Source organism: Dipodomys merriami, unplaced genomic scaffold, assembly GCF_024711535.1.
Source record: "Dipodomys merriami isolate MVZ:Mamm:240054 unplaced genomic scaffold, mDipMer1.0.p SCAF_4, whole genome shotgun sequence".
Lineage (NCBI taxonomy): Eukaryota > Metazoa > Chordata > Mammalia > Rodentia > Heteromyidae > Dipodomys > Dipodomys merriami.
In genome coordinates, this window is record NW_027205603.1 from 53,612,965 (window position 1) to 53,685,053 (window position 72,089).

The window sequence follows — 72,089 nt, forward strand, 5'->3', positions numbered from 1 at the left end:
ACCATCTTTTAATGTCTCCCAATGTCTTTAAAGTACTGCTGTGGTTTGGGCATGATTTGTATCCTAAATATTCCTGTGTTGAAAGTTAATGCTCAGTATGGTTTTACGTCATAGTGGAACTTTTAAGAGCTGTGGCCTCCCAGAAGGCACTGGGGTTTCTTCCTTCCTGGTTAGATAAATGCTGTCTGGTGGGAATGGGCTAGGTCTTGTGGAGCTGGGTTTCTTAGAACTGAAGTTGTCTTCTTTTCTCTGTCCTTCTTCTGCATACCCTGGTCACCAGTCTCCAGTGTCTCCCATCACTGTGATGTCCTCCTCCAAGAAGTCATCACTAGATCCAAGCTTAGGCCAGTAGCCTGCTCTAAAACCGCAAGATCTATGACTTTCTTTGCCCTACAATTTTTTTTAAGGTTTTATGCTATAGCAACACAGAATGGGCCAAGATAGATGCCATAATTTTAGGCTTACCAGGTTGTAACCTGCAGCATGGTATTTACAATTTAAAAAAATAATCCTTTGACTGGACAGGATAAATGGTATAAATCTCTAGGTATTCACACAAAGTGAGAACATATAAGCCCAATGCTTATGTGCCTCTGATCACATAAAGTTTATTTTATTTATCAAAATGAACTCCAGGAAATGGAAACAATTTTTTTTCTTTGTTGTTGTTTTTGTTTTCTAGTGTTTTTTTGGTCTCATTTATCTGTCTTTGGGAAGGTAAGGGGAGAAATGGGGATGGAGGGACAAAGGGTGAACAAATGCAGCAGTGGTTCTATGAGCTATACAACTTGTGGATGGGGATGGGAGGGAAAAAGTGGAAGAGAGTGAGAAAGAGGTGACATTGTCCAAAAAGAAATGTACTCATTACCTGACTTACGTTGCTATAACCCCTCTGTCATCAGATTTACAATAACAAAAATAAATAATAAACCATTCATTGTATTTCTTTCTTTAATATTTATCCAATTAAACTCATGAAATGAGAGTAGTGACAAATGCAAAATGTTAGTTTTCAAAAGGTTATACATGTGAAAAATCATGTGACATGTCCAAGGCAGTTACAATTACTCCAAGAAGTTAGCTAATTGGCTACAATGCTTTCTAGCAGAGCCAGAAGTAGATTTCCTTAGCTCCTAAAAGAAGTGAGGTTAGTGTACATTTTTTCCCAGTGAGCAAAATAATTTACATCCCAGTGGAAACATTCCCTTTCTCCGAGTAGGAGACAAAACATCTCCCACAGTGGCATGACCTTTAATTAGGATGGCAACAGGGAAAAGAAAGTATAGTTAATAGAGAACTGATCTTAAAGATGATAACTTCTCAGTGTGAGATATTATATCACCAGTCACCACATTTATACATCATTGCTGACATAACTGATTTAAGTTTATTAAATTTGCCAGCTAACAGAAGAAAGAAAGACACCTGAAACAATGGGAAAACTGACAAATCACAGAGGGGAGAAGAATAAAATGACGAGCACATGGCAAGGATGCTCTTAGCTAAAACAAAGGGTGAATGAACCCAGGATAAGGTTGAAAAGTAAGGCTGGATTCTGCAATCCCTGAAGGCCATTCAACAGACTTTTCAACTTCACCTGGAAAAACTTGTTGATCAAATAACATGCCTAGGAAGTTTTAAGTCTTTGTAGGAATTATATGAATTTTAGGTCTTATCCAAGTGCCATGTCAGTTACCATGTGAGATTTGTTTAGTTTGTGCATAACTGGTCACATACAATTTAAAAGGTTTCCTTTACCTCCACAGTGAGAAAGGCGAGTAGGTGATTAAGTGAAGCAGCTAAGAACAGTTGAAAGAAAAGTGAATGCTGCGGATATTCATGTTTACTTCATACAAGCAGGGTGTGTTCTGTATCTAAGTGGTGTCTGCAGGTTAGCGCCCATACTTTGCAACAAGCATGGAAGGCACTGTTTATAGCCAACAAGAACAAGGATTACTTAGGGTAAGTGACTGCCCAAAGAAAAAATAAATGCAATAAGCAAGGCCAGAGAATGCACTGACTTTGCTGAGTGCTAGTCCACTGGCCTAAGCTGTGTTAATTGTCTTGTGCATTATCTCATTAACCCTCACAAGAACCCTGTAAGGCAGGCACTAGTCACTCCATTTCTCGCAGGAGATGCTTTGGCCAAGGAAAATTTAGGCAAATAGCCTCATAAATACTTCTGAAATTTCAAACAAAACCCCAATTGTTAATTCTATAAACAATACCATCATTATACTATTGAAAACTAGGCTTGGTCATTCATGTAGCTATCATAAAGTTTAGTGGAGTGGATTTTTCCTGCAATGACTCTACTTTTAAAGAGTAATTTGTATTCAGAATAAAATACTTTGAGATTTTTTTCCTTTGCTTGTAAGGAGGAATCTTTTAAATTTGAAGCAATTCCATTGTACAATTCTTGTCTTTATTGTCTGAATAATTGGGGTTCCGTTCAGAATGCATTACCTATGCCTCTATCTCATGGTATTATTTTTTCCTCTAGCAGTTTCAAAGTTTCTGATTTTAAATGCATGTATATGAGCCATTGGGGATTTGCTTTTGGACCAGGTGAGAAATAGGGGTCTAGTTTCACTCTTTTAATCATGTGAGTTTATTTCTGGAGCTTCTATTCTAATCCCATCGACTTACATCCCTGGCTTCATGCCAGTACTATAACCATGCTGCTTTTGTTGCTCTGATGTTTTTGCGATGTCTCCTACATCACTATATTTCCTCATGATTGCTTTGGATACTAAAAGTCTTTTGTGCTGCCAAATGAACTTTAGGACCCATTTTTCTGCTTCTGTGAGAAATATCAGAATTTCCATGGGGATTGTTTTGAATCTGGAGATTGCTTTGGGTATGATAGTAATTTTCACAATACTAATTCTGCTAATCCAAGAGCACAAATGATCTTTTCATCATCTAATACCTTCTTCTATTTCTTTCTTTTAATATCTTTCCCCCAGGCATTCAATTTTTTTTGCAGCTATTGTGATTAGGCTTATTTTCCTCATTTCTTTATTAACCTGCTCATAATTGGTGCACAGGAAATTTACTGAATTTTAATGTTGATTTTTGTATCCTACTTTGTCAAAAGTGTTTCGCAGATCTAAGAATTTTACGTTGAGTTTTTTGGGTCCTTTTGGGGGGGGAGTCCAGTGGTGGGGCCTGAACTCTGGGCCTGGGCACTGTCCCTCAGCTCTTCACCTCAAAGCTAGTGCTCTACACTTGAGCCACAAAGCCACTTCTGTCTTTTTCCCCCTTACTTATGTAGTGCTCTACCACTGAGCCACCTTCCCAGCCCCTTTTGGGTCCTTTTAATTATAAGATCATATCCTCTACAAATAAGAGAAATTTTGACTTCTTTTTTTCTATTCATATCCCATTTATTTCTTTCCCTTGTCTTATTGCTCTTGCTAAGAATTCTAGTACCATATTGTTTAGAAATGGGGAGAGCATGCATCCTTGTCTTGCAAAGGGAAAGAATTACAGAATAAAATGGAAACTAAGAGAACAGGAGAAAACCTTGCCCAAATAAAGGATTAATATCCAGATAAAGGATTAATATCAAATAAAAGATTAACATCCAGAATATATAAAAATCTCCAGAAGAATAATTTATCCAACTAAAAACTGGGGAAATAAATTAAGCACACAATTACCAGGAGAAGAAGTACAAATGGCTAACAAGTATATGAAAAAAACATTCAACATCCCTAGTTATAAGAGAAATGAAAATAAAAAAGAGAAATGAAAATAAAAACATCCTTCAGATTCCATCTTACTCTTAGCAGAATGACTGTTATCAAGAGGAAACATTTTTTAAAATGCTGGAAAGAATGTAGAAGGTAGGGATGCAGTAGTTCAGCCATGATAGAAATCAGTATGGGAGTCCATAAAACACCAGATAGGATATGTTGGAAATGATCTGTACAACTTGGGGAGGGGATTATGGGAAGGGAAAGAGGGAGAAAAATGAGGGAGGGGTAACAAGTTAGACAAGAAATGTACTCACTACCTTACTTATGTAACTGCAACCCCACTGTACATTGCCTTGACAATAAAATTAAAAAAAAAACTAGAGACATTGTCCAAAAAGAAATGTATTCATTGCCTGCTCATGAAATGATATTCCATCTGTACAATGCTGTAATAATAACAATAAAATTATATTTTAAAAAACTAGATAGAAACAAGTCTAGCATATTGTTTAACACAATGCATCATCTATTCAGCCTTTTTATGTTTTAATAATTAACAAACCTAAGACAAGGCTGTACTTTTATTGTACTCTTTCTATTTTTTCCATATATTTTCAAGTCCCTTTGAAACCATCCTAAAAACCGCTTTCAGGTTGAGTCAGGCATTCTCCATTTCCTATTATTTTAATCCCAATATTTGTTCACATAAATTTCTAATGGTTATTTTAAACTATCTTGTTGTTATTTTGATAATTAACACCATAATTATTTTGATAATAACACCATAGATCTACCTAATCTTTGCATAAAATGCTAGACTTGTTTCACACCACTTAGCTCAAACAGTTGGTGGGATAGTCATCAATTTTCATGTAACCCATTAATGCTTTGCTTTTTTAAAAAACTGATTATGTGCTTAAATAAACAAAGAATCTATGTCACAATCACACACTGTATAAAAAATGTTAATTCGGGGCTGGGAAGGTGGCTCAGTGGTAGAGTGCTTGCCTTGCATGCCTGAGGCCCTGGGTTTGATTCCTCAGCACCACATAAGCAAAAAGAAAAAAGCTGGAAGTGGCACTGTGGCTCAAGGGGTAGAGTGCTAGCCTTGAGCTGAAGAACTGAGGGACAGCACCCAGGCCCAGAGTTTAGGCCCCACAACCCGACCCCCCAAAAAAAGTTAATTCTCCTCAATAAAGAGATACTCAGATGCAAAAAAACCAACCCCCCCCCAAAAAAAACTAGATAGAACCATCATTTGATCCTTCTTTACCGCTCCTGGGCATATTTCTGAAGAAATGTAAGTTGGCATACAGCCAAGATGCCTGTACAACCATGTTTGTAGAAGCACTGCTCACAACAGCCAAAGTATAGAATCAGCCCATGTGGGCGCGTGTGCGTGCGCGCACGCGCGCGCACACACACACACACACACACAAGTGAAGTATTGTCTGGCCAGAAATAAAAAAATAAAAATATAGTTTGCTAAAAAACTGGTAGAACTAGAGATAAATTAATCAAAATAAATCAGACTGAAAACATTGCACCTTACATATTCTTCACATGTGTGGAATATTATCCTTAAATGAATGACAGAAATATAAAACAGGTTCCATTTGAGGGTGAAGGACAAAGGGCAGGGTGAAGGAAGATGAATATAGTTGAAGTGCCTTATAGATATATATGAAAATAGAACAATTGAACATGTTGAAATTATTTTAAGAAGGGGGGAAATGAAGGTAAATGGTAGGGAAGGTAAATTTGATTGAGGGTACATTGTAGACATTAGTTGTGCTCATTTGTGCAGCTGATATATGCTAATAAAAGGCAAGAAAGAAAATAGTATTTTGTATTTATGGGCCCTGAAGATCAAGTCTTACTGCGTAGATAAGGAGGACTTCATGAATCATGATTAGCTCAGTCCCACACATTCAGGTTGAAACAAAAACTCTGGCTGTCTTCCTGAAACTTTATTATGAGCAGGGCCAAAATTTAAGATCTGATTCAAATGACCCAGCTGTCACTGGTGACTAATTCAGGGCCTATCATTTTCCTTTAAAGTATGGTTAGTTGAGCTTTAAGGAAGGGCAACACTATTGACATGTACAACAGTTAAATAGATATATTAAAAGTTTTAATTTTTAATTAAAATCAATTAAAATAGAAATAAAAATAGAAAGTTATGCAACCATAGTACATAATTATGCAGTTACTTTACATCTGAAGTTATGTGTTGGTCTCAGTAGTGAAAGAGAAGAAAGTTTCTATTGATGCAACAGAAACACTAAATGTGATAAATTTAGAGAAGATTTGAGTTAGTAATACTACAAGGTATCTTTGTAGAATAAAATGCTAAATCACTGATAAAATGTATCTAAATGGTATTATTGAATATTTTTAAAATTTAACGTTTTAACATTAGCGTACTTGAAACTTGCATATGCACACATTCACTTCCTGCAACCAACTTCTGTATTGGAATTGGATGTAGCTTACTCATACCACTTAGTTGCACAGGTAATAGAAGTAGAAAACATTTCGCTCTAGACAGTGTAGCACACTGCATCCCAGTACATTCTATGGGCAGAAACACCTAAACACTGCAGACTTTCTGATCACACAGTTGACAAGTTTGAACTAAGGACCTTAAGGGCACTAGCTTTATTGTGTTCGCTTGCATTTTCCCCGACTGCCTTGGTTCCTGATTCCACGTTGCTATTGTGTGGGTCAAATAATCCCTGGTCACAAAAATACCCCAGGGAATGACGGGAGTGGTTCTCCTGGCGTCCAGGTTATGAGTGTGGTCAGTCATTGCACATGCCTGAGGGATGAGCTATCTTTGCCGTGGTAGGTTTTATAATAGCCATACGCAAAATAAAATTTAAAGGTTACCCACAAAAGTAGACATAAGTAAGAAAGTGTCATCTATAGAAGGCATATTCAAGACAACACTGAGATCCGTTTTATCTTTCTTGTCTCTAAAAATCCTAATCTGGACTAACCACAAATTTTCGAATTGCTCTCGGAGTTGTGAATATCTCCTCCCTTGTTGTCTTAGCAGTTAGTTTAAACTGTACTTTTGTCGTGCACATGCTGGATTTGCACATGTTGGATTTGTGTTATGAAACCATTGGGGAGGGGAGAAAACTTTCTAAAATGAGTTTGTAAACGTATTCCTCTTTCATCTTTTCCAGTCTCTCGTTCCAGTTCACTCGTTTGGAGAGTGAAGCCTTACGTTTGGGGCATTGTCACTTATCTTGTGGTCTTCCACTGCCCCCGGGTACCTGGAGCAAGACTAAGCTAGCCCAGCGCGCTGCTCCGTGTGCAACTGGGTGCAGAAATCGTCCAGATTTCGAGCTTGCCCCAAGCATCTCGCAGGACGAGGTCCCCGCCTGGCTGGCGACGCCCGCACGGGCGGGTGCCCAGCGAGGCCGCTCAGTGGAGGATCGCGGAGCTGGACAGCCTGCCTTCCCAGACGTTTTCTTCCCATCCTTTGCCCCTAGGATTTTCTAAGGGCTTTTTTTCCCCAAAGAGGACTGAGCAGGGGTCATCCCTATGTGTTCTCTCCAGCCGGAGGAACCGGATCGCTGCGGAGAAATAAACTCATCAGAGCGTCCACAGACCAGCGGCGGTAAAATCAATTTCTAAATGAAGCTGTCTGGATAGCGAGCTGCACATTTCAGTGGGTGGCTACACCCAGCTACAGCATTGCATCCCCGCTCAGTCTCCCCGGGGACCCCCCAGAATGTGGATGCAGGGAAAGGACAGAGAGAGGGAGGAAGGCAGGGAGAGAAGTAGCCAGCAGCTCGCGCTGCTGGAAAGCCCTCTGGCGTTAGTAGGGAGGGAGGGAGAGATGCAGGGTTGGAGCCAGGGTTCCGGGGGAGAAGTGGGGGGGGGTGGCCCTCTGCCACGCCACCCCCTCACCTCGACAGCTGTCCAGCTCTTGTAATTCATTGGCTTTCCCCACTCTGCCTCTCCCCCCCCCCCATCCCGTGCAGTTTAGGCCCCCTGCCCCACCCTCTCTAACCTAATAAGGCCATGCCGTGCGCTGGAGACTCGTATAAAAAGCGAAGTCTTCGCAGGGACTCTGCAGGACGCCGGAGAGAGGAGACCGGAGCCGTCCAGCGCCTGCAGAGAAAGAGAGCATGGCCAAAGAGTGGGGGTACGCCAGCCACAATGGTGAGTGCGGCAGGCACAGAGGCCTGGGTCCCGGACACTGCTGGAGGGGCCCTGAGATTGCTCAGAAAGGGGGATACTCTAGGGCGTACCCGGCGTCGGAGTGGGTCAGAATTAATATCCACTGAGCTCTTCAGGTGCTGACACTTGGTCCCCCTTCCTAGATTCTTAGTATTTTTCTTGCAGGAAATGGAAGCTCAGGGAAGCTCAGGAACTGGCTTTAGAAACCTCGCCTCCCCTGAGATGGAAGACAGTTAGGTGGCTGATTGCACCTCAGTTTGTGAGGTAGACAACTGCTCACCTCTCTGAGGCAGATCACTGGTATGAGATCTCTACCTGGCCTGTGGCTTCTACCAAACTCATGGTAAAGGGAATACAGGTTGCCCTGAAAATTATAGCCATAAAGTAATGCAAAAACATCTGTGGCCAATAAAGTCCATTTCCCAAATGAGCCGTTTAGGCCACATTTCTGAGCCAGCAGGAAGAATACATGGGGTTAAATATAATCTCTGGGTGTACTGTGAAAAAAAAAAGATGCATTGGTCTTAAATGCTGCCTTGTATTGCCCAATCTGAACCCTAAACCCTTTCATAATCACTGTCTGACCTCTGTGTATTTTGCTGGTTTAATCAATTAGAAAAAGGTCGTGAGTTGTACTGCTAAGTCTATCCCCTTAACTTTCCTTCTAGGTCCTGACCACTGGCATGAACTTTACCCCATTGCCAAGGGAGACAACCAGTCACCCATCGAGCTGCATACTAAAGACATCAAGCATGACCCTTCTCTGCAGCCGTGGTCAGCATCTTATGATCCTGGCTCTGCCAAGACCATCCTGAACAATGGGAAGACATGCAGAGTGGTGTTTGATGATACTTACGATAGGTCAAGTAAGTACAGTACTTAGGTAGAGGTACACAGACACTTCCAAGGTTTGTACTGGCAAAACAGTTTATCACAAAGGCATAAAATCAGTGGGCAGAGGGAGTGCTTCATCCTTGAAAATGGAGATGACACTCAAATTGGCTTTTAGTTAAGGAACTATATGCATTGAAGAGGAATGTTTTGCATGCTAACTTTCATCACTTGGTTGCTGCAAATGGCCCCAGGCCCAAGCTACACATTGGTAACGCACTCCTGAAATGGACAGTGGTGGCAATGATCATCCACATTAGCATTCTTTGGACACTCCTGGCTTGTAGCTGAGAGTTCTGGTGCTTCTTGACCATGGTCTGGAGAGAAAGGCTCTACTGGAAAGTCCCTCAGATTCCATTCTACAAAGCAAGAAATCAAATAGGCTCTCCCCCCTCCCCTTCTGCCTCCCCCAGTACCTGGGAGGAAGCCAATCCAAGGGAGAGAATAGGCCATTGTTTGGGTCATGATGACTTGGTTCAGTGTTTTCATGGGCTTTATCTGAATATTCTCTTCTGATGAGAGTTTCTAAAGCCTCTACTTCTTCTTGCTAGTACTTGTGGATAGGAAACTGGAAAAGTCACATGATTTAAAAAGTTCAACATATGCTAAGAAATCAGTGAAATCAATAAAGGTGATTAACAATGCTTTATTTCACTGTGAGTTTATCATCTTCCTTTAATAATTTGATGTAACTGGACAATAACTGTTTCTGAAAACCATATTTTTAACAAAGTTGAAATTACTCCTGTTGACATAGTATACAAAGGAAAGTTTTAGTGGTACTCGAACCAAGAATGATAAAGTCATATTTCCTTCCTATTAGAGGGCTCCAAGCAAAGAATAAGTTTGCATCTTCTGAGTAATTTCATGTTACTGTCTTTCCCCTAACCCCTTTACCACTGAAATCAAGCTCCATTTTGAAGAGAAAACAACATTAGGAAACAGTTATTAGGTTGCATCACATGAAAACACCATTTTTGTAAGCAAAAAATAGTCGAATATTAGTGTTTCATGGTTTATTCCAATAAATTGGACTCCAATATTCAGATGAGAACTGTTCAAATGATTAGATTAGAAAAGTACAAATCAAACCCCTTTCTCCCTTGTGACCAAGCTCCTGCAGGTCTAGCATTATTCCCTTAGAACTGATCATGGTCCCCCTGCTACCCTTTGATTGTCATTTTGGCCTAGATTTTATTGCTAAATCTTGATATTAGGGCTCCTACACAGTCTTCAATATTTCTTTTTTTTTTCTTGGTTGGTTGTGGGGCTTGAACTCTGGGCTTGGGCGCTGTTCCTGCACTCTTCAGTTCAAGGCAAATGCTCTACTGCTTGAGCCACAGTGCCACTTCCAGTTTTCTAGTGGTTTATTGGAGATAAGAGTCTCATGGACTTTCCTGCCCAGGCTGGCTTTGAACCACGATCCTCAGATCTCAGCCTTCTAAGTAGCTAGGGTTATAGGCGTGAGCCACCTGTTCCCAGCTAGTCAATATTTCTAGAAGTTATCTGAGGCTTCAAATGACTCCCTAGATGAATTGAGACCAAATTAAGTGACAGTTTGACATGTCTATGCAGGGAGCCAGGTTAATGTACCAAGAATTATCAAGTTTACCAGCAGTCTACATTGGTTAATTTCCAGGAAATTTTCTGAGTTTTTCCATTTCTAATTAGTTGGGAGACACCATGTAAGTTAGATGTGGATGAAAGTTCTTTTCTGTCATCTTAAGAAAAGTGTAATCACAGCAAGACAGGCAAAGGAATTTCCTTTTGCACAGTGTTTACTATGCCGGCTTGGTAAGCTTGCTAAGGTATGTAATCTTAGTTAATCTTCACAGCAGCTCTGAAAGTGTGGAATTATTATCACCTTCTTAGAGATGCAAAAATGGGTTCAGAAAAGTTTAGCAACTTGCTTGAGATCACACAACTATCAAAGATGGAGCCATGAATGGAGTCTCAATCAATCTAGTCTGGCTCTTCTCAACTGCCCAGATCTGCCCACCACATACCATTACTGACTGGTCTTTGGCCATATGCATCCTGCTGATCTCTCAATTTATTTATTTATTTATTTATTTATTTATTTATTTATGTATTCAGTCATGGGGCCTGAACTCTGGGCCTGGGCGCTGTCCCTCAGCTCTTCAGTTCAAGGCTAGCGCTCTACCACTTGAGCCACAGCGCCACTTCCAGAATTTTTGCTTATGTGATGCTAAGGAATTAAACCCAGGGCCTCATGCATGCAAGGCAAGCGCTCTACCACTAAGCCACCTTCCCAGCCCCCAACCCCACAATTTTAATTTTACAAGTGTTAGACAAGACTTTCTATTGTGAAAAGGAGTGCTTGGGAATGACTCTATGTGCCGGACAAACTACTTGTCCCACTCAAGTTTATTCTTTAAAAGCACTTGGGTAGCATAGGGCTCTGTAAAAGCTATGTGAACTCACTGTTGACCCTCTTATCTGACTTGTAGTGCTGCGAGGTGGTCCTCTCTCGGGACCATACAGACTTCGCCAGTTTCATCTTCACTGGGGCTCCTCAGATGATCATGGCTCTGAGCACACAGTGGACGGAGTAAAGTATGCAGCAGAGGTAGGAGAAACTGCCCTAATCGATTCTAGGTCTTGCCCAGTGAAAACTGACAAATTAGAAACAATATCCATAGCAAGAAAACATGTGCTGCTTTTGCTTCAAGACTGATACTAGAAAATTATAGCATAAACGAGAATCTGCCAAACATGACAGACTAGATGACAAAGTATGGAATGATGCTGGGTAACATCGTGCATACCCATTTCCAACCTTATGTTAAGAAATTAGATAGTTGTGACATAACAAAAAGGCCAGGGTCCTGGAAGAGAACCCAGACTTATAAGAATAGCTAACACTTATTAAATGCCTACATGTTTTAATTCACTTGATCCCCTCAACAACTTCATACAAGGGGTGGCAGATGAGGCAACTGAGGCATAGGGGCACATAGCTGATGAGTGCTAGACCAGGTATATTTTATTTTTTTAATGCAGCTTTGTTTCAGAGCTCATCATCTTATCTAATATCCCATACAGCCCCTTTACAAGAATAAAGCAATAGCATCTGCTAACTGAATAATGCTCATGTTCTAATATCTCAGTGAAGGGGTGTGTGCATATGCATGTGTGCATGTGTAGCTTGTATCAAGGCAGGAAGTTACCAATGGAAGAAGGCCCATTCTCTACGTATCTCTTTATGAAGCCATGCCTGTAAGCAGGAATCCCTGCCCTAGAAGCGAGGATTGATTTCTTTCCCTAACTCACTCTTTTCAAGGTCAGATTCTGGCAGCATAGAGATAGGAACAGGAACCTGGAGGTACTTTGTGGACATTCTTTTCAGTGGAATCATTTGAATGCTTAATTGTTGGTTAGATGTAAAGCAACCCAGAGTACTTGACTGTAATCATTCCCTACAGCCCAGCTAGTGAGCCGGTGGCAAGATAATCATTGAGAAGAGCTTCCTCCACAAATGGGGAAAGATGAGAAGATTTTTTCCAGATGTGGCAAAGGCTTTGAATTTGACCTTCGTACATGGAATTATTTCACTCTGTTGATCCAGAATGAGATATTTTGTAACTACTTAAAAACTATTCTTTGGCCATTCTAAGTAACTCAATATGGGAAACTTTAACTGGTGTTCATGTTCTAAATTAAGATAAGGTTGCCACCAGGATCCAGACCTGTGAGTAAAGGGAAATACATTAACATTTTCCCCCAAGTATTGCATGCTAATATTTAAAAATGTATCCACTTCTGTGACAGGGTAAACTGATAACCTTCAGATGACATTTTTTTGAGCTCTATTGTGGATCATTTCAAACCCAATTCCTTATTCCTGGGATTTACCTTATAAACTGCCTTTTATGCTTTCAGCTCCATTTGGTTCACTGGAATCCGAAGTATAACACTTTTGGGGAAGCCTTGAAGCAACCTGATGGAGTTGCTGTGGTTGGCATTTTTCTGAAGGTGAGGTGAAAAGTAACCATTTATATACTTTTTTCCTTTGAAAATTTAGTTCCTTATCAATGCTTAAAAGGCCATGAGTTTTTTTCCTCTGTTCTGGCTTAAAGGACAGTGTGTGTGTGTGTGTGTGTGTGTGTGTGTGTGTGTGTGTGTGTGTGTGTGTGTGTGTGTGTGTGTGTGTGTGTGTGTGTGCATGTGTGTGTGTTAAGGACAGGCTTCCTGGGAGTGTGGTAATGGGGGCAGTGGAGGAGTGTGCTCATTATCTTTTCCCACTACTCCATTTTGACTGCACTGGAAACCAGCAAAGCTCATGCTGAGAACTTCTGTGAGGCCAAGCGCCTGGCTGAACATCCCCTCAGATTAAGGTGGCCACCATCCACATGATTCCAGGCTAAGATAGCACCAGGAATGTGTGTGTTGTTCAGCCAACCTTGGTTTAAAGAGGACTTAGTGTCATTAACACATGAATTTACTGGTAACATAATCTAGATTTTAAGCCACAAGTGACAATCTGGCTTCTTTCTTTTTGAGTGACCTAATTTGTTTTATGTTCTGAATACATTGGGTCAATTTTAGTACTTGCATAGGAGATGGATAAGGCCTAAGACAAGAAGAGAATGAATTTGGTTTTGGATAAGTGAGTCTATTTTAGCTTTAACTCTATGAAAAAAAAAGTGGAAAGATGTTAAAGAGAAGGTCAAGGACACAGAATTAGATCAACATGTAATTTTGTGGTTTTGTACTTCAAAGGACTGGAGTCCCAGTTTAGACCAGAAAACATGTACTCTAAAATCTTGGAGGAGAAATAAACTTATGTTTTGCCCTGAGCAAGATATTCTGGCAGATTTATAAACACTAGTTGCATGTAGATAGATCAAAATCAGTTTGTAAGACTATCTTAAATTATGGAGAAGGGAAAAAAAATGATGTTGGATTTCTGTTTTCTTTATAGATAGGGCGTGAGAAAGGTGAGTTCCAGCTTCTTCTTGATGCACTGGATAAAGTTAAAACAAAGGTAAAAGAAAAACATCTTCCCTTTTCAAATAGAAAGCAGGCTTCAACTTTCTTTTGCATTTTCAAGTAGTCATTAAGTTTGGTGACTGTATTAATCAAACATATCTAACTAAATGTCATTATGTTTGTATATGTAAAGAACTTTCAGGATAATGTCACACATATCATTTTATTTGATTGTCTCAGCCTATCAGATAATGGCTTTGTTAAAATAGTAGGTGAAGGAGAAAGGAAGTGGTTGGCTTTTTCCTCTTTCCAACCATACTGGTGCACAGTATCACAGACAAGGCTGGTCTTTTGTTTTGTTTTCTTTTTCTTGACAGTTTCCCTTATATAGTCTAGGTTTGCCTCCAACTGTTGGTCCTCCTGCCTCAGTTTCCTCAGTGCGGGAACTGCAGGCGTGTAACACCATATCTAGCTTAAAGCTGGTCTTGTTAATCCTTGTCAGGAGGACCCATACAACTCTACAGTGGATCGAGTCTTCTAGCTAATAGACAGATTTTTGTTGTCTTTGGAACTATTCTAATTAGCCACTATTAAATTTAGCCACTACAAGAAGTAGTCTAAGTTTAACATTTAATAAAAATATAAGCTTCTTTTTCTAATGATTATCAAGAATCGAAACTTCAACTTAGATGAAATAATATTGGAACCTTTCAGATCTAACATGAGTTTGCCCTTGTATGAAGTGACAGAATTATAGTGCTACTGAGGGTAAAAACAATAAAGCATGCGATATTACCATGATTGTACTGGATTAAATCACAGCATTAAAAACCAGGCTCCTGTCCCTTGGCCTTTTGTTTCTGAAAGGCCTGAAACTTATTATAACATTCTGTTTTATATTTACAACTTTCTAAGAACAGCTCAAGTCTGTAATCCTAGCTACTTGGGAGGTAAAGGTCTTGGAATAATGATTCAACACCAGCCTGGGTGAAAAAACAAAAGTTTACATGATTCCATCTCAACCAATGGCTGGCTGCGTGGTCGATGTCTATTATCTGAAGAAGAGAGTAGAATTCCAGGCCTGTCTGGGTATAAAGCCAGACTGTATCTCAGAAAATAACCAACACAATCAAAGGCTGGAGGAGTGGCTCAGGTGGTAGATTGCCTGGAGCAAGTGTGAGAACTTGAGTTCAAATTCCAGGACCACCAAAAATAGATAAATAAACAAATAAAGGGTTTCTTTTTTTTATTTTTAACTTAATGGTGAGACGTTGGGAGAGGACCACGTTTATGCGCCCACGCATGCTCTCTGTGCCCTACTCTCTAGGGCAAGGAGGCACCCTTCACCCACTTTGATCCATCCTGCCTGTTCCCGGCCTGCCGGGACTACTGGACCTACCACGGCTCGTTCACCACTCCACCCTGCGAGGAATGCATTGTGTGGCTGCTGCTGAAGGAGCCCATGACTGTGAGCTCTGACCAGGTAAGCAGCAGCCAGATCCCCAAGAACACCTGGACTTGCACTGCTGACTGGGTGTGGAATTTACAGATGCTGAATTGAAAATAGGTAGCTGATAAACAAGCGCTTACCAACATGCTCAGCTAGAGATGTCAGCTAGCCCTGGTTAATTGCACTCAACCTGTTCGGCCTTCTCAAATTGGGCTTCCCCAGGGTACCCAGATTAATGCAATTGTTTAAAAGTGATTGTAATCATAAACAATGACTGACTGTATTTATGAGTTTAGACTCATGTGAGTCTTTGTTCACATGAAATGGTTAGGAGATAGGACAGAAAATTCAAGCCTGGGAAGGTACATGGAATTAGAACAGATTTAATATGTTAGTTAAGAGTATTGTATTTCTCCAGTTTAGCACATAAATACACTGAGACTCAGAAAGACCAAGTAGTTTACCGTGAATGCAACCAAGTATAGGATCCTCATTCCAGTTCTGTTTTGTCTTCTAATAGTTCTCTGCCCTTCTTCTCAGGCCTATTTCTTTTTACCCAAAGAATGTTCTAGCAATGGTGACTAAGAAGCTTTCAAGGAAAAACTATTTGTGAGAAACAAAGAGGATGTAGACATGGAGAACACAGTGAAACATTCTAGAATGTGCAGCAGGTTTATTCTAATAGGAAAAAGAGTTCACCATTCTATTTCTTGCCTCAGACAAAAGATTTCTTCCAGTGTGGACCAAACTATACACATTGATATTCTTTTAATCAAAAGATCAGATCTACTCAGGAGATTGAGGTCTGAGGATTGTGGTTCAAAGCTAGAACGGGCACGAAAGTCCATGACACTCTTATCTCCAATAAACCACCAGAAAAACGAAGTGGCTCAAGTGGTAGAGCACTAGCCTTGAGCTGAAGAGCTGAGGGACAGCACCCAGGCCCAGAGTTCAAGCCCCAAGACTGACAAAAAAAAAAAACTTTCTTTCTGCTCTTTAAAAATAATTGACTCAATGTAGTTACACAAGGAAAGACTATTAAACTTACTCATAAATGCACCAATATGCTAAATTGCCATCACCTTCTTAAGAAAGTGTCTACTCCATACTGGACTCCATAGTCACCCCTCTGTGCATCACCTTGACAATAAAATAAATAAATAAAGTGTATTACCCATACCAAAAATAAATGAATAAAATTCAGAAGAAACTCAGGAGAGGAAGGATTTGATCAAAGCCTTGATGATCTTGGAGTAAATAAAAGAAGGGAGGTTTTACAACTGAAAAAAAAAATTATGAACTAGAGCCAGCTGCTCTGGACTGGACACTGGCGCAGGGTTCATAGCTTGCTTGTACTTCTTAGAAAGCCACTGGCTTCTCACTTGGTTGCATTGTGTGCCTGCTGGGTAAAAAGCTTTGCTAATGATCTGCCCCTTTCCCTTGTAGATGGCCAAGCTGCGCAGTATCTTTTCCAGTGCTGAAAATGAGCCCCCGGTACCCCTGGTGGGGAACTGGCGCCCACCACAGCCCATCAAGGGCAGAGTGGTGAGAGCCTCTTTCAAATGAGGCCATGGAATCGTGCCCTCTTCATGAAAGGAAACCTGGTCTCTGGAGAGCTTGGGTCACCGCCTCCTGGTGCTCCTCCGAGTATATTTCACTTCTCCACAGCATGAGAGGCATGTGGGTGATGTCCTACCAAGACATCACAGTTACGTTGACAAGATCTAATCTGAAAGCACAAGTTTCACACATTGCCTTTGTAATAATCATCATTTCTATAAAACAGTATTTCTAGTAAGGTTTTGATAGAGAAGAAACAGATGGAAGGACAAAGGAGAGAATAACTAATGATTGCCATTTCTTTTCCTGGATCTTAAATTTCCCAGAACCTTGTGTTTCCTGTCCTATTGTGATTGGTCCAGTTTTCAGAAGTAGTAAGTCTATATGTGAGAATAGAGGTATAAGAAGGTCATATAGCATCAGCTACAGATTAAAATGATTGTGGACACCAGGAATTGAAATGATCACCTATTTATCTCTTCCATAACATCATCAAGAAGTTCATCATTTACTCACACTTCAGTTACCACCACTCTGTCTTGGATTATCAGTGAAAGGAAAACACAGTATGACCAATTGTTTTAAAAATAGTTGATCCAGTGTTTGAGTTTCTTCTTCATAGAGATGGTTTTCTTTACCTGAAGCAGGGCCATTTTTTAAAAAATTTCACTACTTTAATCCTTGCATGCTTATTAAAATAAAAGCTGTCTGTGATAACTTTGGAATTCAAGGTTGGAGTGAATATTATCTAGAATAGAAGGAAGGGACAATATTTGGAGCAGAGCAGTTGTACTGATCACCAATACCAATAAAGACACAGATGCAAAACAAAATAAAAAACCCTCAGAGGTTGTATGTTTAAAATAGAAAAAAAATGTTATACATAACAAAAATGGAGTGAAACTGAGAATGATAAACTCTGTGTGTGTGTGTGTGTGTGTGTGTGTGAGATAAAGGACTCAAGTTTGAGTTGGGACCTACATTCCCTAGTGAGGGAACGAGGTAGTGACAAAACTGTAGACTAAAGGAATGCACAGTAAGGATTTGAGAACATGAAATAGTTCCCAGATGGGGCTGGAAGGTGGCTCAGTGGTAGAGCGCTTGTCTTGCATGCCTGAGGCCCTGGGTTCGATTCCTCAGCACCACATAAACAAAAAGAAAAAAGCCAGAAATGGCGCTGTGGCTCATAGTGGTAGAGCGCTAGCCTTGAACTGAAGAGCTGAGGGACAGCGCCCAGGCCCAGAGTTCAGGCCCTATGACCGGATCTTCCCCCCGCCCCCCCCCCAAAAAAGAAATAGTTCCCAGACACTGCAAAGTTGGTTAGGTTGGTTAGGATTACTTATATTTATGGGCTTGGATGCTTGGAATCCAGTGTGACTGTAGCTTTTATGTCATTTTTTTTTTATAAAGAGAAAAGTCCATATGTTTAAACCTTTTGAACATTTATAATCGCCACACTTAAAGACTAATTTTGCAATTAGTGGCTTTTATCATCTTTATTTCTTCACTGGCTAATACATTACCTACTTCAGTAAAATGGCGGCAAAAAGTTCATTACCATAAGGAAAGGAACACAGCATTGGGTCAGGAGAGTCCTGAGATTCTAAAAGCCAAGTCACGTGGCAGAGTCCTGCGAGGCTGCAGTTATTTAATAGATTACCACTTGGGTGAAGCAAAACCAGGTTGGTCAGTGTGAAGTGGCTGTGTTAATTAAATCCCTTGAAATTTAGAAGGTATGGAGCTTTGATCATTAGTGTTAATACACATGCTGATTCTCTCAAGGTACTTACTTGGTCATGTTAGTGCACTATAGTATATATATATGCATATATAGACATATATCTATATATCTATATCTATATCTATATGTCCAGGATTCACTCTGTGTGGGGCAGGAATATGGCCTGATGCCATTTAGGAGTGGCTATTATCCTAGTATACAAGCTGGAAAAACACTGGATCCAAGGAGCTGTCCCTAGACCATAAGTTTAACAAAGGCACTGGTATGAGTCTCACACATTGACATTTTCCATGTCCCCTAATACTATGTTTCCCACGTGATAAACACTCAGTGAATATTGAATGAATATATGATATCGTGAATATAGAGGTGGCTAGGAAAATTACTCATCTTCTTGAGCCATGCATTACTCAGCATAGTTATTTTGAAAGCTGGTTTATATGCATCTTGATTAGTTTAGAACTTCTTAGAAAATAATCTCCTTAAGTTTTAGGTGGTGAACCTTCCAGCAGAACATATTCTGAGTAATTGCTGGTGCTTATAATTATCAACCTACTGAAACCTTCCTCCCAACCTTCCCCTGACTTCACAGAACTGCAGCATCACAAATGTGCCCTGGAATGCTGAAGTCATACTTGCATCCTGGTCTTCCCTGGGAGAAACAGTCATACTTGAGACAATCATAGGCTACAGAGGCATGGCCAAGAGCTGCTGAGGTAGAAAGTTCTGGTATCTTTCCACTTTTGTTTCTCAGAATGTTGCCTTTGCCCATGTCTTCACACTTCAAAATAAGACAGAAAGTAGTTGGAAATAAGTGTTTCCTAGTAGTCAGATGATCATATAGTTAAAAAGCTTACACATGGGACAGCAGCATCCTGAACTTATAGAATATAGAGTACTAATAGGAGTGTAAGTATATAACCATTACCCTTTTAAATTGGAGATGGTTTGTATTTATGAAAATGCAAATAATAATTGAGGTCTCGAGCTGAAAAAATTTAAAATGTATAATTATTAGAGAATATTTTTGTGACATATTCAAAGTATTCTACAGACTATGTAAAACAGACAACATCCATGTCTAACTGCAGTCACTTACACACACACACACACACACACACACACACACATTGCTCAACTACAAACAGGTATATTTGTTGATGTTAATGCATCATTTACCTAAATAAGAATTGACACAAATAAAATTAGTATAAAAATAATGTGGTCCAAAAATGCATTAAATACCATATTGATAGAAAGTTAATTAGTTAAAAATTAATTACTTTTCTAGTTTCTCTCCTTGTTTCATACTAAATGCCAAGCTCTTGACATGAGCATATTATTTGCCAGAGGAAGAAAGAAGAAAAAAAAAAGAAAAAGTGAAAAAACTGTGAATATAAGCCTTTAAAATTTTCAAGTTTGAAAATGCTGATACAAGGCCACAGAATGACCCACTGCAACAATGATAATCACAAGACACTATGTTGGAAATGGATCTTACAACTTTGGAGGTGAGGAGCGTGGAAGGTAGTGGAGGAAAGGGATAGTGGGAGAAAAACAAAGGAGGGGGAACAACGCTGGACAAGCAATGTACTCATTACCTTACTGATGTAACTGTAACCTCTCTGTACAGCATCTTTACAAGAAAATAACATTTAAGAAAATTCAAGTTTGCCGGCGCCGGTGGCTCAGGTGCTACTCAGGAGTCTGAGATCTGAGGATTGCGGTTCAAAGCCAGCCCAGGGAGGAAACTCTGTGAGATTCCAATTAACCAACAGAAAACGGGAAGTGGTGCAGTGGCTCAAGTGGTAGAGTGCTAGCCTGGAGCTGAAGAGCTGAGGGACAGCGCCCAGGCCCAGAGTTCAAGCCCCACGACCGATACACACACACACACAAAAATCGTTTAATGTATACAAGCTTAGTGGTTAGTTACTTAAAGACTTAAAATGCCAATGAGAAGGCATAATCACGTTCTCATGTTATTTTCCTCTAGGACACTAGATGGCAGCAAAATAATTACAAAAATGATGGAACTGGAAAGCCTTATGTTTTTTTTTTTTTTTTTTTTTTTTTTTTTTTTAAGCCTTATGTTTTTATGTTATTTTTCAGAGTAGTTACAAACAACAAAAATGGAACTAACACATTATTTCCTTTTTTAAATGTCTTTCTTAGTCATTAATATTTACAAAAGAAAAGATAGTGAGCACTGTCTTTTGAAAATCATAGGTGCTAAACACAAGGCCTGAGGGATAAGAGTGTAGTAGTTATTGAACTAAAACTTAAATTAATGAGAAATGAGCATTTGAACGTTCTATTTGGTATTGAGATAGTCACTCAACCCTGACTGGATATGAATGTTGGTCACCTTAATCTCTATATGCCCATTTCTTCTGCAAATAGGAATAGCTACTTGCTCAAAGGGTTGTTGTAAGAACCAAATAAGGTCTACATGTACACTTAGAATAGTTATTCTGACACTATTCTCAATAAGAGTTAACTCTTTTTTGGGTGGGTGGGGGGAAGGAGAGAAGGACAAGACCTTGCTATGTGCCTAATCTTGCCAAGAATATTCTCAGACACCTGGGTACTGAGATTACAGGTGCATGCCATCACAATAAAGTAGAGTGAACATCAATGAAGTTTTCTACCTCATCGAAGAAGAGGTAGAATAATACTGAGGAGTACAACAACCTCTGTACAACTACTCAATATTATTTTTAAAGAAAAATTTTAATGGTTTATTTCAGTAATAAAGAGTTAAAAATTTTTTTTTTTGCAACATCATGAATCCACATATTTTCTAGTCAGATTATTTTAAAGGAGGTACTGGGAAAGACTCAAATCTGCTTATTATTGGGGAGAAATGATATGTAAAAATAACAATAACAATAAGTAATAAACAATAATGCTAACAACAATAAATTGGATATAGCAGGAAAAAATCAGATGTGGCTATACCAGCACATTCAGAGAAGGACCAGAGAAATTATTCAGAGGAAATTTCTGTCTCAGGAGCTCCAAACCTTATCTGAACAAGTGCACAATTAGCAGAAAAACACTCAGAAAAAAAAAAAAAGGGCTGAAGTAGGAGAATATAGCAATCACTTTAAAACTGACTTTCAAATGTTGATGAAACACAGTCCCACTGAGTGCTGTGAGAAGTGGAAAAAAAATCTATCATAATAGTAAATACGGAAAGTCTCCTGCCATGAAATTAATTTTGAGGTCATCTGGGCCTGTCATAAAACCAGAATGGTTCAGGAAGAGGTACAAATCCCATCTGGGAAAGAGGGTTCAACTTTCAGCATGATTCAACTCTAATTGAACACAAGAACAGCCCAGGCATGAAATTCATGATTAAAGAAATCTCTAGAGAGTGTATGAAGGCCCGGTGGATGTGAAGGTGTTTAGTAGGTGCAGCCACCTGACAGCTTGACCAGGTAGATAATCACAGGTAATCAGCAGAAGCAAGAGCGAGTCTAAGTGTGCAGCCACAGGGGATCAGACGCACTGCTGCGGCATAAAACTCAGTGATTTAAAAGCTAATTTTAGCCAGGTGAGAAGCTGCACTGCAGTAAACAGGGAATCCAGTCCTCTCGTGTGTTGAAATCATTCCCAGGTAGAGAAGGCTGGAACTACCTGGAAAATGTTTTGTCCATGAAGTGTACATGTTCCCTGTTGCTCACAAATTTCCATCATATTCATAGATTCATTTGAAATTCGGATGGTTCAGAACACATTTGTTTAAGAGAAGTTATTCCCTTGAGGTACTAAATCCCATGAAAGTATCATACCAATGGAAGCCTTTGAAATTAGGAAACACATATTATTCATAATTCTTCCTCTGAGTTTGGTGAGCAGTTTAAAGCAGGACTTAAGGACATGAGGACCTAACCTAATGGAGCAGACCCAAACAGGGTCTGGCACATGGGAAGAAGATTGTGTAGCCACACAGAAATTTAAGAGCAGGACTCAGTGCTTCTGCAGGCCATAGTTCAGTGATTACATAGGAGCTGAAGTTCTTCATTTAGGTTCTAATTTAGGAGTAAAAAGAATATATTTAAATGCTACGTGTGATGTAAGTGTGTGTGTGTGTGTGTGTGTGTGTGTGTGTGTAGGAAATAGGGGTTATGAGGATAAACTTACAGCCAATAAAATTTACTTTTCAATCTCACTTCTGTCACCCATCACTTACTGACAAGATTAATTTTAAAGTCCCTCAGGTCTAATTTTTTGATTTGCATAATGCAACTGAAATATGTAGAGCATGATGCTTGAACCATCATAAGCCTTATTAAAAACTAGTTTTAAATAGAATTTTTTTGTGCAACCACTTAAAGATAATAATTTTAAAAATTAGAAAAAACACTACAAACAAAACAAAAAGCCTAAAAACTAGTTCTAGAGTTTTATATGCTTCTGTTGGCTTTGGGATGTGTGCATGCAAGGAATCATGGGAAAGTGAGGTTTTGTGAAGGTAAGAACTTTATCTCGTACTACAGAGACATTGGGATCAACTTAGAATCTGGAACCTGTGAGAACACAAAGGTATTTGTTGAATGGAAGGATGGATGGATGAATGGATGGGTGATACTTCTAACATACTGAATGGCCAGTCTAGCTTATGAATGGGTGGGAGTACTACTATTTGTGCAATTCAAGCTTCTGTGTAAAGTTTATAAGAGTGTCCATGAGAAAAGCAATTTTACATATTTTCAATCTTTTTACAGTCAAATTTAATTAAAAAACTTGATAAGTAGGCATATTTTAGAAGATAGAAAAAAAGGGTTCTCTACCCAGATGTTTATTTTTGTGAGCACTGCATGCTGAGGAGGGACATTGACAATGATACAATATGACATTAGACGCTGCTGACACTAAGTGGCACTCTTTATTCTCACGCTTTGACTTTTGCACTCTTTCTTTTCCAGAAGTGAACCTTCAGTTTCTCATGAATGACTTTAGTTTTCCATTTAATTCAGTTCTGTGTGAAGATGCTTATAGCAGTTTTATATTTGTAACAAAGAATCCTATTTACTTATTATAAAGGTGAAGTACAGAGGAGTTTCAGTTATGTAAGTCAGATAAAGAGTACATTTCTTTTCTTTTCTTTTTTATTGTGAGAATACCATACAGAGGGGTTACAATTACATGGGCAAGATAATGAGTTCATTTCTTATCAAGCATTGTTGCCTCCTGTTTGTTTCCCCTTCCAATCCCTTCCCATACCCCCTTCCCCCCCCAGACCCCCCTCCCGTCCCACCAAAGTTGAAAAGTTTGTTTTTTGACATAACGACTTGTACATCTCATTGCTGCATTTCTTTCTGCACAATGTCAAGCCTTCCTTCACTCTCTCCCAGTGTTTCCCTCCTATCTCCTCCCACAAGTTGTATAGTTCATTTTTAACATCGGTCTGGTGAATACCACTGCTTCATTGTTTATCTTTTATCCCTCCATTTCTAGAACCCTCGTTCTAATTGAAATCTTGTCTCATGGTCAGAGATCAGCAAAGTTCATACTTCTGAAACTTCAATAAACATTTCTAAGAGAGGCATTTCAATCCATCACAGCCCAGTACTTTGAAAGTTCTTACCCTTCTCCGACAACAGCTTCTCATAATTACCACTTGCCTACAGCTTAGCTTTTAATGTTGAAAATCAGGGGTGCGGGGTGGGGGGGAACTTTCAACAGTTAATTTATGCTAATAAATTTTTTTGAAAAAAGAACTAAGAGAAATTCTGTAAGAGCCTTATAAGATTTAAATATCTTTTGGGTTTACTATTCATATATTTATCTGCAACTGGAATAAAATAAAGATTTGATAGATGTAGTGTTTCTATAAAACAAAACAAAAACCCCCACAACTTTACCTCAAATAATGAATTGCCAGGGAATTTTTAAAACACACACACACACACACACACACACACACACACACACACACACACACACACACACACACACACACACACACACACACAAGATGGCATTTTGTGGCCCAACTCATAACCTGGTATATAAATGTATAGTTGCCCAAGGGAAATGTTTTCATTTAATGACCTTTCATAAGAGAAGGTCTAATTTCTTTCTTTCCTTTCTCTCTCTCTTTCTTTCCTTTTTTCCTTCCTTTCTTTTTTTCCTTCTTTCCTTCTTTCTTTCTTTTTTGTTTTTGCTGTTCCTGGGCCTTGAACTCAGGGCCTGGGCTCTGTCCCTGAGCCTCTCCGTGCTCAAGGCTAGTGCTCTACCACTGAGCCACAGAGCCACTTCCAACTTTTTCTGCTTATGTGGTGCTGAGGAATTGAACCCAGGGCTTCATGCATGCTAGGCAAGCACTCTACCATTAAGCCACATTCCCAGCCTGAGATGGTCTAATTTCTACCTTTTAATTTGTTTTCTTTAACAAAGAGCCTGTTGTCAAGATTGTGAGGTTCACTAAGCCTCTGGTCCTTAGGAGCTTAATTGATATAAAACATTGATTAGACCTCAAGGGAGGTGGAGAGTTTCAGAGGAGTTATGAAATAACCACAGGCTTACACAAGAAAGTTAACAACTAGAGGACAGTGCTTTTAGCTAGGCAAGAAAACAAAACACAAAACTAAAAAACACAACACAAACAACAAAAAACAAGCCCCCCATAAGCCTATAACAATTCAATATTTGATATATACTTTAAATATATGTGCAAATGTCTTGTAAAAAAAACTTTTTTTTCTTACCCAGACATTTGCTTTTCTTGTTCAAAAATTTTTAAGGCTTTAAAAAATTTATTGTCAAGGTGATGTACAGGGAAGTTACAGTTACATAAGTAAGGTAATAAGTACATTTCTTGTCACACTTGATACCCCTTCCCTCATTTTTCTCCCACTTTTTCCAGCCTACCTTCCCACCCAGTTGTACAGATCATTTCTAACTTACTGTCTGGTGATTATCGCTGTTGCATTGGTTCCCCCTTGTCCTTTGTCTCACCGTTCTGTTGTCCCCATTCCCTTCCCTAATTCAGAAAAATATATACACAATACCAGGATAGCAAAATCAAATACAGTGACAACAGGGGATAATCACAGGAGAAAAAAAGTACAAAAGAAACAAGAAATCACATAGTACATTAACAACAACAACAACAACAAAACCTCTTTTTGAAAGGGTTTCTTGCTTTTCAAAGGCGACAAGTATGGGAGACCTAAAAGTAGGTCAAGAAACCACCTGACCCATTAATTAAAAAGTAGGAAGAGAGAGCCAACCTCCAAACCTTGCTCAAGAGAAATTATACAGAACACAGATGTGGCCACCGAAGGGAAAGGCTTATCAGTTTCATGCCTGAGCACAGGACTCAGCACACAGTGCGGGTGTGGTACATGTTACACAGAGATATGAGTATCATTGGAAAGGAAAAGCAGATACCAGGACCAAGGGGACTGAAGAGCAGCAAAACACAGCTCTGGGTCAACTGAGGACTGCGGCCAACAATGGTTTTCATTCTTGTTTTGAATGATGCAGCCCCTTGGACATAGTTCTTGAATATGATCTTCCAATATAGATGTTAAATACACACACACACACACACACACACACACACACACACACACACACCAGCTTGGTTGTTTTCTCATCTTCTTAATTCTAAAGCAGAAAACGAGCATGTTGTAGGTATGAAAAGATGTCTTCAAATTTTGAACTGTTCAGAATTAGAATCTGGGGAAATAAAAGCATTACATAAACAAGGAATATTGCTTTTCATTTTGAGCCCCCATGTCATTTTCGTTATGTATCTTTGCTGTATTTATGTGTTTTTAACCACATTGCCCAAAATTATTCTACATAATTATCTTTTTCTTCTACCTGATTAATATACAGTTAATATATTAATATACAGTTGAATAAATAAGCCAACATTATCTTACATTTTTTAGTGGACAGAAGGAACACAATAATGAGTGTCCCCTGATCTATGATACAATGAAATATTTACTTTCCATTCTTTCCATCCTTCCTTCCTGCCCTTCTTCCTTCTTTCCATCCTTCTTCCTTTCTTCCCTCCTTCCTTCACTCCCTCCTTTGCTTCTTTTCTTCCTCCTCTTCTGCTCCCTCCTCCTCCTCCATCTTTAAATGAACCAAATTCTAACCAATCCAAAACCTACCAAACTCAAGGTCAAATCCAGACAGTCAAAATTATGTGTTATAGTGTACTAATTCATGATAGTCTTATTTGCTCTGTTTTGGTTAAGATTTGTATGGAACTATTGTATTCTACTCAGAGGTAGTACTTATTTGGTGAGGCTGTGAATGAAATAACAACAGCAAGGTAGGAAACCACAGGACAGACCAAAGTAGACCAGGTAGAAGGAGACTACTCCACAGCCTGGCATTGTCAGCAGAGCACTCTGGCCCGGCCCTCTTCCAGGCCCGCCACACATTTCAGGGAGATCTGTCATGAGCAACTCCATGGCAGAAAGCAAATAAGAGTACCTGCATTCATAGTTAATTTTTTCACATGCTAAAATTGTTTGTTTATGTCTTATAATAGCAAAGCATTTTGTGTATGTGTGTATATATATATTTAAATTCCATATTGGAAGATCATATTCAAGAACTATGTCCAAGGGGCTGCATCATTCAAAACAAGAATGAAAACCATTGTTGGCCGCAGTCCTCAGTTGACCCAGAGCTGTGTTTTGCCGCTCTTCAGTCCCCTTGGTCCTGGTATCTGCTTTTCCTTTCCAATGGCACTTATATCTCTGTGCAACATGTACCACACCCGCACTGTGTGCTGAGTCCTGTGCTCAGGCATGAAACTGATAAGCCTTTCCCTTCGGTGGCCACATCTGTGTTCTGTATAATTTCTCTTGAGCAAGGTTTGGAGGTTGGCTCTCTCTTCCTACTTTTTAATTAATGGGTCGGGTGGTTTCTTGACCTACTTTTAGGTCTCCCATACTTGTCGCCTTTAAAAAGCATGAAACCCTTTCAAAAAGAGGTTTTGTTGTTGTTGTTGTTGTTAATGTACTATGTGATTTCTTGTTTCTTTTGTATTTTTTCACATCCATATTTTGACAGGCTTCTAGATTCCAGTTCATAACACTGAATTCATTGTGATGCCTTCCGTTCTTCCTGCATGGAAAAATGTTAGTTTGTTCTTGCTACTAACAAGAAGTCAGAAATTCCCCATATGGAGTGATCATAATCAAAAGAGAGTCCAATCAAGTGGTGAGGCTAGTGTTAATCTATTTGAGCAATTATCATTGGGGCATCAAAGCCATCATTGAATGTGTATCTAAGCAAAAAAAAAAAAAAGTCAAAACAAAATCAAACAACTACATCAACAAAACCAGACAGTAATCCCAAATTACAAACAAAAGTTTTTATTTTTCTACCCAATCCATTAAACAAACCCCCTTATTCAAAGGCTCACATTTTGCTGGATGCACACATGCATATATAATTTTTTTTTATCTAGACCTTGGGCAAAATAGATTATTTTTCTTTTTCAGTGCTGGGAATTGAACCTCTCACTTGAAAGACAAGCACTCTGTATGGAGCTGCATCTTTAGACCTTTTCCTTATAGATAGTCTCACAACAGGGTTTTACAACCTGAATACGGTTCTACCCTTCACCCCAGTTTCACTGGTTATCTGAGGGTGTACAATCTAAGGTACCTGGTGAATTCCCTAGATTCTGGAGTATCAAGCACTACACATACTATTTTTGACACCATGTTTGAATTCACTGATGTCTCTTAAAAATCATATAGAGGGGACTCTTTAGAGAAAAGTTAAATATTTCTAGTGATGGTGAAAATAAAATCACATGAGGAATTACTTTTCTAAAAGCTCGAAAAGCAGTTTCCTGAGGTGTTTGAATTGAACGGTTTATTAGATGTGAAGTTAGTGGTATCTTTCTCAACACTCTAGCAGTTAGAGGGAGTTCAATAGGAAAAGCTAATAATGCCCAGCATGTTGCTATGATTTTGTTGTAGAGGGCAGTGCAACATATATAACCTTGAGGTATTGTCAGGCAAATCCCTGTTGGCTCTCAGAGAGAACACGTAGCAGATAGCTAAGCTCTCAGACTCTGAAGCAGGCTGTTTGGTGTCTTATCCTAAGCTCTGTCATTCCATAGCTGAGTGCCAGAGGTAAGCTAACTTACCTCCTTATCTCAGTGTCCCTGGCTATAAAACAGGCTGATGCTCAACAGGTAAGAGTTGTACTGGTGCGTACTGAGTTTTCAGCAAATATTATTTTATTTGTGTAGGATCTCACGGATGTTTATTAAATGCTTTTTTTTTTAACCTTAATTAGAGAAACAAAAAAGTCAATCTATCATTTGCCAATGGAAAGTATAATGACCATTATATCATTTAGTTAACCAAAAATAACATGCCAGAACTGCGCTTGGGCAAGATCTTCTTTCTCATCATAATCATCTAGAGCTAGAATTTGCCTCCAATTCACAAATAAAGTAAGTAAAGTTGAAAGAGATTGCTTAACTCATTCAAGATGATGCCACAAATACATATGAGAGCCGGAATAAAAACTGAGATCATATCACAAAAATTGATTCTCACTTTGTCATTCTATGCCCCTCAACTATCATTATAATATCCTCACAGAGTAGCTACCAACTAATAATTCATCTACATAAATTTATTTAACATCCTGGATTACATTTCACATTTGAGCGCCAAAGCCTGAGAATGTGAAACTAATCATAGAACAAGCTGAATCTGAACTCTTGGCCACTGTGTGAAGCTGACTCCCATTCTACTATAGAATAAAGAGGCTCAGTGCCAAGAGGACCTCCAGAGCCAGGCAGGACCTGATGACATTGTGCGTTAAGAGAGGGAGTTGGGATCTTCCTAACAGCAGTTAGATAGGTAAAAGCAAGGAGGTGGGAAACAGTACAAGGTACACTTCCAATGGTTTCCTCATGTTCAAAGTAAAGAGGTTGGACCAATTAACTCTAAATGTCTCTTTATCCCTTCCCTTTCATTTCTTCCTCTTTTTTGGGGGGTCCGGTCGTGGGGCCTGAACTCTGGGCCTGGGCACTGTCCCTCAGCTCTTTAGCTCAAGGCTAGCGCTCTACCACTTGAGATACAGTGCCACTTCCGGCTTTTTTTGCTTATGTGGTGCTGAGGAATCGAACCCAGGGCCTCAGGCATGCAAGGCAAGCACTCTACCACTGAGCCATCTTCCCAGCCCCCCTCCTTTTTTTTGTCAGTTGTGGAGCTTGAAATCAGGGCGCAGGCACTTATGCTTTTGTGCCCAAGTCTGGTGCTCTTCTACTGGGGGCCATGGCACCACTTTAGGATTTTTGGTGATTAATGGGAGAAAAGAGTCTCACATGGACTTTTCTGCCTGAGCTGACTTTGAACTGTGATCCTCAGATCTCAGCCTCCTGAGTAGCTATGACTACAGGCATGAGCCACCAGTACCCAGTGGATTCTTTTCTAATGGAGTTGGTATCATTTTTTTCCTCCCAGTGACTTTCCCATGCAATAAGTAAAACATCTTCCTCGGTATCATGACCTACCAGCTTCTGCGTTCACGACTTGTCTCCTCATCCTCAACATTAATTCTATACTCATAAGCTTTTCTGTTCTAGAAATCTCTTTGCTTGGAGCCTCTGCTGAAGTGCTCTTTCCCCAATCTTGCCTCAGTGGTTCCTCAAATGTCACTTCCTACCACAAGACTTTTGTGCCCTCTGCATCTGAAGTAGCCTAGGCTCCCTTCTTATTCCTGTTTCCTTAGTGCTCATTGCTAGAGCTGGGACTTCACTTTACTGTGGTCTTCTTTGTTGTTTGTTGTACTCTGCCTCCTCCCATCCCTCTGCAAACCTACTGCAGGCAGGGAGCTCCTGGACCTGCTTCCCATCTGTAGCTCTGGTGTGTAATAGCACTGGACAAGAATTGTCAAACAAGGGGGTGGGGTGGGGTGGGGTGGGGAGATGGGAAGGGATGGGAAGGGGAAACAGGAGGAGGCAACAATGCTTGATAAGAAATGTACTCATTACCTTGCCCATGTAATTGTAACCCCCTCTGTACGGTATTTTCACAATAAAAAAAAAAGAATTGTCAAATGAGCGAGCATGTCCATAGTAAACACAGAGCATTCAATAGAGCTAAAAAAACATGCACCAACAATGAGATGTACAAGTCCTTATGTCAAAAACGAACTTTACAACTTTGGTGGGGGGAGGCGGGGAGGATTGGGGGGGGGCGGGGAGGGGAGGATGGGACGGAATGGGAAGGGGAAACAAAGGAGGAGACTACAATGCTTGATAAGAAATGTACTCATTATCTTGCCCATGTAATTGTAACCCCTCTGTACAGTATTTTCACAATGAAAAAATTAAATTAAAAAAAAAGAAAAACATGCACCACTAAAAGTAATAGCTCACATCTATTAAGCTGTCATTACTGGCATAGGGCTAAACCCTTTCTACATATTATGTCATGTAGTCCTTAACTAGAGTATTATGAGGTCGGAATTGTCATTCTAGGTTGTACAAAAGGGAAGTTGAATCTTAGCAAGAACATACAATTTGCCAAGGTCAGAGAGATAGTAAGTGGGCTCAGATTCAAAACCAGTCTAATTTTAACATAATGTTATTTGTAACCAATTGGCTTCTATCAAGCGAATCTGCCATTGCTTCTATTCAGGTTAACACAACTTCATAAATTAATAGAGGTACTTAGAATGTAGGTACTGGTCCTACCCACAGGAGCTTGGCTTAATAAAAAAGAATATGTGAATCTGATAACATGGAAGCTCCAAAGATTTCCTCCCCACGAGATCCCTCCCCCCCCCCCCCCCCAGCAAAACCAAAGCAACCACTTGAGACTAGAGACTTTCACCTCTTCAACTTTCACCTTGAACCTGTGGGGATGTGTACTGCATTCACAGTGTCACATGTATTTAGCAATGTGTAGCCAGACCTGAAGAGCCCTCACTTCTTCAGATGATTGTTACATACTCACTCACTGAATACTTACAACCACATTCCCGCTCTCCCTTCCTCTCTTTCTTTTCCTTTTTGCACAGTTTTTTAATATAGCCCAGACTGGCCTCAAACTCTAATTTTCCTGTCTTGAGATTTCCTGAACATTGAGATTTCTGATGTGTGTAACCATATCACATTAAGAATGTAAATTCAGAGTTGGGCTTCAGACTTAGGTTTTGAGGGTTTATTAATTTATTAATTTTTGGCTGTGTAGCCCAAGATAGTCTTGGCTCATCTTCCTGTTTCAGTCTCCCAAGTGCTGAGATTCCAAGTGTGTGCCAACGTTCCCAGTAGGATATGGCAAAACAAAAACCTAACTCTAATGAAACACAAGTATACAAGACATATTGTTTTTATTCCTAAAATTCCATTGTTAAGTCTCTGACAGTACAGTCAGCTAATTATCATAGCCTGCAAAGAATACCCTCAGAAAAATGCAAGTATCTGATCGACATGAAGGCCTAAACACCTCTACCTTATAAGGAAATGTCTAGGAAAAACACACCAAAGGGTAAGATAACCACTGCCACAGATTCAAGTGAATTAAAACTCACTTGGATCTCTCCAGAGAATCAGGAGGTTAGCCACTTCCTGCTGTGTGGTTAGCATTTGACCCACCCCTTCCCCCAATCCAACTGCAGCTCTGTGTGAGGAGGCTCAGCTCCCAAATGCACTAGAGACAAGGAAAATCCCCAGCACAAGACTCTAGCTGGGTGGTGTTTAAGGTTTGTGAGGGGTATTTAGTAATGAAAGAATGCTCCCTCTCCATCCTTACAGTAAAGCCACAATTAGCTGGGGAGGAAATGGGAGCAAGCGGTCCCGCTGCTTTTAAAGCCTTCCAAAGCCCACAGGATCCTTGTTACCCATCCCCCCCCCCACTTTACATTCACAGACTTTGCATTGATCAATGGTCATTTCCGCCAGAACCGTGGAGTCTCAGCTAGGAGTCCCTCTCCTTTGATAATTATATAAATATATTTGATAATTATATAAATAATCACCCCCCACTGTATCAGAACAGAGACCCAGTAGCTAAGAGGCGCAAATAAAACCTTCTTATCTTGTGAAGATTCTAGACATCTAAAACATTCAACAGTCTTTTGTCGCAGCATTCCCAGACTTCCACCAGAATACCCACATAAACACAGCCAAGCAATTTTCTAGTCTTAAAAGAAGAGCAAGGAGATCTAACAGTGAATCACATTTGCCTGTGTAGAGCTAGCTGAAATAAGCACTAATTCTGATAGTTAAGATTTAGCTTACTGTAATTTACCTTTTTTTTTTATTAACCCGATAAGTCTGAATAATTGCTATCAAGGCCTATACAATTAGGAAAACTAGTCTGCTCGGTCTTAAGTCTGAATTGTATGCTCTCAAAGAGACCACAGAAGAAACTTCCCTCTTTTTTTAGGTTTCTGTGGAAATGTTCTCTTAAAATTAGGATGGCAAAAGCGAACCTTTAGGTCAAGGAAAATGCTTAAACACAAAATAGTAACTTTTACATCCATAGTCCAAAATGTGTAGGTTTGGATGTGAGGGCGATCTGGCTGCGACATCTGTCACCCCATTGCTCGCCAGGGTTGATTCGGCTGATCTGGCTGGCTAGGCGGGTGTCTCCTTCCTCCCTCACCGCTCCATGTGCGTCCCTCCCGAAGCTGCGCCCTAGTGGAAGAGGAGGACCATCCCCAGTAGAGAAGGAGCGGTCTTCGGTCAAGGGTATACGAGTAGCTGCGCTCCCCTGCTAGAACCTCCAAACAAGCGCTCAAGAAATGTGTAGCTTTATGAAGAAGCAATCCACTGAGGCAAAATGTCTTAGAATCCAGCAAATCAGAATGCTGGGGACCCGAAAATGTCTTCAAAATACTTTCCATGGTATTGGGGAATGAACCAAGAGCCTTCTGTAACAGTGCTACTCAAGTTATGCGCTCAGCATCTTTTATTTCAGTGTTTTTGAAGCAAGGACTTACGGTTATCTTTCCCAGGGTAAGATCCTCCTGCCTCTGCCTGTGACCTGAATTACAGGTATCCCACACAACAGCGGGGGGCCCTCAAAACCCCAAAACAACTATGCTTTTATTGCACTTAATTTCTTGGGTATGACAGATACGTGTCCTTGGTCAGCCAGGAAAGTCTCACTTCTTTACTGAACAAACACGAAAACCATGCCATTTTTTAAAGATGGTTTGGTTATTTTTAAGCATTGGATACACTCCTAGACTCCACACACCTCCATCCCCTCAAAAATACAACACACACAAAACAACAACCTGTTTTGGCCACAGAGAACTAAGAAGGGAGAGAAGCAGGGGAGAGAGGACTTCATGGGGCTCCCTCAGCCACAGCCAACAGCCCGTGCTGGGTTCCCTGCGCGCAGGCAGGCTCCAGGGCGGGGCCCCGACGGTGGCGCCCTCCTCGCGTTACCCCACCGCATCCAGCAGGGGGCGCCGGCTCCCAGCGCCGGGGCCGCGCGCTCCTCGGCGCCCCAAGGACCGAATCCCTACTTGCCCCAAGGTCAAAGCTCCCCAGCAGGCTCCCCAGCTCCAGGCCCGGGATCCTAAGCGAGGGAGGTCTCCGAGCTGGAGGCTGGCCCGCCGATCAGGCCGACGGGGCCGGCAGGGAAGGCTCCCGGGCCGGTGAGGCGCTCACAATGGGGACCGGGGATAAAAGGCACCCGGGGGCCCGGTCCCAGGCAATCCTCGCCGGGCGCCGCCACTCGGCTCCCGGGAGGGGGACGGGCGCGCGCCGCGCTCCGCAGCCCCAGTTCCACCGCGGAGCCCGGGAGCCGCCGCCGCCGCGCCGAGGGAGGGCCCGGGGGTCCCGCCGCCAGCCGAGGGGGGCCGGGGGCAGCGGGAGAGCGGCGCCCCAGCCCCGCCGGCCCTGCGCCCTCCGGGCGGGCGTTTTCCCCGCCCCCGGCGCCTCGCCGAGCGGGCCCGCCCCAGCCCGGGGAGCTCACCTCCGCCCTCACCTCCGCCCCCTCCCCGGGTCCACCCGGGGTCCCCTCCCCGGGGCCGCCCCCGATCACCATCACCAAGTTGGCGGGAGCCTATAAAAGCCGGGGACCGCGCGACCCGCGGACACACACGGTGCAGGCGCCCCAACAGCAGCCGCTAGACGAGACACCAACTCCTGCCTTGCCCGCCCGCCCGCGCCACCATGTCCCATCACTGGGGATACGGCAAGCACAACGGTGAGTGCGGGAGCCGGCGGCGGTGAGGGGACCCCCCCACACCCCATCTCTAATGCGGGTCTGAGCTCTGTGGCGCCGGCACCTGCTGTTTACCGCGGCTGCGGGGGGAAGCGGGGAGAGCAGAGGTGCGCCCTGGGCGCCCGCCTCGCCCGGGTCCCTCGCGCCGGCCGGGGGTGCCCCCATCTCCCCAGCTCCCGAGCACTGTCGAGGAATCCCGGGTGGTGGCGCACGGAGCCCCGGCGGGGAAGGGGGGGGGGAGGGACGGACACGCAGCAGGTTCAGCGGGATCCCAGCGCAGCCCCTTGCAATCCAGAGACCCCCGTGGTCCTGACCCGATCGGGGAAAGATTGATAACGGGAATTGGGAGTTGGTTGCCGAAGAACGAACAGATAGCACCTCCCCAACACCCAGCCCCGCAACACCTGTGGCCAAGGTTTCTCTGCACGAACTGTGTGGGTCCTGGGGCTGGTCGGGATCGATCCCGCGGATTCCTAAACCTCGCCTTCGGCTGTGGAGACTCCTCACGTTAGAGGGGCGGCCACTGGGAGCTGCGCTTCTGCACGGCCCCAAATCTAGGTTTCTGGAGCCAGCGGAGGGCAGGAAGGATGCATCCGGTCTATTTTACACATCTGGGGGGGGGGCTTCCCGTGTCCCTGGGAACCTGCGCCTGCGCCGGTTCAGTGGCTCAGTACTTTGCCCCAGTGTGGAAGGCAGAGGGAGAAATCTGCATCCGTTGGGATTCCTTTAGAGTCGGCAGATCCCAGATCCCGACTGTAAGCCCTGATCGATCGCAGCAGCTGTACCTGTGCAATTTCAGTTGCTGAATTTAACAAATAAGCAACTAAACAAAAAACTGGCCATAAGGTAGCTGATATTTGCATGACGTGGCTTGCTCCAAGGGCTTTGCGTGTAATCCGTCCTAACTTTAGTAGTCATCTGTGATATTGCTAATTAATGAGGGAATGAAGACGCACCTCGTTTACCCAGTAAGTAGCAGAGTCCAAACTGAGAAGATCATTGCCCTTCCCCCCCCCCCCGCCATTGTAGGGGTTTGGGTGTCCCCTTCCTCATATTGAGGGAGTCACCAGTATCCTTTGGTCTTCAGGGCCTGACCACTGGCATCAGGACTTCCCCATTGCCAAGGGAGAGCGCCAGTCCCCGGTGGACATCGACACCAAAGCAGCTAAGTTTGACCCGGGCCTGAAGCCCCTCAGAATCAGCTATGAGCAAGCTGCCTCCCGGAAGATCCTCAACAATGGCCACTCCTTCAACGTGGAGTTTGATGACTCCCAGGACAAAGCGGGTGAGTGCCATTGAGCCAGGAGCTGGTCCCCCTCCGCCCTCCCTCCCCCCCCCTTGTATGGAAAGAATGGGCGGCTACAGTTTATCTCAGAAGATGGTGCTCTGATCTCTTCCTTCTGGTCCCAGACTCAGAGTAGTGAGCTAATTACTTAAAAGTCTCCTAGGGCGCCCCCCCCCCCATCATAATATTTCTGGCCTCCAAGTAGAGCAATGAAGAACTATGATATACCTGAGAACAGTCACAAAAGGTAGGGTCTTTGGCAAAACAGGTTAGCAATCATGACATCTGCCCAAATTTGAACTTTTCAGATTCTAAAATATTTCCAGAATCAATATCTATTCACTAAACAAGTCTATCTTAGTGTGCATAATTTTCAGGTAGCAGTGAAATAAATGATAAACGTTTGGTAATTAAAATACTGAAACACATGTAAAACACTGTATTTATGAATTATTTCTCACTGTCAGGCTGGCATGATAAAGGGATCAGGATATGTAGAGATCTACCCAGAAATTCATTCCATAACAAAGATGTGTGTGTGTGTGTGTGTGTGTGTGTGTGTGTGTGTGTGTTTAACATTATCAGTCTATTACTAACAAGTCCAGTTATCATACGTTGTGATAGGGCTGATTACTGGACACCTCCACAATGCTCCTATTTTATTTAGAAACAGGAGAAGAATCCCATTTGGATATGGAAGCTGCCTCTTTTGCTTACTGGTTGATTTAACTGCCAGTGACCAATTTTCCTGAGCCCTCTCTTCTGAAGGTCATTGAAGGAAATGATGCTATAAACACATTATATTTAGTGGTTGTTTGGAGTGGAAGGATTGTTAGAGAAAAGGCAGAGGGAACATTCAATAAATGCTGTCAACGTTTTGACAGTATTTTGAATAATGATCCATAATACTAAAATAATTTTGAATAATCCCCTATAATACTAAAATGTATTTGAAACCATTTAACTATTCATTTTAGCTATGCAATATGATTATTTTAAAAGAAAATCTTCCTCTTTTTCAGATAAATTAGATGTCTAGCTATCTGAAACAATGGCTCTGGAAAACAATTTAGTGGGAGACAAACTGGAGATAATTTGCGAGATAGTTTCAACTTAACCTGTTCCTCTGTTGTATTTCTTAGTATGCATAGATATAGTGTGCATACATACAGACATAATGCACACACATGCACTTGCATTCACCATTTCAGCATTATCATGATTGGATGTATAATTTATTGCTTTCCCAAGAATTTCTCCCACTCCAAATAAACAATGCTTAAATAATTAAAACATAAAACACTTCTTTTTGTAAATGTAAGACTCCTATATTCCTTGTATATGGCCAAAGTAATGCTATAAAATATCAGGGTTAGTCACTCAAAAGCCAGAAACTGAGCTAGCTCAGTGAGTAGCTGCCACCATGAAATGGCTATTGTCAGTGAGTGCTCTGCCAGCGTGCACTCCTCTTGGATGCTACCTAGAAATGGGATGCCCAAAGTGTGTTTTTAAAATAAGGTACCAGATAGGCAATACCTAAATTCTTTACAAAGATGATTGTGAAATAGATTATTCTTGTAATGTATATTGCTGGAAAGTAGATTTCAGCCAGTAGTCTGATGGCCATGAGCATCAGTCAGATTTAAGTTCTAGCTCTGTCAAGTGCCTTCATGAACTCAAGAATGGTAGTTCTCCAGTTTTAGGTGGTTTTTTTTTTTTTTTTTTCTGTAAGATTGGAATGTCAGAAGTATCTGCTGCAAAGGATTTGCTGCAAAGGAAGGATTATAGGGGTTGCATATATAAAGGATGCCAATCTCATGTGTGGCACACGGCATTTCCTCAATAAGTGACCACTGTTTTTATGGTTATACACCCCGTGGCTACTCTTATTGGGCAATTGCTATAGTTTTTGTTCCTATGATAAGATCTCTGAAGAACCTTTGATTTCATCAGCTTTAAGATTTAGTCACATCCCAGTAGCTCAATAGCTAGGTACATATGACCATATAAAATGATGCTAATTGAAATGAGCTCCAAGATATGGACCCCCCCAAAAAAAGACGTTCACAGTAGCATTTAAAGCTTTTTTTTTAAATTGTGAAAGTACTGTACAGAGGGTTTACAATTACATGGGCAAGATAATGAGTACATTTCTTATCAAGCATTATAGCCTCCTCCTTTGTTTCCCCTTCCCATCCTCCCTCTGCCCCCCCAATCTTCCCCTTCCCCCCCCCGCTCCCCCGCACCAAAGTTGTAAAGCTTTTGTTTTTATATACTCTATGATATTCTCTTTCCCATATTAAACATGTATTGATTTTATTCATGAAGTTATTGTATGTTTGATTATGACTATGTTAACCTTTGATGGATTGATTTCTACGTAAGCACTAACGATGACAGCAAGCCATATTTTAAATTTCTTACAGCAAATATGGCCATATTTAGACTGTGACAGAGTAAAAACAGTTAGAACAGAGGTTCTAACCCTTAACATTTAGAGACACAGCTATTATTTACTTAGTTCATATATATATGTATATGAACATATATATATAGGTGTGTGCATATATATATGTTATGTATATATAAATATATATATGTATATCATTAATAACAGCAGGCCTGGTTCCTCTCCTGTATCCCCAGGGCCCAACATCTGCTGACAAATCTAAAATAGGACATAGAAATAATAGACACTGACAACTGTAAAAAGGAAGTATTCCAAGGAACTGCAGAAACATGAAGGGAACTTAGGTATCTGACTGGGTATGACAGAAAAGAATTTCCAGGGTAAAATAAGGCTTTTGTGTAGAGGTTTCCAGGGTTTATTCATTTTTATGTATTTATTTTAGGAGTTTAGTTATTGATTTTAGGAGACCCTGTGCAAAGGGAGATAGAAAATACTTAAGAGATCACCTGTAGGTACTCCAGAAAGGCAAGAAAATATGCTGAAAGCAAGGGTCAGCAATGAATATTAGAAAGACTTGTTCTCTCCTGCTTCCAAAAGACTCCTTTGTAATTTTGTCTCTATTACTTTCAGTTATTTCGATTCAACTATAATTCAGAATATAGTAACATGTTGATTTAAAAGCAAAACCCTTCTACAAACTTAAAATAATTGTACCACATACAAAGAAACTTTTAAACTTAAACAGAATCCTAGGTTCTGAAATGTAGGACAGAGTAGAGAAACTGCAGTCAGTCCTTTTAAAATAAACATGAAGAGAAGAAGTACAAAAGTTTAAGTAGCTTGCAACGGTTTCCCCTTCAAGCTGACTAAGTGGCAGGCCCTGAAAATGAGCTTGTATGAGAATTGCTGAATGATTACCATATTTTTAACATTCAGTTAGTGCATGTTTCAAAAGCTGATATGTGTTTTCTGTACACTTAAAAATAATTCATTCTACTTTAGCAACTTTTGAAGCTTAACTACTCTTTTATTAGGAGCTGTCTTTGTTATGTTAACATTTTTAGATGTCCTTTACTCCTTTCTTTCTGCATAAATGCTTCTGTTCATTTACTGCAACCCCTCTCCTCCTGAAATTTTAGCTTTCCAGAACTCCTTAAGAATTTAGGTTTTCTTAAATATTTTCATATACCAAAATGTGAATACGTGGGGTTCAGGAACTGAGCTGACAGTGTTTTCTATGTTTAAGTCCACATTTTAAATGTAGAGTTAATAAGCTTTTCTTACAAACGTGGATTAATGTTCTTATCAGTTTTAAAATTCTTTTAGAATAATCACCTTAAATTAATGGAAAAAAGGGTAATCCTTTTAAGCTTAAAAAATGTATTAACAATTCTCCCTGCTTCAGATGTTTTATTGTGAGCTTTATCTGGGAGAAAAGTCAAATTATTAACTTCTGCTCACTTATTAACTTGTGTTAATAAGTTTAAAACTCCTCTGCATTGTTGCAAAGTTAGGGGTAAATATTGAAAGCCAAGGCCAGAATTGTACAACTCTGTATATAGTGTTTGAAAATTGAATTTTTTTTAATGTGTTTATGTGGGTTTAAGAGAAAAAGAAAGAAGGAAACAAAGCGGGAGGAAGTTCACCTGTACTCTCAAGCCAACGATTGTTGCTGTGACATAATGAATGGGTCTTTGTAAGTGGGTCCAGCTTGATTTGCAGGGACTTTCATTTTGAAATTGTAAAAATTTCCATCACAAGCCATCCTAAATTAAAAAGAATCCTAACAACAAGTGAGAAGGCTTTTCCTGCAAATGACTAATGGTGTCAGCATCCTCCTTAAAGCCTAGATACTGACCAATGCTTTCAATAGCATAGTCATGAAGAGCACCAATTTTACTCCTGTAACTGCTGGGCCACTGAAGCCAAAACGTCTCTTCTCTTGAATTTTGACCATGTTTATCCAGTAAACATGATAGCTAAATATCTAATTATTTAGAAGAAATAGAATAGGGTCATGTTTCCTTCCCCAGATCTGTTTATATTAACTTATAACCCTGGGATGATGGTTGGTTATTGTCAACAAGCAAAATGTGCATGATTTAATCAGCAGTAAAAATAGTAAAGTGTGATTAAATTTTTTTTTTTCTGGAGAAAATTCAGTTCCTAGAAATGCCATGTTTTCTGTGTTAATTATTCAGCTGCATAATTGATAGGAAGTGTCTTAAATGCTAGGTTTTAAACTAAAGAAAATCAGTTGTTTACTTATATTCTGTATTTTAAAAAGATTACTGAGAAGCATTAAAAGTCTAGTTTATTAGCAAATATCTCTTAAGTAGTAATTAGAGATTGAAAAGAATAAAAATGTAAAATGCTAAATTCTTGGTTTTTATTTTAGATGTATAGTGTGATGCATTTTTATGGAATGGCCTACTTTTAGCAAAAACAAGTCTAATGGTTTTCCAAAGTAATCCATATAGGAAGACAAACTATAATATTATATTCGGTTCTTGTGTTTTTTTGGAGAGACAATTGACTAACAGATCATGCAATGAAAATTGGCTGGAGCTCTTGTGTCGAGACTGACTTTAAGTTAAATTTGGAAAGGCTAGAAAGCAAATTAGAGAAGAAAATCCCTTGCTGTGTCTCCCTCCTTCATGGAACATGTCATAATAGCTCATGGAATTTGTATGTCTTCCCAGAATTTCATTTCACAGAGAAAAACAAATGTTGCCAGCAACTTCTGCTATTTGTAAGGTGTAATTTTTCATTAGAAAATAGATTTTATTTTGAACTGGGACAGATTAGAAAATGGTATCCAGCAAGCAAAATAAATAAATAAGCAGATCTGAGAAGCACATAACCTACTGTTTCTCACAAAGATATACCCCTTCTTTATCATAATTTGTGACAATTTATGACAACATGTTTTTGTTTGTTAGTTTTGTTTGCTTGTTTTGTGACATCATCTCAGGATGTAGTCTGCCCTGGTCTCTACCTTATGATCCTCCTGCCTTAGTCTCCCAAGTTCTGGGATTGTAGAGATACACCACCACAGCTGGCCTGAATCTATGTCTTTGAGGGATTTCATTGACCAAATTCCATGCTACAAATTTTCTGAGAAATAACTAGTTAGTTAAAGAAGCCAGATTTTGCTTACTGCAACAATTTATCTTTAGAGTTCATAACTTTACCTAATTACAATGGATTTCTAATCTGCATAGCAACAAGTTTCATGTTAATATGGAGTTTGGGGGTTAGAGGCTAGAACAGGTATCTAGTGACAATAGAGGCAAACAAATGTATTCAATCATTGAATTAGAGCTCCTTTAAATTTTTTTTGTCTTGCTCTACCACTTGAGCCACGAGCCACTTCTGGCTTTTTCTGCTTATGTGTTGCTGAGGAATTGAACCCAGGGCCTCTTGCATGTAAGGCAAGCACTCTACCACTGGGCCACCTTTCCAGCCCCTCCTTTAATTTTTTTAGTGTTCATAAAGCCTTTAAAAGTTTATGTAAATATACTCTTACCTAATTCCATATGTTCTCTGTAACAAGTACACTAAGGTACTAGTTTAGGGTTTGCAAGGAGGAGAATAAAAAGTAACAGTAAACTTTTCTTGATAAAATCCAAGCATGATTCTCTACAGAGGGAATCTTTATAACCATTTACATTTATAACCATGTGTTATTTCAGTTGCTGAATATAGTTTTATTTAGTTTTGCTACTTGATGTTATAAATGGCACTCGTTCATGATCAGCCAATTGATTTTTAGCTTTGAAGAGTTACTAGACAATTATGATATAGTTATTACACTTACAGTATTTCACTTTTAAGGGCTTTTTTTCAATAAAAAAGGGAATTCATTTCTGAAAATGCCAAGTTTTGAGAACTAAGATTTTGTCTTACTTACAGATTATCAGACAAAGCTAAATGTTTATGAATAGTTGGTTTTGTGTTTCAAAAGGTGAGATTTTATCAGAATACATCTAAAGTCATGACTCTTGGTAGATCTGTAATACCGCACCATTTCTGATTCATTCATTCTGTTTTCAGTCTCCCTGTGTTCTCCTGACTGAGCTGGCAGCCAGAGGTTGTGAGAAAGCATAGGAAGGCCATGCTGCTAAGCACTATAGCCCACCCCATCTTGGCTTTGACTACATAAATGGGCCTTGCTATCATCTGAGCACATATAAGTGAAGCTAAGTGAAGCAAATTAATGATTATACTGGCTTTGTCCTTTTGTTTTGAAAAGACAGAATAGGTTTCAGCTTATTATTTTATGGAATTAAAAAGAAAAAGAAAACAAAACCAAGGGTAACAAAACATACTGAACATAGCAGATGTTTTAATTCAGTACTAGAGAAATAATATAGTTCAACTAAACTACTTTTAAAGCTTTTAAGTATAGGATTTAAAGTCCACTAATACATATAATTTAGGTCAAAAAGATTTTTGTAGTGATTTCCCACGTTGTAATCCTTTTTCAAAACACAGCTTGTCAATTATCAACAGAGATGCAGTTTAAGAAGGTAATTTCCAGTACCAAGTTTATTCAATAAAGTAAATACCAAGAAGGTAGAACCTGGGATAGCGATGGTAAGAAAAAAGTTCTTAGAGATAATAGAACACATTACATTTCACATAGAAGATGGCAAATTATTTGTGAAGAAATAAGGAGTTGAATATTTTGCAAATGAAGAAATTAGTGTCAAATAGATTCAGTAAAAAAAAAAAAATTAAGAGGAGAAAGCCAGTTAGTAACAGAGTTAAGGATAAGTACATTTGAAATGCCATGATCAATGGAATGCTTACTCATGAATCCTGGTATGTCAGTAGTGATAGGTCAGAGGTCAACTAAACAGTTCAAAGGGCAGTCATCAGGCCATGGTAGAGGAGTCCCCACGTTCAGATGGGTGTGCAGCCAGTGAGTGCATTGGGATGTAGTTGACTGGGCTTTTCCCAAGTGATTCCCAGAGGAAATACTAATTCTATTTAAAATTCCACCATCAGAACCTGAACTCATGACTGCAAAATGAGCCCATTGTGCTTTGCACACATGGGTGTGAGAAGCATCCATACTTCAGGCAGCAGATGCAAGGAGCACTGCCAGTTAAATCTAAATCTGGATTTGATTTTCATGGAGTGAAAATATGGTGACCTACGTGCAATTCTATAAAACACGTGACCATCTATAAAGATGGTCACCTTTAGCTGGGGTGTGTTGTGTGTACATTTTGCATGTATGCCTGTGTGTACATTCACCTAGGTGTGTGTGTGTGTGTGCCTCTGTGTGTGTGTGTGTATGCAGATATGTTACACTCCTGTGTTGCATTTTAGTGCTGAAAGGAGGCCCACTGGATGGCCCCTACCGGCTGGCTCAGTTTCACTTTCACTGGGGCTCCTCTGATGGGCAAGGATCTGAGCACACTGTGGATAAAGTTAAATACGCTGCAGAGGTAAGACACGCTGTTTGTAAGGTGCTACTTCACATTCTTTTCCAAAGTTTCCTTTATGTATTTTAATTCCCGCCAAGTGAACCACTTCTTTTGCCAAGGGACCTCACATTTTTTTCTTAGAACCTTCAACTGTGATAATATAATTAAGGCTGCAAAACTTTCTCTAGCTTGTCTCCCAGGACACCATTGGCAATGAGTAAATAAATTCAAATGGGAGGAATCTCTTTGATTATACACCTAGAAGTAAGATGTATGCCTTCTTTTGAAACTCTGCATTGTCTTCCTGTAGAGTTGGGAAAATCACTTGCAATTATACCAAGTAGTGGGTAATTAACATGACAATGAAGAATTTTGATTTAAAAGTATCTCTGTTTTTACTTTTTTAGGAACCTTTAGCTATGAGGAAAGCTCATTGGATGGGACCTATTGGCTTCTGTTTCATAAATCCTTCGTTGTGGTTTTTGTCTCCCACGCCCTTAGCTTCACTTAGTTCACTGGAACACCAAATACGGGGACTTTGGAAAAGCTGTAACGCACCCTGATGGCCTGGCTGTTCTGGGTATTTTTTTGAAGGTGAGTTGATTTTTCAATCCTTTTCTCTCTTGCTCTTTTTTTTTTCTCTTGCTTTCAAGAAATACTGAGCACACAGAACATTCCTAACAGAGGACATTCTACAAAAGCGCCCAGAAAATACTTCAGTCTTGGAATAGTTTTTAAGCTTGTTTCTCCCAATACTTCTTCATGCCTTCTTTCTTAGGCCAGAAAGACAATTAGAAGAAGCACTGATTATACACAATTCCCATGTACATGTAACGAGCTGAAAGAGGTGAACTGCAGATGACTAGCAGGTGTTGTGTTGTTTTAATTTGACCATAAGCAACTGAGGTGTCATTTTAGGGTAGACAATGATGAAGTAAGATCAAGTCTGTGGTAGGGGTGGTAGAGCGTGTTAAGAACATGGACCCAGGATGGGCAATTTGTGGCCAACAGTGAGACTGCACAAATTGAATTGTCATCCAGCTATTTGTATAGAAGAGAGTGCACAGTGAAAGCAGGTGATTCCTGAGCCCTGATATCATCAGCTGAGGTGGGAGCTGCAGGTGTCTATGAAATAGTCATCCTGTCTACGGAGGACAGCACCGAGAAGGAGATGATGAAGCTGCTCAGGACATAGTGTAAAGCTTTTAAGGCAGGGGGAAGATGCTGATTAAAGGAAAGAAGAGCATAGGAGTCAAGGGATATCAGGAAGGCTAGACGGCATGAAGGATGCCAAGGGAGGTTTTTTATCAAGAATGGGAGGCAGTATGTAAAATCCCTTGAGGAGATTAGGTAAGGAAAACACTTCAAAACTCTTTGCTTTAGCCGCCAGAGGTCACGGGGGACATTTGAGAAGGTGGTGGTTTCAGGGGAATGGTAGAGGCAATAACAGAGCCAGGTTGAAGATTCAGTAACAGCAGGGAGGCTTCGGTGTCACTATCCTCAAGCTAAGATGAATGTGTGGCATATAGGCAGTGGTAGATTCACTTGACTTTATGGTGAAAATATATGACAGGGTTGTCAAATAAAGAATGCTATCATGCTTTTTTTTGGCGCTGCTGCAGGCTTCCTGCCATCATGGTTAACATTCCTAAAACCCGCCGTACTTTTTGTAAGAAGTGTGGCAAGCACCAACCTCATAAAGTAACACAGTACAAGAAGAGCAAGGATTCTCTTTATGCCCAGGGAAAGCGTTGTTATGACAGGAAGCAGAGTGGATATGGCGGTCAGACTAAGCCAATTTTCTGGAAAAAAGCTAAGACTACAAAGAAGATTGTGCTGAGACTTGAATGTGTTGAGCCCAACTGTAGATCTAAGAGAATGCTAGCTATTAAGAGAAGCAAACATTTTGAATTGTGTGGAGATAAAAAGAGAAAGGGACAAGTGATCCAGTTTTAAGCTCCAACTTTTGTTATGAAGACAATAAAATTGTGAGGTCAAATTCAAAAAAAAAAAGAATGCTATCATCTTAACTGGGTTATAATATCTTTCTCTTGGGTTTTAGATTGGCAATGCTACAGTGGGGCTTCAGAAAGTCCTCGATACGCTGGATTCAATTAAAACAAAGGTAAAAATAATTTCAACAACAATAACAATAATATAACAACAATTTAACAATACTCTATTACTTTTAGAAGTTTGCTTTGATCACGTAAGAATTGTAGCATCCATGGGTAATCCCAGCTTCTGGGGAGGCAGAGATGTGGAGAATGGAGGCAGAAAGTTAGCCAGAACCAATCACAGTTAATAAGCCAAGTGTGGCAGCATGTGCCAATGGTCCCAGCCAAGAGGTGAGGTATTGTAAGGGCCTCCTGTGAACATACCAAGTCATAATCTAGGCTAGTCCTCGTGCAAAATCGTAAGTCCTATCTAAAAAGTTAACTAAAAGCGGAAAGGGCTATTGTGGCTCATGTGGTAGGCCTGCCTAGCAAGTACATGACCCTGAGTTAAAACCCTAGTACTGCCCCCCAAAAATTATATGTGGATTTATTTAGAGTTAATAATGATGCAATTTGCTTCTATTCTTAATGAACGCTTCTGTCTACAAAAGTCAACCCCAGTTCTAGTGTACTTCTGATACTTAATAGTTACTGAATCTTGCTTCCATATATAAGAGAGAGAATCTCATGATGCAAACAGACGAAGATTTTCTGGACTAATTATTCATTCATCCCTATGGCAAATATTTTTTGAGTACTTTCTCAATGTGAACTACTTTGCTAATCGAAGCAATATGGTGATGAAAAAGATCAACAAGGCCTCGCTTCATGGATAGATTTCTTTTCTGTGACCACTCTGATCAGATGCAGCTATCTGAGTTTAAATTGTCTCATAGCTGTGTGGAGGTCATTGAGCATATACTTAAATACTAGAGTCCCTTCTGGTGATGGCAAACCCATCTCCAGGAGCTAGCTGCCTTGCCTGTAAAAGCACTCCCTCAAAACAGCAGTGAGTTTCTGCGATGTGCATCCTTTCTTTCTAGCCTGACTATCTTGATCCTCCTTCCACATGACCCTGCTTGAAGTCTCTCTTATGTCCTTTGACCTACCAGGCTAATTATCTCTAATTGCCTTTACTTATTCTTGTTTGACAGTAACCTAATCTTTTTGCAATATATTTCTATCTCTTTGCTACAACCCAATCCCTCTTTCAATAAAGCATTCCTGTTTTCATCTATTGGTTTGAAAGAGTGGTGTTCAGAGCTGAGGGTAGTTCTTTTATTCTAACCAAGCTGTCACATAGCATAGCATTTCCTTTCTCATTAAGCATGCTACTGCACCTCCCAATTTTATTATTATTATTCTAGTACAGCAGTCTCACCTCAGATACTGGATATGATCAGTCAATGATGTAACTGAAAGCATAAGAGGTTATTTTTGGCAATAAGAAAGAAACTGGACACGTGAAACCAATAATCAGTTGGTTTTGCTCCCTGTGTGCCAAACTACATTTCCAAGTCAAATGTCTCCTGTTCATTTCTTTCGGTTTTGTTCACTAATAATTCTGGAACCTGTGATCTACAAAAAGGTTTCTGGCTATGAGTGAGGAATAGGCATGTGTATGTTTGGTGCCCTCTCACTATTCTCTGCTGATCACGTGATGGTTTTGCCATGTGTTTGCCTGACAGGGCAAGAGCGCTGACTTCACTAACTTTGATCCCCGTGGGCTTCTTCCTGGAAGCTTGGACTACTGGACCTACCCCGGCTCTCTGACCACCCCTCCTCTACTGGAATGTGTGACCTGGATTGTGCTCAAGGAACCCATCACCGTCAGCAGTGAGCAGGTCAGGGTTTTTAAGGAGAATTCTGCTGAGAGATGTGGAATATTTATCAGAGGCTAAAGAGCTTAGTCTTTGGAGTCAGATAGACCTGTGATTTAATCTTCCTCCTGCTGCTTCTGGCCCCGCAACAGCACTTAGTAAATAAAGAGGATTTGTAAATATTAGTCAGTAACTATAACCTTAGGCGATTTGTTTAATCTGTGCAATTGCTTGGTCATTGTGAGAATTAAATGAGCAAGGTATCTGTCAGCTAATGAATGATTTCTTGTTTTTGGTCAGCTATGAAAAGACAGAGGCCCAGAAGAATGAGATTCATATTCATGGTTTCATAAATATCAGTGATAATTACCTAGCCTTACTACTCATGATTCAAGAGGTTGTTTGGGGCATATAAGAATACATTCCTGGGACTGAGGTATGGCCCAAGTGGTAGAGGACCTCATCTGCCTTGCAAGCATAAGGCCTTGAGTTCAAATCCCAGTACCTCTAAAAAGAAATTTACTGCAGTTTTCTTTAGAGGCTCAGACCACATAGTCCTACATTTCTCATAGAATTGAGTTGGTGATATTTAAGTGGGTAAAGCCGCTTCTAAATCTTTGGTGTATCCATGAATGCAGATTCAAATTAATTTTTTTCTTGGACATCCTCTCAGTACATAGTTGAATTGTGGGAAGTGAACACTTTTTTTTTTTTTTAGCATTTCCAGAAGGTTGAATTTTGATAATCTAAGGAATCAGCAGCCAGCTGTTTAGAAAATGACAACTCTAGCTGTGACTTAAACGTACACATTTTAGAACCATAGACATTTTGGGTCTGTAAGATGAAGCAGATGATGTTGTCTCACTTTTTCATTTCACTGCCTACAGTTGTGTTACATACAGTCAGAGGTGTAGAAAAACTGAAGCACTTTCCATCCAGTTTTCTTCATGGCAGAAGGATTCCATTCCCATGTTCTCCCTCAGATTTATACCCTGAGACTTCGAGGGGAAGACAGAGAAATCATGGGGTAGTGGCTCTTTGATGGTCTCTTTGATGAAAAAATGGAGAAAAAAGAATGAGTGAAGGTGCTTCACTCCTACAATCCTAGCTACTTGGAAGGTAGAAATGGAGAGGATCATAGTTCAAGCCCAGAAAAGCGTTTGTAGGACCTTTTCTCAACCAATTAAAAGCTGGGTGTGGTGGCATGTACCTATCATCCCAGCAATTCAGAAAGCATAAATAAAAAATTTGCAGTCTAGGCCAGTCCAGGTATAAAAGTGAAACCCTATTCAAAAAGTAACAAAAGGAGAAAGGTCTGAGGGGCATGGCTCAAGTAGTAGAGTCCCTGCCTGGCAAGTTCAAGGCCCTCAAACCCCAGTACCATCAAAAGAGAAAAAAAGTCAAATTGACCAACATCAGAGTGTAAAAAGGGACTATAAGCCACTTACACTGGTTTGACCAAAATATTTGTTCTGAGTACTTTTTTTTGGTCATGGGGCTTGAACTCTGGGCTCAGGCACTGTCTCTGAGCTCTTCAGCTCATGGCGAATGCTCTACTGCTTGAGCCATAGCTCTGCTTCCGGATTTCTGGCAGTTAATTGGAGATAAGAGTCTCATGGACTTTCCTTCCCGGGCTGGCTTTAATCCACGATCCTCAGATCTCAGCCTCCTGAGAAGCTAGGATTACAGGCGTGAGCCACCGGCGCCTGGCCTGAGTACATTTTTTAAGTAGACTCTTCTTTGTATTACTGGGATTTTGTTGTAATTTTTTGTTGTAATTTTTGTTGTAATTAACCTTAGATGTCCTTGAAGAGCTAACTGTACATGTTCCAAGAGTTGAACTACATCAAAGTTGACTATGTAGGAACAATGAAAGGGATAGGACTATACAGAATGAACAAGCTAAAAACTTCTGGTCCATGGACTTCTATATTAATTTTCAAGCCATCTTTCTTCACACAGATCAAGTCTTGCTAAGGAAAAGGAAAAAACAACATGGTTATAATCCCAAAAAAGTAGGAGGGGGCTGGGGATTTAGCCCACTGGAAGGGCGCCCGCCCAGCGCGCGCAAGGCCCTGGGTTCGGTCCTCAGCCCTGGGGAAAAAAAAAAAGTAGGAGGAGGGTAACTGTTTGAGATGCTTGTGTCACAGTACAAGACAAGGAAACAAATACAGGTTTTAAAGGGTATAAAAATAAGCCATTCACAAGTGTTTAAAGTCCTAGCATGGGCAGGTACATTCCTGGAAAAAATATAAATCCATATATATACATGCATACACACACATATATAAATCTGCTACACACACACACACACACACACACACACACACATACACACACACACAAATGCTAGCAGATAACTTGGCGGGCCTTTGGAGCGTGTAGATCCCAGCCCTTTATCAGTTTCTATAAATGCTGTAGTTTACCTTCTGTAGCTCAGGAAAAAAAAAAAAAAAACCTTTAATTTGAATCTAGCCTTGTTATTGTTGTTTTACATATTAGACATAAGAATTTATAGACTTTCGACGTTTGATTCAAAATGTAAGAAAAACAAGCTCACTGAAAATTTCCTTTGAAATGGCTTCAATGGTTTCCTGAATTTTGTATGTAAACAGATTTCCTATATGAAATCATACATGAGTAATACATGTATATGTGTCTATGATTATGTATTATCTACTAGGAATAAAATTGAGCAGTGGTCATTGATGCATGGTACTATGAATATTGGAGACTATTTCCAGGTACAACACAAGCACCTAAGTCAATAGTATTGTGAACGGTTAATTTTTAATTTTTTTATTGTGTCTTTTAGATGTTGCAATTCCGCAAACTTAACTTCAACGGAGAGGGTGAACCTGAAGAACTGATGGTGGACAACTGGCGCCCAGCTCAGCCACTGAAGAACAGACAAATCAAAGCTTCCTTCAAATGAGGAGGCCGGAGAGTTGATGTCCAAGCAATGACTCTTCGGGTGTTACTCAGTAGCTCACACAAGTCTACCTTGGTGATTTGGACCCCGGCTGCTTTGTGTCTGGTCTTGTAGATCCTTCATCTCTCACCTGTCGTGCTTACTAATAAATGTGAAGAGCGAAAGAAAGACTCATACCTGAGGGAACAGCTGTGTGAGTTAGTGCTTGGCTTCTGCCATAGCCTTTGTGAAACCAAATGCAAAGGGAAGAAATATGACTTTGTCCACAGCACGCAGAGTGAGGAGCACTCAGAATTGTTCACTAAAATGCTCTTTTCAAAACATAGGAATGTAGAATGGCTGAGTGCAAATCTGTATTAGAAAGCAAATTGAATTAATTAAGTAAACCAGGCCAAATAGTCATGATTTTGTGTACTGTGAATCAGATAAAATGAGCACTCATGATTCCATGATGTTATATTAATGAAAATATTTTTAAAATTCTTTTATATTTGTAGCAAAGTTATCTTAAATGTGAATTATGTTATACTTCAGTGACTTTGGAATTCTAGAATGAAGTATGAGCTATAAAAATTGTTATAGTTGTGATACAGAGTATATTTCCATTCAAATATCATAACTTAATAAATATTGTATTTTAGATATATTCTCTAATAAAATTCAGAAGTCAGTTCTGGGTCATTTTATGGTATGTGTACATTGGGCAGCAATGGAGGACCCAGTGTCTACTTTTGCAATCCATAATAAGACAGCGTGAGTGGCTTATTCATAATTGATTAGGATTCCTTGAGGGAGAAACCTGAGCAGTCATATACTATAGGCCAATCACTGCTTCCAGGGCTTTGTGGACACTCCTCATGGCAGTACTGCAGGGCTTAGACCTGCAAGAGGAAGAGCGCTAACCTCTAGTTCACTACATACGAAGGGGAAGGAAAGATGTCCTTACTGATGTCCATCATAATTCCTTGGAAATAACATTTATTTTTATTTTAGAAAGGGGGGAATTCAAATGATAGTGGGAATGAAAAGGGTAATTAGAATCTCAGAATGGGAAATTCCATTACAAACAAAAGAAGAGTGAATAAGTAGTATATAAAAAAAACCCTCCTACACCTAAGCTCTGTTCTGGATTTAGTTCTGTGCTTCCCCCATATGATGTTTGCTAATAAGTTATTTGGGGCACCACATTTAACACACAGCTGAGTTCTTACACTTTGGGGGTGAAAACTTGTTATTATAGATTGCAAACAACTTAAAGCCATTCATCTGCTTCCTTAAAGCATTATTCTGTGATTCGCTTTGAATTCCAGCTCTCCCAAACCTTTCTGCCCCTGAGTATAGAAAAATGGTGCCCAAGATCACATCATCTCTAGTCCTCCACTTGGGGGTTTGAAACTAAAGGACTACTGAAGGGCATCTCCATTTCATCTGAAGTATTTTCTTAGGAGTTCTTATTCTCCATAACAGCCCCCTCAGATGTTCTGGTTATGCAAAGTATCCCCCAAATCCTTGTTACCTCTGTTATGGGATAGCTGGGTGAGGCTGGTGCAGGGGCTGATCTTCTGTGTACATCTCATTTCCTTTGATGTTTGGCAGTAGCTAAAACTGAATACTTGTTCCTGCCATTATCCCTAGTTGCTAAGCCCTATACTCTCTTGGAGACCCCAAGAAAAGGGCCCAGACAAATGGGACGTCCCTCTTGGATCACAAAGAGCATCCTAGCTCTTCTAAGTGAAGTATGTACCAGTTCTTGTCTTTGCTCAACACCCATGTTTGATGAAAGTATGGAGGAAAGAGGGACATTGGCAACTGACGTTGTTGTTTTCTCTTCCCCTCTCTACTGGAAGAGAAAAGGTTTGTCTGCATAAGGGTTTCCTCTCTCATACATTGTTGCTTTCTGAAGGAAGATTCAGTGGTGTGGTCCTTTCCCAGCACTTTTAATAGACAAAAAGCTCAGAGAGACTTGTTTCACAATAGGACAAAGTCTGCCCAAAATTATTTCAAAATTAGTATCCATGTGACCACAGATAGAGTGCTACCAAAGGTTTTGTGAGATTACTTTAGACAACTTGGTAAAATCTAGAGAAAATTTGTGTTTCTCTATGCCCTCTTGATATCTACCTTCCCTGTAAATGATAGCGAGTGTTCCCAAATGCTTTAGAAAAGAGAGTGCTATAGTTGAGATCTGGAATGTCCTATCTAAGGTCCTAATGTTAAAGGCTTATACCCTGGGGTAGTGCTATAGGAAACTAAGAGTTGAGGCCTAGGGAGAGCTCTTAGGCTTACCTACAACAGGGATTGTAGGGCCTCAGCCTCACCAAACTCGCTTGCTTCCGAGGCAGGCAGCTTCCTGTGCTCCTGACATTATTATATACAGGTCCAAAAGCAATGGAGGCCAAACAACCCAGGACTGGAACATGCAAACCTGTGAGCCCAAATACATTTTTCCTCTTTCCCAGTTGATTATCTCAGGCATGCATTGGTTTCACGGAAACCAATCTGGTGAACACAAGCAGCATTATTTTTGAAGACTGATGTAGAAAGATTCACATTCCACAGCAGAAAAATTACACAATTTCCTTACTATGTTTGAAATACTCAGGACAGAGAATCTCACTTTGTTGGCTTGAGGCGAATTTCCCTTACAAGTTAGAGAAGCCTGGATCTGCTGACAGGGCATATGTAGAAAGATTCTTGTACAGCCTAGGGTACCTTGGACACTAAACTGGGCCCCCAGATGTCTTAAGGATTTTCCCCATGCACTTATAGAAGGAAGGTCATTTTGACTATTGGGGAAGGTACTGATCTTGGGCCTTTTGTAAAAGAATGACTCTGCTTGTTTGGTAATAGCCATCCCCTATCCCAGAAGAGGTCTGCCTAACACTTTGTGACTGCTTCCATTTCTCTTCCCTTCATTTAATGGAGTTTCTACATCCTAAAAGCTATTATAGCTCCCTGATTTGTGCCCTGAGGTCCATCCTCTGACAGGAAGCCTGATGCCTTTCAGCTCTAACGCCTTTGCATGGGACACATGGAGAATTTCAAAATAACTTTCATAAAGACACACATGGTGGTTCTTGATGTGTACATTTGTGATGTGTGCTTTATATAATACCTGGCTACTGGTGAGTTACCTTGCTGCTTCAGGATCCAATCCTGAAGTCCAGTTTGGTATTCATGTCACTTTCTAGTTGTATACCCTCAAAGAGAACATTCAAGTATTTCTATCTTCAGCAGTTGCTATAGAATGGGCAAAAGTTGTGATAGAACAGAAGTATGCTGTTGCACCACATAGGTGAAGCATTTCATGGACCATTGGTCTTCTTTCCTCTCAACAATTCTAAGCATCTCCTGGCTTTAGTCTCCTGTCCTTGGAGTCTCCCTTGAGTATCTTTTTTTTTAAAAATCAATAACAAAGCATTTAAATCCCCTTCTCTACCTTTCCCTCACCAATATGCACCTGCATACTCAAGGTATATGCAGAGATTCACACATGCACGAGCATATGTACACACAATCTCTTTTTCTTTCTTTTTTTTTTTGTCAGTCAGGGGTTGAACTCTGGGCCTGGGCACTGTCCCTCAGCTCTTCAGCTCAAAGCAAGCGCTCTATCACTTGAGCCATAGCACCACTTCCGGTTTTTTGTTGGTTTATTGGAGATAAGAGTCTCATGGACTTCACTCCTCAGTCTGGCTTTGAACCATGATCCTCAGATCTCAGCCTCCTGAGTAGCTAGGATTACAAGCATGAGCCATGAGTGCTTGGCATAATTCATCTCTTGATAACGTACTACACTTAAGCATGGGAAAGGCTAGCAGTATATTTCAATATCTACCCTCCATAAAGGTGATCACAGAGGTATGAATATATATATATATTTCTTACTAATGATGATTTAAAATTCTATACATTATTATCTCTTGTATAGGAAAATGCACATTATTAAAGTTTAAAAATAATGTACATTTTCTAAATGAAGATTTAGGTGCCCAAGGAAGCTAAAAAAACATGCTCAAGATGCTTCAGTAAACATGACTGGAAGGGTGGGAAGGGCTTGAAGGGCTTGTACAGCCAAGATATAAGTCTGTGCTCTTACTACCTTCCATACTTTATGCAGGAGAACACTTGATGGTATAGGCCCTATTATACAATTAAATCACATCTTCACCTCATTCTGGCCATTTCTATGAACTGCTAGTCTGAGGAAAACCAAATCACAAGAATCTGGACTTAGCAGGTTGGGCTGATTAGCTTTGTAGGGGAAATTTGAGAAAGTAGAGTGATCTACGTTTTACCCACCATGGTGTCTGTATGTCTTTAAAATCAACTGTAATGCAAAGGGTTCTAGAGATGGAGATTATAAAGTTTATACAGCAGTCTGAATACTTAATACTATTGAATTGAAAAGTTAAATATGGCTAAGATACTTTTATGTTAGATGTCTTCTATCATAATTATTTAAAAGAGACAAATGTAAATTACTTTATACTATCTACTGCTTCAATAAAGCTTTCTTTCCTGACTGTTAAAAACAGGCATATTAAGAAATCAGCAAACTGGAACTAACTTCCAAATGATATGAATGAAGCATTAATCAAGACTGGCACAACTTAGGCCAGACTGAAGGGTAGCAAATGCTATCCTAGGTGTAATGCCTAGCTTTGTGGCTGTGTGGATTGGGAACAGTTATTTAGTTCATTTAAATTCCTATCTCCTTATTTACAAAGTGAGGATTATAGTTCTAGCCAACATATAGGATACTTGCATGCTAATCCATGTAAAACCCATTCATACAATCATGCTTAGTACTAAAAAATATCATCTATCATTAGTAAATGCCCCCAAATAACAAAAATATCAGTCCTCAGAATGAATCAAAACCAACCCAGGCTGCTGTTTGTGAAAGCTATGGCTGATTGTGTGTATCAAATCTTTGTTCTCCTACTTACCAGATCATCAGTTGTTGCTGCATTATTCAATTCATGTTCATCCTGATCATTCTGGGAAATATAATTAGGTAATAGATAAATAGACATTAGACAGGGAACAAGTACTTTTCCTAGTTTGTTAAAAGTCTAGAAGCCCTTATGCAACCAGAAAACAAAGTACAAGTAGTTCTCTATTCCATGATCTTATGGATGCATTGTAACCATTTTATTGGTTAAGTGACCTACTCTTTCCAGTGGAACATGAAGAATTGCCATTCTCCTCAGTGAGGTGTTAGTGAAACTGACCCCTCTCACCCTTTACTCTTTTGAAAGAGAAATGATTAATGTATTTCAGATGGCATTTTCAATTATTTTCCTCACTATAGAATCTAGTGAAATTAACAGAGAAATTAATCTAATGTGATATGAAAAACATAAATATCAGCTTTACAGAAGGTTATATTTTATGCATATCATTGCTATCAATCAGGGATTAATAAGTAGGGTATAAGAAACAAGTTACAAAAGATATTCTTAACAAAACAAGGAAGTTAACAGAGCAGGAAGTACAGCCTTTAGAGTTCAACAGAGAGACCTACATTTCAACTGCATGCCTTTGAGAGGATTGCTTAATGATTCACATCCTTTGCTTCAGGATAGTGATACATTTCAGAGGGGTGACGTGAGAAGTAGATAAGATGCGTGAAAAGAGCATCCTGTGGACTGTCCCATAGTAAATGCTCAGTAAATGGTTGCTCTTATTTTTTTAAAAATTTTTTTTATTGTAAAGATACTATACAGAGGGTTACAGTTACATGAGTGGGGTAATGAGTACACTTCCTCTTGAACATTGTTACCCCCTCCATTGTTTTCCCCCTACCATCCCCTCCCTCCCTCCCTTCCCCAAGGTTCTTTTTTTTTTTTGATTGTGATTAAGTGATTACTTAATTTCCAGAAATTCACAGTATTGTGGAATAATGATGCTCATTTAAAGTCACAAGTTCATTCTAACTTTCCTGGAGCAAATTGTCTATCACAGTCTGTAATATATAACGGTGCTCATATGTTATATACCATATATGTGATCAGCAGCATGGGGATATTTGGTAGTGGTTCAACCAGATGAGTGGGAGTTCTTTGTTTCTTAAGTCCTGTTAGTTTTGTCATATCACCTAACATTTTGGATTTATCATCCACTTATCAGGGAGACCATGTACTGTTTGTCTCTTCGTTCTTGGCTTACCTCGCTCAACATGATTCCTTCTAGCTCCATCCATTTCCCTGCAAATGCCATTATTTTGTCATTTCTAATGGCTGCATAATATTCCATTGTGTATAGATAGCACAATTTTTGGATCCATTCATCTGTGGTGGGGCATCTAGGTTGTTTCCATATCCTAGCTATTGTGAACAGTGCTGCAATAAACATGGAGGTGCACGTGTCCTTGTATATTGGTTCCTGTTGTTCAGGGTAGATGCCTAGAAGTGGTATGACTGGGTCGTAAGGGAGGTCAATCTTTAGCTTTCTAAGGACCCTCCAGACTGCTTTCCAAAGTGGTTGTATGAGTGTACATTCCTACCAGCAGTGTAATAGCGTTCCTCGTTCTCCACATCCCCTCCAGCATTTGTTGTTGGCTGATTTGTGGATGTGGGACATTCTGACTGGGGTAAGGTGGTATCTCAGGGTTGTCTTTATTTGCATTTCCTTCACCACCAGGGATGATGAACATTTCCTCATGTGTTTCTTTGCCATTTTTATTTCTTCATTTGAGAAGTCCCTCTTTAGTTCCCTTGCCCATTTAGTAATTGGTTTGTTAGGTTTGGGAGGGATTAGTTAAATGGTTGCTCTTATAAACACAGAATCCTCCAAGTCTATTTTGCAAAATTAAGGACTTATCTTTGCTTGAAGATCCCATCAGCCTCCATTTGGCTGTCTCTTGTTGTAAGGTACCTGTCCATGTGAGATAAACCAGGCTGCTGGCAACCCAGCTCTATGATTGCTCACTCTGTGATGCCCAGAAAGATACTCTAGGCCTCTACAAGCTCCAGTTTCCTCTTCCATTTGGTGGAAATGATTGATATAGACACATGCTAAAACTGCTTTAAGGATTTACAAGGATAATCTGGGTAAAAGTCTTAATACTATGCCTCTGCATGTACTCAGTAAATGTTAGTTGATGTTATTAAAAATTCATTGACCCAAGACATGTTGAAATGGATTTCATGATGTAGATATTGGATCTTTTCCCCCCAGACTTCTGGAAATGTAGAACCAAATGAGTCATTATATGGCTGCCTTTATTTCTCAACCAACTTGGATCACTGATATAATTCAAGGACTACCCACTGTGAGATTTTAAAAACTGGATAAATGGGTCATAAACTATGGAATGACAGTCTGTGAAATGAGTCTGGGAAAATGAGTATCTGATTCCATCTTTCAGGCAGAGATAGAGCTGTCAGGACCACCGGGCTCCTCTGCTTAGTTTTCAGCCCATCTCATAGTGTTCAAGATGTACTTTTATTGGGAGTACTGACCCCATCTACTTACTATACCAATCAGTGAGAAGCACTTGTCTTTGCTTAGTTTTCATTTGCTTGCTGTTCAGGTAAATTTACTGAGAAACTTAAAGCAATTGCCATTACCGTGACTTTACAGTGTGAGTTCTTCTAATTGACATCGTCCTTGAAGTGATTCATTTTATATTTAAAGTTGACAGTACAGCAAAAGTTTCCAAACAATTCAAATTATATCAATATCTACATACATATTTATATTACTTATATTTATGTTGATATAAAAAGACAAATAATGGCAGTATATTATGCATCAATAGCAACAACAACAGGCCACCTTTTCTTTTCTTTTTTTTCTTTTCCTTGAGGTTTTTATTAAGTTGCTCAGAAAATAATCAACATTGAATTTATGTTTAGTATTACTATCAAAATCGTGTTATATTTATTGATGTTATTCTTTATTTTCCTAAATTTTACTTACACATTAATATCCAGTACTGGAAAGAGATGATTAGTGTTTCACCAGTTTTTATGGCAGTTGAATATATGGATGAGAGATGCTTACAAGGAGTTTGGACTGAAGATACACATGTGCAAGCTCTTCACATAAATAAATTATAGTTGAAGAACTTGTGGCCCTATATGAAATAAAATAAAGAAATCAGCAAGGAAAGATAAGGTATGATTCTGGAAAGCACACAATTTTGGAAAATAAAAAAACAAGGAATATATGTAGCTTTTGGTAAGAACTTTGTAATCCACAGACACATTTTATTTCTTATTTCTACTGCAAGGCATTTCAGTTAACTTTATTTTACAAAGTTAAACATGATTGGCATTTAATACTAACTGGCTTCTGTCTCAGGTGAGCAATTATTCTAGCCAGGTGCCAGGGATTCATGCCTATAATCCTAGCTACTCCGAGGGCTGAGGTCTCTAGATCCTAGTTCAAAGCCAGGTTAGAGAGGAAAGTTGGTGAGACTTTTCTGTTCAATTAACCATGAGAAAACTGGAAGTGGCATTGTGACTCAAAGTGGCAGCACTAGCCTCGAGTAATAAATTTCAGATACAGAACCCAAGTTGTGAGCTTAAGTTCTCTGAAATTATTCTTAAAATACTTTTTCTCAGGATTTCATTAACTTGTCTAGAAGAATGTTTTAAACTTAGGGATTTTGTATTTCATGTTGTGAGCATTGATTTTTAAGATGTGCAGAGAAAAATTATTTAAAGTCAGAACTGGTTTGTATTGCTTTGTATTACACATTGCCTCTACACACAGAGATCAGCCGGAAAGCAGTTGGCCAAATTCTGGCTGTTGGCAATGAATATGGAAATATGTTTCTTTGAGCAAATAAACAAAATTTGTAATGGCAGCCTTTATAATACCTTAATTGTAACAAAATTAATATTATTACTATTATTATTTTTTGTCAGTTGTGGGGCTTGAATTCTGGGTCTGGGTGTTGTTCCTCAGCATTTCTGCTCAAGGCTAGCACTCTACTACTTGAGCAACAGTCAGGCCACCTTTTCTTATTTGTGATTGCTACATATGTGATCTTTGAAAAATAAGCTACAGATAATCTAGTTGTTATAATGTTCAAAGTAGTCTAGTAATCTAGTCTAGCAAGTAGCAATATGTCTAATTATGTATTAGAAAAGCTATTAGAAAGGTATAGGAAAGTTGGGATTTGAAAAACTTAATTCTTCCATTATATTTTAAGAAGTATTTTCATGTATTCCTGTCATTGAATATATGTGTTAACATTATATATATACAAAAACATACATATATATCTCAAAATGTCACATTGTTCTATAAGTATACAGAATTAGTCTTATGTTTTTAATTATTTTTGGCAGCATAGTGGATTGAATTCATTACCTCATGATTGCTAGGTGAGTACTCTTCCTCTTAAACCATATATCAGACGAATTATGAGCACAAACATTAATTAATACAATATAAACTTAACTAGGACCAACTCAGAATGATAAAACTTATTTTGAAACATTAGCTTCACATAAAAGTACCGTATTAATCAAGTTATCATGTCGAAAACGAACTTTACAACTTTGGTGGGGCTGGGGGAGGATTGAGTGGGGAGCAGGGGGGGGCGGAGGAGGCTGGGAAGGGATGGGAAGGGGAAACAAAGGAGGAGGCTACAATGCTTGATAAGAAATGTACTCATTATCTTGCCCATCTAATTGTAACCCCTCTGTACAGTATTTTCACAATAAAAAATAAATAAAAATAAAAAATAAAGTAAAAAAAAGTACCGTATTAAGTACTACTACCCAGTTTCCAGAAGTATAACATAGTTTCAGACAAAAGAAACATTAAAAGCCTGCCTACTATAATAGAACACTTATTTTTATTTCTTTATAATCAGTACTGTCCAGTATCATGCTTGTTTTTTTTCCAACAGCTTTTGAGTCAAGTTGGTAACCTTAGAAATGGATAATTCATATTTCACAAGATTCATTAAAAAATTAAAAAAGATTCATTAAAATTCATTTTTAATGGTACTTAGGCATTCTCATCCCATAGAGAAATGAAATGTTAGAACACCCTAGAAGCAATTTGCAGCTACAAAGTTCGGAACTGTGATTTCCAAATCATTTGGTCAGGGGAGCATGTATTAGAAGCAGAGCAAATGATTAAACAAGTCTATTGTTTTTGCCTTGATATGTTTAGCACACGTCTTTCTGGAAGACAGCCAGAGTAGGCGAAGTTACCACAACGAACACATTTCCTTTAAATGTAAAAATGAAACTGGTTGCAGGAATTGTTCTTTGTGAGGCTCCAGAGAGATACTGGATATCGTTACATGGCAGATTTGTCCCACAGAATTTCAAGAGTTTTCTGACATGATCTCATTATTCATCAGTGGAATAAAGATGTAGAACTGCCATCATCTGATCTAGTTTAAACTATGTGCCTTTGATTCTAACTACCTTATATACCCTTGGAAAACTGTAGAACAATATTTATGTTATGTGACAATTGTGCATCAGCCTATATGTAATTTTCCCCAGCAAGTTAATGTCCTGAAGTGATCAGATGTAGGCTTTTGGCTCTTTTTCAATTAAATAGAAAGACATCTGTTGAAGGACTTGCCTTTCCCCTCTTGGCCTGATCATTTTATGTATCTAAAGATGGAATATGAAGGATTGACCCGCATCCTATCATCCCAGGCCCATACAGATGCCAGGCAAAATCCCAGGTATGTGAGAACTTGTTTGATGTGCTAGCAGGGTAATTCACTAAGCCCAGCTGTAAACATCCCATTGTGGCCCAACTGAAAAGCCCCTACCTCTCTTGACCTATTGGATTTTTCACTAACTTCTTCCGTCTTGCTCAAACTTCATATAAAAACACAGTTACTGTCCCAACTCTCTGGCATAACCTCAAACTCACGGGAGGGTCTGTCCCCTTTTGCTGTTCCTCAATAAACAGTCCTCTCCTGTTGATGATGGAGTCCGGCCTATTCCTTCTCTGTTCTCCTCCGTTTTCCCATCTGTGAAGAACTCCAAGATACTTAAGACTGAAGTAGATACTTGTTTAGTAGGTTCAGATACTGCTATATTTTCTGTTAAACTCCCTGGGGGAAATCATTATTGTAAATGGAGAAGCTTTGAAGACACTTCTCTTGTTTCAAAACTAGAGCTAAAGTAAGTTTTCATTCTAAAGTATGTTTTTAATTTTCATCAAGTTCTCTATTAGAAATTGTCTAATAGTTGCCTGTTTGCAGACTGCAAAGACTGACAGATTGGATATAGATACCAATAGAGTTTTAGTTGTGCTGGAATTTCTTTCACAATTGTAAATCATTCTTACTAATGTCATAGCTGAAAAGATCTATCATTTTTGTGCATTCTTTCTTAATTATATTCTTTCCATAAACTTTATTATTTTAGTGTGCCATTTTGTGGAAAGTGAATTTTGATTATAGTAGAAACACCTGAATCATTTCCACTTCATAAACTGGAGAAAAATCTAAATGTGCAAAAGATGAAAGCTAAATCCAACCCAGGGAAGAGGTATTAGAAAAGCTGGAATTTGGGCCGGTCACCGGTGGCTCACGCCTGTAATCCTAGCTACTCAGGAGGCTGAGATCTGAGGATCACGGTTCAAAGCCAGCTGGGGCAGAAAGTCCGTGAAACTCTTATCTCCAATAAACCACGAAAACTGGAAGTGGTGCTGTGGCTTAAGTGGTAGAGCACTAGGCGTTGAGCTTAAGAGCTGAGGGACAGCACCCAAGCCCAGAGTTCAAGCCCCAAGACCAACAAAAAAGAAAAAACAAAGTTGGAATTTGGAAATCTTAATTCTCATATATTTTAAGAAACATTTTCATGTGTTACTAGCACTGAAGGTATGTGGTAACATTTTAGATATACATACACATACACATATACATGCATATATATCTCAAAACATTCCATTATTCTGTAAGTATTCAGAATTATTTTTATGTTTTCATTTATTTTTGGCAGTATTGTGGATTGAATTCATTATCTCATGATTGCTAGACAGGCACTCTTCCCCTTGAACCATGTCTCAGTGCCTTTTTGTGTTTGTTATTATTTTTGTGTGTTTGCCAGTCCTGGGGCTTGAACTCAGGGCCTGAGCACTGTCTGTGAGCTTTTGTGCTCAAGGCTAGCTCTCTACCACTTGAACTACCACACCACTTCCGACTTCTTAGTGTTTTCAATTGGATATAAGAGTCTCGGTGACCATCCTGCCCAGTCTGGCTTTGAACCACATTCTTCAGATTTCAGCCTCCTGAATAGCTAGAATTATAGGTATGAACTACCAGCACCAGTCTCTGCTGGATATTTTTGAAGTAGGGTCTTGTATTATGTCCAGGCCAGCCTGGGTGATGATCCTTCCTTCTTACTTGTGCTTTTCTTTGTCACTAAGAATGACAGGTATACACCACTATGCCCAGCCATGGTGCTTCCCCAGTGGCTGAGATAACAAGTGTGTGCCACCATGTCTAGCCATTGGTTAAGATGGAGACTAAAGGACTTTTATGCTGAGGCTGGACTCAAATGGTGATCACCTGATTTCTGACTTCCAAGTAGCTAGAATGATAGGCTATGCCATTATGCCTAGCTACTATTTTTCAATGAAATATAAAATACATTCTTCTAAAAATGAAAAAGGCCTTTCAACGGATTGCACTTTCTTTTTATTCTTACATGTATATTTCTAAAAACGATGCGTAACTGTACATGGATTCAATTTTTTTTGGTATGTTTTGGGGGGCGGTCTTTGTTATATATTTTGAGGCTGGTGAAAGTTGCATAGTTGCACAATTGAAAGTGTTGTACTACTTTAGAACTGTGCTTGACACCTTTTCAGAAATGAATGTCAACATTCCAAAGAGTTTCTCATTGAGTGGTGAAGGGTGGGGACACATATTTAGCACTTGGTGTCATTCTAGGCTGGTAGTGAGTGAAACTTCCAAGGGAAACATGGAAAGTACAGGGAGAACCCACTATCGTAGTACAGAAGAAGGCATGGCGTAGCAAGAGGTGTATATTATATCCAAATTCAATCTTGGGATTGTTTTACTGTGCGCCTATAGGATCCCGAGTACCTTTACATAAATCATTTCACCACATTAATTATATTCATTTCATTTAGGAAACATATTACACATACACTTTGTTTCAGCTACTGTGCTTAGCTTGAGAAAAAAAAAGAGAAGGCCTTTAAAATTAAGCCATTTGTGCTCTCCAGAAAGTCCACACTCAGTTCAGAGAAGACAGGAGCATTTAGGGCTGTAAAAGCAGAGGACTCTCTTCTAATTCAGAACGTAGTTTAAAAAATGCTTTAAAAATGTGAAGCTAGTACTTGAGTTTAGAAAGCAGGAAAACTTGGGAGCCTGCCAGGTAAATACATAGAGTAGGAGACTTCCAGACAGATTAAACTAAGGCATGAAACAAAGACAGCCAGAATTTGAGGCAATGCAAGTGAGTATGGATGAAGCATATTGTGTGTGTGTGTGTGTGTGTGTGTGTGTGTGTGTGTGTGTGTGTGTGTGTGTACATAAGATAAGGGCAGTGAAAGTGAGGAGGAAGAAAGAGGGACTTGAAGGTTGAAATTGAAGTAAATAAAAAAGGCAGGCAAAATCCAAGTCACAAAAGGTCTAGTGATGAAGGGGTAATAGTGATCATGATGTATTTGTTTTATACTCATAAATTGATGTGGAATTGAAAACCCTTTATACAACAATTAAAAATAATAAGAAATATAAGTAAGTAACTGATAAAGAAGTCCTCATTTATCAAGTTTAAGCTCTCTGCTGTTTGAGGATCAGTTGGTCCAACCTAAGTTGCCTTGTTATCTCTTCTCCATCACAGCATTTCCCACCTATGCTGGTCATCATCTCTGTGAGCATAGCTACCATGACGGTGAGCCATGGTTCTGTCTCTGGTAACAAGCACCGTGTAGTGGACACACAAGAGACTTTCAATAGCTTAAAGAAGACATCATTTGTCTATCACTTGAGCTTTTTTATTTTTTGTCAGTTGTGGAGCTTGAACTCAGGCCTGGGTGCTATCTCTGAGCTCTTTTGCTCAAGAGTCGTGCTCTACCACTTTGAGCCACACCTCAACTTCTGGTGTTCAAATGGTTAATTGGAGATAAACATCTCATAGGGACTTTTCGGCCCAGGCTGGCTTTGAACTGCCATCTCCAGATCTTAGCCTCATGAGTAGTTAGGATTATAGTTGTGAGCCAGCAGCACCCAGTGGCTCTTTGCAACATTGTTGACTCTATGCCAACTCTTTCATTTTTACATGATCTTAAGGTTTTTTTTTTAACCTGAGGAAATAATCACAGCCAGGAATTTTATTAGTTTCTTAGGGCACCCAAGACAAAATATCAAAAGCTAAATGATTCACAGCAGAAATGTATTTTCTCAACAGTCTTTACACATACAAGAAGTTTAAGATGAAGGGGCTGCAGAGTTGTTTTAGTCGATACCCTCTAGGGCTGCAGGAAAGACTGTTCTATGCCTCTTCATGCTTCTGCTTGATTCCTTGTATGTAGAAGCATCGCATTGAATTCTGCCCTTTTCTTCACACAGCCATCTCTCTGTGTTAGTTTGTGTTCCTCTTGTTTTTTAAAATAAGGACATCAGGCAGAGTGGATTCAGATCCATTAGAATAACCTTATTTTAACTACTTCCATAAAGATGGATTTCACTGTATAATTTGTGTGTGTGTGTGTGTGTGTGTGTGTGTGTGTGTGTGTGTGTGTGTGTGTGTGTGTGTGTGTGTAAGAGAAAGGGCAAATTTTAACCCATAACAGGCACAAACTTTAAAAATAGAATTGCTTGCCATCAGTTTTACCTTTAGTTTACTCTGTAGAGTTTATTCCTAGCTTTTGAAAGGACAAAATGGAGGCAAGTGTCATTATGTGATCTGATGAAGTTCTTACAGCACATTGATAATAAAGTTGACAACTGTCCCTTGTTAGATTCAATTCAACATAAGGAAATATTTCAGCAAGAAAGTACTTATTCTACATGTGTATATGTTTTAATAGAGAAACATTTCATCCATCCTTTTAGTTACATATTATTTTTTAAATATCTCTGATATACAAAGCTTTCTTCTGGTTGCTGGAGAAGGGTGATTCACTAACCTTAAAGGTTGATCTGAAGGCACATTTGTGTAACTTTTTAGTAACAAGATTGAATCATATATTTATAAGTGAAGCAAAGCAGATATTGATATTACAAGTAACAAAATCAGTTAATTTGTATCATATATATGAAACAATCCAACATATTATGTGGCATGCAATTAAAAACTCGGCTTTGTTTTACAGAGTAAATTAAATGGCACCTCTATTTATTTTAAACTTATACTCCCTTTGCTTCTCAAGCAACTTGAGATACTATATAAAATACATACAATGCAATAATAATCACGCACAACAAAATAAGTAAATCCTATTAGAAATGAAGCAACCTATGCTTATAGTTGTTTTTCCTGGAAAGTTCTTGTTTTCTCAAGGGAAATAGACCTATCTATTTTCATCTCACTCATTCTTGTTTCCTTGTTGGACTTTTTAGGAACCTAGCCCTATTGTCTTAAGTACAGTAGCCCATGTAAACAAGAATACATAAGACTTATAGTTAGCTCACATGTGCTATGAAAATACCACTGACACTTATTAATGTGTGCTTATACTAGTGAATCATAATATTTTAAGATTGTGGTTCTGAAATATCTACTTAACGAGTTAAGTGTAGACTCCTACACTTGACTAGAAGTAAATTGTTACCATTATCTTTGACATAAGAAATGACATTCCAAATGATTCTTCCTTTCTTTTTAGTAAAATTAGTTTATTTAAAAAGACAGAATTGTGTCTTCTTTATTCATTACCTTAGCCATTTAGTCAATAAACTTTGACTATTTAGTAGATATGATCAATGGAAAACATCCCAAGAGGAACAAAGCACAGTGCCTGGACTCAGGGAGCTTAGGGCTTGGTTTGGGGTTATGTTTGCAATGTAACCAGTTAGCACTCTGTGAACAGAGGGATAATTTGTACAGATGAGGCCTCCAGGGCCAAATAAAGGGTTAATGGAAAGAACAAATACGTGGTATGAGGTTAATTTTCTCCTGAAGGGGGCATCTTGGGTAGTCATTCTAATGGGTGCAACAAATTGGAGGTGTTATGGTGGCAGAGAGGTAAACTGGAGTCAGGTTTGAAATATTCACCCAAGTCATGCCAAAGAGATCTCGCTTTATCCTAAAGTCAGTGTGGAAACATTGGAGGATTTCAATATGTTTATAACTGAGTTTTAATAATACTTACCCAAGTAAGGCAGATAGTGTGGGGAAAAAAAGTGTTAGAGTCCAGAGAATAAAACAGGTCATCATGGAGTTATACAGGGAGAATAACTCAGGTCCTAAACAAAAGGAATAGATAAACGAAGGCTTAGAAGACTGGATCTACTAGAGGAGAGGCACCAAGAATATTATGCTCTTGTCATAAAGTCATCCTGTTCTTGAGGATCACCAAGCAGTAAAGAGTTCTTGGCTTATCCTTTCCTGCTGTTAATTCTCCCCCCTGCTTTCTTGTTTGTTTTTTTTCTCCCCCCTGCTTTCTTGCTAACCTGGTCACAATGGCTCTGAGAAAAAGGAAATCTGGGGACATTTAAACCTTTAATACTTATTGATTTCTCACAGGACACCAAAAGAGCTAAAGCTACACTACAAAAAAATACAAAGATTATTACATATGTATTTTTGCCTAAGAAATTAAAACTGGTTAAAGAGAAAAATATATAGAAGCATAGAATATTGAGAGAATGAATGACCTACTAGTAAAGTTCAAACTAAATATAGTTAATACATAAATATATTTATGTGGATGTGCAATTCTTTTTTTTTTTTTTTTTGGTTGGTCATGGGGCTTGAACTCTAGTCTTTGCCTCTGTTCCTACACTCTTCAGCTCAAGGCGAGCGCTCTACCACTTGAGCCACAGCATCACTTGTGGTTTTCTAGTGGTTTATTGGAGATAAGAGTCTCATGGAATTCCCTGCCCCGGCTGGCTTTGAACTGTGATCCTCAGATCTCAGCCTCCCGAGTAGCTAGGATTACAGGTGTGAGCCACCGGCACCTGGCAATTCTTAAAACAGTTCTCAGAAGAGGATAATATAACAAAATGACAGAATTACAATTATTATCAAAGGTAGTTGATACATGTATGGATGATGTTTACTATACCATTTTCTCTACTTTGAATTTATTTGAAGTATTCTATAGTATAAATATTTTGAAAGTCTTATGGTGATATTGTGTGTGGGGAATATCTATCAACTAGAAAACCATATTTATTTTAAATGTATTAAATTATTTTCTCAACTTCTTTAGCTTTTTGATTTGTAGGTCTGTGGAATACATATAATAAGCTTCTACATATTACTCTAAAGTCTTGAGAACTCTCCCAAGATTCTCTTCCTATACAAAAAAAATACAGTAAAGATATAATCAGGCTCAGCATAATATGATGCTCACATCAAGGAATATTTTCCATCCTAGTAACTAGCCTGAAGGGAGAATTTCCTACATTTCACAAGCATTAGCTTATTGAAAAATCCATCTTGCATTCATATATATATATATATATATATGTTTAAGTTTTAACTTATTTTATACTATTTGATGTAGTCCATGACACATCTAGCAATCAGACCCAAAGGTTCTTGAATCAGATTTTAACCTATATGTCAGAGTATATTTCTCTAATAAAATAAAACATAGGAAATAATTCTTATAAATAACAGAAAATAATAGCATCACATGTTTACTGAATCTTAAAATAGTGGCAATTTATTACTGATGCCTAGGTAAAAAATGTTCCTGAAAATTTCAGAATAAAAATGGGCTTAAGTAAAGACATAGTATGAAGTAACTTTTCTCCCTTTATCAGAAAACTTTTAAGAAAAAAATGAGATTTTTTTTTATTTAGGAAATAGCAGCAGCAAGTGTAAATGATCATGTAAAAACAGTCTTCTAGTGGTAAGTTTTGAGGGACATTGGAAGAGAAATGGGGAGCCACATCCTTCCTGAGGCCTAGAAAAGCCAAACAGCCTTCACTTCTCCAGCTGCTGAATTTATCATCAGGAACAAAAGTAAAACAGTACTGCATCTGGGTTGCTGGGCCAGGGTCCACAAGGTTCTTGGATTTAGTAACAAATTCAAGGACAGACACAGAAGCAACTTAAGCAGGAGCAGCTTTACGCATGCAGAGCAAAGAGAGAGAAAGTCAAAGTGCAGGCTTCAAATGGGAGAGCCATTTGAATGCTTATCTTGGGGTTCATTTCCCTAACATTAACTTATCTGACCTTCTTTGCTTGTCTCAGACATATACTAGTTATTGCAAATAAGAGAAACCACGGGACCTATGTTTCTTTGGGCCTGGCTTACTTCATTTAATATAATTTTTTCCAAGCCTTTCCATTTCCTAACAAATGGGGCAATGTCATTCTTTCTGATGGAGGCATAGAATTCCATTGTGTATATAGACCACATTTTCTTGATCCATTCATCTACTGAGGGGCATCTGGGTTGGTTCCATCTCTTAGCTATGGTAAATAATGCTGCAATAAACATAGTTGTGCTGGTAGTTTTCGTATGGTCTTGTTTGTGATCATTTGGGTAAATGCCCAAAAGGAGGATTGCTGGGTCATAGCGGAGCTCTATATGGGATCTTTTGAGGAACCTGCATACTACTTTCCAGAGGGGTTGAACAAGTTTACACTCCCACCAATAATGCAGTTGTTATTAGAGTTCTTGATTATAGCCAATTCTAACTGACGTGAGGTGGTATCTCAATGTTGTTTTGATTTGCATTTCTTTTATGGCTAGAGAGGTTGAACATTTCTTCATGTATCTATTGGCCATTTTTATTTCCTCTTCAGAGAAGTTTCTCTTTAAGTCTTTAGCCCACTTATTTATTGAGCAGTTGTTTGTTTAAGGATTTGTTGTTGGGGGATTTAAGTTTTTGAGTTCCATGTATATTTTAGAAATGAAGCCCTTGTCCATTGTATTGCTAGTGAAGATCATCTCCCAATCCGTGGGCTTTCTATTGATCTTGCTGGCTATGTCCTTTGCCATGCAGAAGATCTGCAATTTCATGCAATCCCATTTGTCCAAACTGTCTTTGATTTGTATGTTTCTTGGTCTCTATTAAGAAAATTTCAGCCTGTGCCAAGGAGACCTAAGATTTCTCCTATTTCATCCTGTAATGTTTTCAGAGTGTCTGCTTTGACTTTGAGGTCTTTGATCCATTTGGAGTTGATTCTGGTGCAGGGTGATATATAAGGATCTAGCTTTAGTTTTCTCCAAGTAGTTAACCAATTTTGCAAGCACCATTTACTGAAGAGGCTGTCTTTCTTCCATTCTATATTTTTTAGCTCCCTTATTGAAGCTTAGATGGCTATAGGTCTGTAGGTTCATTTCTGGGTTTTCAATTCTATTCCATTGGTCCTGAGGTCTGTTCTTGTGCCAGTATTAAGCTGTGTGGTTTTTTTCTTTCTTGCTACTGTTCCTAATGTATTTATAATGTACCATGTGATTTTTTTGTTTCTTTGTATGTTCCGTCCCCACAGTATAACCCCTGTTTTCACTGTGTTTGATGTTGGTGCCCTGCATCTTGTATTTACACTTCTCTAATTTGGGGAGGGGAAGGGAAAAAACAAAATTCTTAAATAGAGATACAAGTTGACCCATTGTAACAATGGGATGCAGAAGACACTATGTTGAAAAAACTAACTTTACAATTTAGGCGGGGGTGGGGGGGGTGGGAGGGTAGGGCGTGTAATTGTGGAGGTGGGAGGGAAGGGATGGTAGCAGGAGATAACAATGTTTGATAGGAAATGTACTCATTACCTTGCTCATGTAACTGTGACCCCTCTGTACAATATTACAATAAAACATATAAAAAATAAAAAAATCCTTGCTGGTTCTGCGGTGATAACATTGGAAATGAAGACTGTACCAAGTACTCTGCCCAAGGCATGCTTGTTGGAAGGCCGCATGACTGACAGAAAGAGTGATGGCATGAACAGATCCCATTCTGCAGTCAATGAATTCTAGACAACTTATTTCCCTAGAGTATTGCAATACATTCTAAATAGGATAGAGTCTAAAGCTGGAGTCTAAATGGAGATGAACTTTTTTTTTTACTTCCTCTGGGCATGAGCATACTTGCCACTTAGCTACTGACAGGAATTGGATTAATTAGTCATCCTATGATCTAATGTAAAGCTAATAGATTTATTAGAGATTTACAGTGTCAAGATTCACAGAGAAAGAAGTATGAATTCTAGAATATCTTCCTGCATGAACTAGACAATGCCTGTTTCAATGGACAAATTCCTAAACTCGCTAGTTGGTTTAGAATAAGATACCTTTTCCATTTAGGAGAAGGACCTTTTGCTTAAGATATTATGATTTTCTTTTCTGTTGTCTTTATCTAAAAGACAAAAGACAGTGATAAAGTCTAGTAGCACATTGACTGTTTCTGTGGCAGAAGTCATGCCCACATGATACATGAGCCTGGACTTGTGGATTGGTTTGGACACGTTCTCTAATTTATCTTTCTAGTTTCAATCTATGGAAGAAGAGCTACTACTGTGTCAGCAATTCTCCATAGCTGCAAAAAGGATGTATTTCCCAACTCTGGGCCAGAGAGAAAGCTTCAGCTTGCCTAGCAAATTTTTTGCTTTTGGTTTCTCATTCAGTGACGTTACTGAGACATAGCAGCCTCGGGGATTTGGTTAGGAGGCGAGAATACTCTCACCTGCCAATGTTTCCCACTGTTGCAGCACAGTCTTCTAAGCAAAATTCTCCTTTTGAAGTATAAGAAAATACTCTGAAAAGGAGAAAGCAAATACTAGTTTGCATCTTTTGTAAAATCGTCCAAGTGGGAAATTAGGACTTGTAACTTGACATAAGATTTTGCACATCAGAATAAAAAAATATCTTTAGCTAGGTTAGTCCATAAGTATATCTCAGTTTTCTTATTGATACTAATAAGGTGTAGTTATTATAGTAAGCAATCACAAAGTCAATATATTTAGACATTATTGAAAGCATGCCAGAACTGATCAATACATCTGATATTAGCTTATTGTTTTCCTTGTCCTTTCTCAGAAGTGTTTTTTAGAAACTTTTAGGGCAATCTTGGTTGAAGATGACTATGGAATAATATTACTGATTACAAGAGTCTCTATTCATAGAGCAGTGACTAATAGCTACTGTGCTGAAAAGAAAATTAAAACAAATATCACAACTAATTGTCAAAAAATTAAAATTTGTAATTAATTTTCCTTTTGTAAATAAAATAAAAATTAGCTGGTAAAATAAATCCTAAGCCCATAACTTTGCTGATGTAAAGTCAATAATTAAAATCAATTGATGCTATAATTGTATTCTACTTTGATGCATTTGCTTGCATCATTGCTGTTAGAGGTGGAGGAAAATAGCTAACTTAAGTAATTTTGCAGAAATTGCTTAATAATTAATTCACC

General features: G+C 39.4%; 3 protein-coding genes across 3 annotated transcripts; all 3 read left to right on the plus strand.

Moving 5' to 3' along the window:
- The first annotated feature begins 7,780 nt into the window (after positions 1 to 7,780).
- On the plus strand, positions 7,781 to 17,480 carry Ca3 (carbonic anhydrase 3). Its single transcript, XM_069991007.1, has 7 exons — positions 7,781 to 7,883; positions 8,570 to 8,767; positions 11,264 to 11,382; positions 12,696 to 12,788; positions 13,738 to 13,800; positions 15,073 to 15,228; positions 16,642 to 17,480. Exons 1-7 carry the CDS (start codon positions 7,850 to 7,852, stop codon positions 16,759 to 16,761), a joined length of 783 nt encoding a protein of 260 aa, XP_069847108.1. The 5' UTR covers positions 7,781 to 7,849; the 3' UTR covers positions 16,762 to 17,480.
- A 17,073-nt stretch (positions 17,481 to 34,553) lies between these two features.
- Ca2 (carbonic anhydrase 2) lies at positions 34,554 to 51,165 on the plus strand. The gene is made up of 7 exons (XM_069991008.1): positions 34,554 to 34,677; positions 35,783 to 35,980; positions 43,731 to 43,849; positions 44,330 to 44,422; positions 45,891 to 45,953; positions 47,514 to 47,669; positions 50,461 to 51,165. The coding sequence occupies exons 1-7, from the start codon at positions 34,644 to 34,646 to the stop codon at positions 50,578 to 50,580; spliced, it is 783 nt and encodes a 260-aa protein (XP_069847109.1). The 5' UTR covers positions 34,554 to 34,643; the 3' UTR covers positions 50,581 to 51,165.
- Positions 44,692 to 45,874, plus strand: LOC138805828 (large ribosomal subunit protein eL42-like). Its single transcript, XM_069991009.1, has one exon. It carries the CDS (start codon positions 45,395 to 45,397, stop codon positions 45,782 to 45,784), a length of 390 nt encoding a protein of 129 aa, XP_069847110.1. The 5' UTR covers positions 44,692 to 45,394; the 3' UTR covers positions 45,785 to 45,874.
- Positions 51,166 to 72,089: the final 20,924 nt, after the last annotated feature.

What these genes read in the sequence shown, in the direction of transcription:
- Ca3 (XM_069991007.1), top strand. Translation starts at nt 7,850, where the DNA reads ATGGCCAAAGAGTGGGGGTACGCCAGCCACAATG. An exon ending in TGATACTTACGATAGGTCAA is followed by an intron (nt 8,768 to 11,263) that starts GTAAGTACAGTA and finishes TCTGACTTGTAG; the next exon opens with TGCTGCGAGGTGGTCCTCTC. An exon ending in TGACTGTGAGCTCTGACCAG is followed by an intron (nt 15,229 to 16,641) that starts GTAAGCAGCAGC and finishes TTTCCCTTGTAG; the next exon opens with ATGGCCAAGCTGCGCAGTAT.
- Ca2 (XM_069991008.1), top strand. Translation starts at nt 34,644, where the DNA reads ATGTCCCATCACTGGGGATACGGCAAGCACAACG. An exon ending in TTCTGGGTATTTTTTTGAAG is followed by an intron (nt 44,423 to 45,890) that starts GTGAGTTGATTT and finishes CTTGGGTTTTAG; the next exon opens with ATTGGCAATGCTACAGTGGG. An exon ending in TGGATTCAATTAAAACAAAG is followed by an intron (nt 45,954 to 47,513) that starts GTAAAAATAATT and finishes TTTGCCTGACAG; the next exon opens with GGCAAGAGCGCTGACTTCAC.
- LOC138805828 (XM_069991009.1), top strand. Translation starts at nt 45,395, where the DNA reads ATGACAGGGTTGTCAAATAAAGAATGCTATCATGCTTTTTTTTGGCGC.